Genomic DNA, 72,089 nt, shown 5'->3' with positions numbered 1-72,089 from the left:
GGATGATCTTGAATCCGAATTTTGTATTGTTTGATTTCTTGTTTACCATTTATGATTATTTCTTGAATTGTTCTCATAATCTTGTTTAAAGTTTAATATAAGAATTATTTGTTGTAATGTTGTTTGAATTGATTTTAAGTTCAATATGATTGAATTTAGAAATCTTCATACTTTGTTTGTTGTTGTTGTTGAATCCGAAAATAGGATTGTTTGTTGCTAAAATATTGTTCAATCAAATTTTAGTTGTTCTTTGTTGTTCAATTTGTGTTCATGTGATTTGTTGTTGAAATGTTGTTAAAATCATGTTCATGTGATATTGTTGTTATGATGTTCATCCGTGTTCATATTGTTGTTAGAACATTGTTAGAAATTGATCATATTGTCTATATTTTGGTTAAGTTTGATTAATTGATGTGTTATAGCTGATGGGTAGTTTGGTAATTTGTAGTACGTTCAGGGGTAGTTTGGTAATTTCAGTAAGGTCGTGAGGGGTAGTTTAGGAATTGTACATTTTGTAATTATTTATTTGAAGCATGGGGGACAAAATAAAATGGAGTGGGTTGTGATATGGTTATTTAATATAAAGGGGGGACAAGATTTAATTTAAAGGGAGAATCTTGCATTATTTTATGTTAGGTATGGGGGACAAAATGAAATGGGGTGGTGTGATATGTTTATTTAATGTAATGGAGATGAGTGGGAAGATAATGGGTTGGGTAGAGAAAAAGTATTGATTTTAATTAATTGAAAGGTTTATGGGATGGGTTATATATGTGAAGTCTTGAAATCAAAAGAGGAGAAGAATATACACAGACAGATAATAAGAATGAGAGAGAAACGAATCTGAAAATAAGAGAAAAAAAAGGGCTGAACATTTAAGAGAGAAAATTCCGAAAAATATTTAAACTTTCAAAAAAAAAACTAAAAAAAATATTCTGCTTTCTTTCATTGTTTGAAATCAGAATTAATTGTTGTTTCATCAAAGCTTGAAGCTTTTGTTTTTGGGATTACTGCTCTACTGGTTTGCAAACTCTTTTCCTGGGTTGGTACTGTTGCTGGGTTGTTGCTGCTGTGCTATACTGTTATTACTGTTGCTGATTCTCATCTTCATTTTTTTTTGCTTCCAATATCAGGTACACAACTGAAAAGCTGGTTATTGTAATCCGAAATATGAAGCATGAATACATATGAAGAATGAAATTCTGAAGTTTTAATTTCGTTTTTCTTTGTTTCCTTTTGTTGATTATATTTAAGCTATTCCATGTATTACTAAATAATAACTGGAATAAAAAAAATAACTTAAGTTAGTCTTTAATGAATCAGTTCGGCAAAACACGTTAATTCACTAGTTATGAAGGTTTCAAGATTATCAACAGTAGGTTAATCATGAATAACTAGCCAAATTTAGCTAAGACATGAATTTAAATTAAAACTTCGTAAATTAGGCATTAAGGCATGACTTGAGTTCAATCAAGACTAGAAGAACGTTTAAGTCTAACAAACTTTCTAATAAGCTTTAGTAATTATGGTTAAATCAAGTTTCAAATGGCTGTGAATAATTAATCTCGATAATTTTTTTTTTTAACAATGCTGAGTTTTAATCTAGCTATATTTGATTCATTTGGATATTAGTTGTTGAGCTTTTATTTTATTTATAATTTCGAAATTAAGAATAAAATTCCTTTTTCATCAATATTTGTATTAATCAAGCAATTAGCATGTCATGTTTTCTTAATAATAATAATAAATAAATAAAAAACGTAATTAATTAGGATTTTCTTTATTCATTTTAGAGACTAATTTTAAATAGCAAAATGTAGTCGCTTTAAGATTTGTCCATTTAAAATAAATGAGACGTGCCTCGCTAAATAAAACACACAAATTGCGGGGGCCTCGATAAAAATTCAATTGATTACTTAAACTTCGGGATGGGCCATTTAGCAAATTTCACGGCCTTCCCCAAAGTAATAAAGCGCTAATCGCTTTAGGCGCGATATAATAATAATACATTCTTAAACACGGGTACGCATATATGCGACCCAAATCCAAATCCCAAAACATTGAATAAAAATATGTTCCGGATCGTGGATGCATTTTATGTAACGCAATCCAAAGACATATTTTTAAACGATGTTCACACTCTTTAAAATATAATAATAACAATAAAAGCGGTTAAAAGTTAAAATTGCACTATAGTTTTTTTTGAACATGTATTAAAATCAGATATTTTAGCCATTACAACAGTTGAGCGACCGTGCTAGAACCACGGAACTCGGGAATGCCTAACACCTTCTCCCGGGTTAACAGAATTCCTTATCCGGATTTCTGGTGCGCAGACTGTAATACAGAGTCATTCTTTTCCTCGATTCGGGATTAAAATTGGTGACTTGGGACACCCTAAATCTCCCAAGTGGCGACTCTGAAATAAATAAATAAATCCCGTTTCGATTGTCCTTTAATCGGAAAAAACTCCCTTGTACCCTCGCGGGGGCGGAAAAAGGAGGTGTGACAGCTCTGGCGACTCTGCTGGGGAATCGAACCCAGAATCTCTGGTTCAGGGTTCAGAATTCGAGCTTAGATAAATTGTTGTATTTAATTGTATCTGATTTTCCTACATGTTTTATGCTAAATGTGCTAAATGTTACCGCTTTTATATTATCTGAACTGTATATAAACTGTGCCGACACCCTTCTCTCTTCACCTCCGGGGATGTGCTTACTGGTTGAGACTCCCTATTCTGTTAGTGTTATACCCTGAAATAAGAAAGAGGTCGGACAAGTTACGAAGCCGGATGGCCTTTTGGTTCCCGGTAAGTTGCCCCCTCCTCGGCTTGAGTTGTCCGCTCGGGTACACAGTCTAGAACATCGACTCAAGTTTTGAACATAAAATAACATGACTTCATGCTGGATCCCTAGTAGGAACGATTATTAGCATCATGTTGTATTTGACTTAGGGGACTCAACACAGGGGTTGGGTCTGTCTAGGGCTAGCAACCTGAAATGAAAAAGACCATCTTGATGCATCCTATGTGCTACATGTTGCATTCCTTCAAGGGTAAAAGGGTCATTTTGGTGGATCAATGATAAAGCAAATAGGACCCGGTTCTGTTTTGTTACATTTTTATCTAAAAAAAACAAATTTAAAAAAAAATGAAAAATTCAAAAAAAAAATCTTTGCACTTTTTTTCATTTATGAAAAATCAAAAATAAAAAAAAGGGAAAAAGAAAATCCAAAAGATTTTACATGTTTCATCACCTTTTAAGAAAAAGCAAAAGAAAAAAAAGATATGTTTTCTCTGAATTAGTTATTTTTTTATTTCTCACCCGTATCCAATCTGGCCCGAACTACGCTGGTTTGATTCTCACCGGATGTGAGATACGTAGGCAACCCTCATCGGGTCCAACCCCCTTTTTTTGCTAAAATAGTCAAAAACCAAAAAAATAAATAAAAAACGTGTCAAAATTTTTTATTTTGTCATAAATAAGTCTAGTGGTGTCCAACCTCCCCTTTTGCTAAAAATAGCCAATAAAAAACATGTCAAATTTTAATTTTGTCATAAAGAAGTCGGGTGACGCTGTTTTATCAAGACATAGCCGAATGTTACCGAAAGGGACGCCGGAAGGCTGACTTTGCATAAACAGCCACCTTTTGGGTTATGTTTAGGATTTTTGGTCTAGTTGACCCACACAGCCTTAAAAATCTTCGTCCCCGAGGTGTTGAAGGGCCGTGTTTACAACACCTGTTTTTTATTGTAAATTTAAAAAAAAATAAAACAACAAAGAGTCAGCGGTTAGGTAAATACCATTTGAATTTTTGGTCAAAATAAAGTCGAGCCAGCTTCGGCCGCGTCTTAAAACCGTTCTTGCCGAAATAGCCTTAGAGTATCTTTCAATCGTCAAAAGGTTATTTTCGTAAAAAAACGGACAAGTTTGTAAAGTGTCAAAATAATCCTCCCTGTCCTCAAAATTCATGTGAGATTTGGAAGGGGGCACATTTGCAAAAATAGCCGTTTGGTTGCATTTGTCAAACGGGGAAAGGAAGCTGGCCTTTTTGTTTTGAGGTTATAAATCTTTTGGCTAGAATATATGGGTTGTTTGATTTTTGAGTTTGTTGGTCATCTTTCAACCTTTGAAACCCAGTTTATTTTATTATGAAAATTGATAAAAAAAAATGTGTCTCATTGTTGTTACCTTTCATTTGGTCCGAACTACGCAAGGTCTGATTCATGCGGGGTCATGATACGTAGGCAATCTCCATAAGATTCGACCACCACTGAAAAAGAAAAAAAAGGGAAGAAAGAAAAATAAAGGAAAGCGCAAGTGCATCGCATCTCTAATAGAACGGTTTAACTGCTTAGGTGCATTGCATCTCTAATATATGATTATCTGTCAAATGCCCTGACACTAACGTGATGGCTTCCCTTTGCTGTGTTCATATATAGAAAAGTGGTTGGTTGTGGTAACTCTTCCCTGCAAAGCAAATGACACAGAACCTCAGAACAGGTGGGTCGGTACTGATGACCGACAACAATTGGTCGAACAGAACAACGGGTTGGTAGAAGAAGTGAAAATGCTGAGACAACATGTGGCAGACATGTATCAGGCATGGATAACTGGGAAAGCACCACCCCCACCACCGCCAAGCTTTTCAAACTCTGGCATTACCCATCCCCCATACTCTCCATCCCAGCCCACTTATGACAGCTTTCCTAGCTACCCGAGTAGCTCCATCACTCGTCCACGCTACTCCCCTCCCCAATGCTACTTCTCTCCACGAGATTCCCAAAGACGGGCTTCACTTTCCAAATACCCAGCTCCACAGAAGGCCTATCCACCCTCACAAGCCTACCGGAAGCCCCCCGGATCAGGTTTCCGGCCCAATCAAGCATTTAGGAACGAAAGGTTGTTGAAACGAGGAAAGGCTCTCACCCCTATCGGAGTATCTTATGCAAGTCTGTTTGAAAGGCTAAAGCATGCTGGCTCGATTGAGCCACTCCCCGCATGTACTCCAAATCCACTTGCAAGGAGCTTTGATCCGGCAGCGCGATGCGCCTACCACTCCAATGTCATAGGGCACAATATTGAGAGCTGTCATAGTTGGAGAAGGAAAGTAGAGAAAATGATCCAAGAAGGGCGGGTTGTGATTAATAACAGTGACATGGTGCACTCGAGCCCCCTCGAGAACTTGCCAACGGATGTTGATGATATTGAAGCTGGTAATGGTCTTGGCAGTATCGATGTAAAGCTCAATGGCTAAGATGACAGTCTTGATAAAGTGGAAGGACGCTCTGTTCCTTGGTTAACAAGAGAGAAGCTTGTGGTGGCTTATTTTGTTGACATTTATATTGTTCGGATTATTAGGGTTATAAGTTGGATATTGTCTTGTCCAGTTTGTTTTAGGATTTTGTTCTGGATTGTTTTGTTTGTTTTGTTATTTAAACCATTTCACCGGTAGTCTAATACAAAATCCGGTCTTTCTTTATTTCCAGTCATCTCTTTGTTTGTCCTTTTATCATTTTTGTTCAGTGCCGATTCTAGTGACATGACATGCGCACATAGTTTGGGCCTAACCTTAAAAGTTAATCGTAAAACCCTGGAAAGGCGATCAGACCATTTAAAGGAAATAAGAACGGTTTGGGATTATTTGAAGCCCGAGTCATGTGGAACTGGGGAAAGTTAAACACAAAGAAAACCGTTAAAATCAAGATTCTCCAAATTGGCGTGAGGGTCATTCATGATAATGAGAGTGTCTCCCAACGATGTTTTAGAAATAACAAAGGGAAAAACAATTGTTTAACATAATTGTCAAGCCCAGCACCGTTGGAAGAGACTATAAATCTATTGTTTGTTGTGTTGTTTGCATTCGGCATGTTTTGAAGACTGGAATGACGAAGACATTTTGTTCTGCTACCTAAATACTTTATCCTTCATTACCCCTTTTGAGCCTTACTTATTTTTCTTTCATACCCCTCGTTCGGAATCAGTAAAAACGACTAGAAAACGCGAGCATGGCATGAAAACATAAAAAAAAAGAATAAAAAAGAAAGAAAAAAAAAGAAGAAAAGAAAACAACAAAACGAAAAAGAAAAGAAAAGAAAAATGATAACAAAAAAAAAACAAAAGAAAGTCAAATGAAAAAAGAGGAATTGGGAACTACGTTTGACCTGATTCCTCAAAGAGGATACGTAGGCGCTTCACGGCTCGGTCATAGGGTGCTTAATGGCCACAATGGTCATAGTGTACATGGTGTAATAAAAATAATAAAAAATAAGTAAATAATCCCCAAGCAAGAAACTGGGTCAAGGGTTGCGCTTGTTGTAAACAAATATGATTTCGAAGGTTGTAATTTTGAACCCCAAATTTGATTTATTTTTTAGCCTTTAATACCCTTTCTTTCTAGCCTGTCCAAAAACCCACATTACGGTCCAAAGAAAGACCTTCTGACCAGTCTGCAAAAGATGCCAAGTCAGACAAATGAGAGTCTTACCGGCGAACATAACATTCTGTTCCACAGCAGAAAGGACTCTAATCTCCAGCAGAGAGAGTCATACCGGCAACACTCCAAATCCCCAGCTGGAAAGTGACACAAATGAGAGAGTCTTATCGGTGAAAATCTTCACGGACACCATAAGGCGATGAAAGCTGAGAGAAAAACCAAAATGAGAGAGACTTGATAGTGAAAACCCTTCGGGCACTACAAGTCGAATAAGATTGAGAATCAGATGGGGAATTTCCAATTGAAGGTCTTGAAAGACGATTGACGACGGAAGATAGGCCACAAATGCATGCCATGACCATTAGAGTCGGTGTCTGCGTTTGATAGGTTTTTATTTATAGTTTCTTTTGTTACAGAGTCATCTTTTTCATTTGTCTTTTATTCTGTTCCCTTTTTATCTTTTTCCTTTCATAGAAAAACTCCCCAATAGAGTCTGTCTGGTCAAAACAAGTGTGAATTGACTTCAAAATATGCCATCAACTTTCCAATTATGCAAGATAAGATCTGACTAGTACATCCAAGTGGTATAGTCAGCGAGGAACAAACGCGAGGCCAGTGTCAAAAAAGATATCCCCAGCAAAAGGGAATTGACAAAAGGATTGACAAGTGTCAAAATCAAAGGTTATAAACCTCAAGGCCAAGGCCCGTTGAACAAAGCAAGGAGAGCAGTGAGCATGATTTGGAGAAATTCATACTAGACTAAAAGGTCGGGGAAATGCCAGCTTCCGAGCTATGCCACAAAAGAAGAGGGATATCCCCAGCAAAAAGGGATTATCCCCAGCAAATAATATCATCCCCAACAAGTTGTGGAGCGCAGAGCAAGGAAGGAGAAAAGGAAAAGCCATCCCAGTAGGAGTATCACAACCAACCACCACGTTTTAAACTAAAAAATTTTGTTTAATTTGAAACAGGTAAAGGAAATGGCATTGATGACAGAAATGCATGTCATAAGGGAGACTGTCAAACTGGGGCAGAAAATTTTCCTTTCATTTGGAAAATTTTCTGGAAGTCAGGTACCCATTCGAGGAAGAATAAAGATAGCACCAGTCTCAAGGGAAGTGGTGTTTGAACCAGTGTTGCCCCAACATAATAAGTTTAAATGGAGGAAGTATTCCCCAGCAGACAGAATAAAGGGATGACACTTGTGCTCAGAAAAGCAAAAAGCCATTATCATCCCGAGCAGCTTCCAGAAGAATGAATCATCGACTTGAAGGGATAAAATTCCCCAGCAGCGTTATCCTCAACAACGTTATCCCGAGAAGATAACACTTTTATCCCAGCAGAAATAAAAAAAAACGAAAAAAAAGAAAAAGGGGGAAGTAGTTTGCAGAGGAATGAAACATCATACTCAAAAGGAAGTAATTTTGGAAGGAGTAAGATAACATATTTACTCAGCAGAGTTATCCACAGCAGTGTTATCCCTAGTGGATCATCGAGATGTAGAAGCATCCTCGACCAAGTTTCAAGAGGGTTGGACAACCCAGAGTGGGTAAGGAAGAAAAGGAAAAGTCATCCCCAGCAAAATAATCCCCAGCAATTTCGAGGGAAGACAACACAGGTAAGTAAATAATTCAGAAAGAAGGAAATGGTTCACGCATAGGAGACACACTTCCTAAGTGAAGATTTCATTAATAGGAGACGCATTTCCTCTTAAGTTTAGTTTTACCCATAGGAGAGGCATTTCCTCCTAAGTTTAGTTTCACCCATAGGAGAGACATTTCCTCCTAAGTTTAGTTTCACCCATAGGAGAGGCATTTCCTCCTAAGTTTAGTTTTTACCCATGGAAGAGGCATTTCCTCCTAAGTATAGTTTCACCCATAGGAGATACATTTCCTCCTACGTTTACTTTTACCCATAGGAGACGCATTTCCTCCTTAGTTTAGTTTCACCCATAGGAGAGGCATTTCCTCCTAAGTTTAGTTTCACCCATAGGAGAGGCATTTCCTCCTAAGTTTAGTTTTACCCATAGGAGACGCATTTCCTCCTAAGTTTACTTTGACTCATAGGAGAGGCATTTCCTCCTAAGTTTAGTTTTACCCATAGGAGACGCATTTCCTCCTAAGTTTACTTTGACGCCTGAAGAGAGGAATGACGATTATTTTCAAAGTTGTTGTTGAAGTCAGGAGCCCGCCTGAAGAGAGGAAAGGCGTTTTAAAAAGTTGTTGAAATCTTGCCAACCTAAAGAAAGGAATGGCGATGTATGGTTTGAAGTCAAGAGCCCGCCTGAAGAGAGGAATGGCGATTATTTTCTAAGTTGTTGTTGAAATCAGGAGTCCGCCTGGAGAACAGAGACATACTTTTCAAGTTTGACGTCAGGAGCTCGCCTGAAGAGAGGAAAGGCAGTTTATTTTCAAAGTTGTTGTTGAAGTCAGGAGTCCGCCTAGAGAATAGCGACATTCAATTTTAAATTTAGCAATCAGGAGTCCGCCTGGAGAATAGAGACATTCAATTTTAAATTTAGCAATCAGGAGTCCGCCTGGAGAACAGAGACATACTTTTCAATTTTGACGTCAGGAGCCCGTTTAAAAGTTGTGTATTTGAAGTCAGGAGCCCGCCTGAAGAGAGGAAAGACAGTTTATTTTCAAAGTTGTTGTTGAAGTCAGGAGTCCGCCTGGAGAATAGAGACATTCAATTTTAAATTTAGCAATCAGGAGTCCGCCTGGAGAATAGAGACATTCAATTTTAAATTTAGCAATCAGGAGTCCGCCTGGAGAACAGAGACATACTTTTCAAGTTTGACGTCAGGAGCCCGCCCATATAGTTTAAATTTCAAAAATCAGGAGTCCGCCTGGAGAATAGAGACATTCAATTTTAAATTTAGCAATCAGGAGTCCGCCTGGAGAACAGAGACATACTTTTCAAGTTTGACGTCAGGAGCCCGCCCATACAGTTTAAATTTCAAAAGTCAGGAGTCCGCCTGGAGAATAGAGACATTCAATTTTAAATTTAGCAATCAGGAGTCCGCCTGGAGAACAGAGACATACTTTTCAAGTCTGATGTCAGGAGTCCGCCTGAAGAACGGAGACACACAGTTCAAGTATTGGTTGAAGTCAGGAGCCCCCTGAATAACAGAATGGTGATTTATTGGTTGAAGTCAGGAGCCCGCCTGAAGAGAGGAAAGGCATTTTTAAGAGTTGTTGAAATCTTTCCAACCTAAAGAAAGGAATGACGATGTATTGGTTGAAGTTAGGAGCCCGCCTGAAGAGAATGGCGATTATTTTTAAAGTTGTTGTTGAAGTTAGGAGCCCGCCTGAAGAGAGGAAAGGCATTTTAAAAAGTTGTTGAAATCTTGCCAACCTAAAGAAAGGAATGGCGATGTATGGTTTGAAGTCAGGAGTCCGCCTGGAGAATAGAGACATTCAATTTTAAATTTAGCAATCAGGAGTCCGCCTGGAGAACAGAGACATACTTTTCAAGTCTGATGTCAGGAGTCCGCCTGAAGAACGGAGATACACAGTTCAAGTATTGGTTGAAGTCAGGAGCCCCCTGAATAACAGAATGGTGATTTATTGGTTGAAGTCAGGAGCCCGCCTGAAGAGAGGAAAGGCGTTTTTAAAAGTTGTTGAAATCTTGCCAACCTAAAGAAAGGAATGGCGATGTATTGGTTGAAGTCAGGAGCCCGCCTGAAGAGAGGAATGTCGATTTATTTTCAAAGTTGTTGTTGAAGTCAGGAGCCCGCCTGAAGAGAGGAAAGGCGTTTATTTTAAAAGTTGTGTATTTGAAGTCAGGAGCCCGCCTGAAGAGAGGAATGGCGCTTATTTTTAAAAGTTGTTGTTGATGTGGGGAGCCCGCCCAGATAACAGAGGCATACATTTCAGTCTTTACTTTTCAGTTGTTGAAGTTGGGAGCCCGCCCATAGAACAGAGGCATACATTCAGTCTTTACATTTCAAGCATTGAAGTTGGGAGCCCGCCCAGATAACAGAGGCATACATTTCAGTCTTTATATTTCAAGCGTCGAAGTTGGGAGCCCGCCCAGACAACAGAGGCATACATTGCAGTCTTTACATTTCAAGCATTGAGCTTGGGAGCCCGCCCAAATAACAGAGGCATACATTTCAAGTCTTTAATTTTCAAGTATTGAAGTTGGGAGCCTGCCCAGATAACAGAGGCATACATTTCAAGATCAAGTCAGAGGACAATAAAACAGAGGGTTACAATAGGAATCCCCAGCAGGAAACAATAAAATTCCCCGGCACCGGGAAACAGAAGGTTGCAACAAGAGGTCACAGTACAAACTCAAGTACATGTGTCAAAAGAAGAAAAGCACCGGAAGAAATGCAAGCAGACAAGGAAGCAAGGAAACAAAAAACAAATTGTACTCTAGCCTAGCTTCTTGTTTTCTTTTAAGAACGGTGTAACAAGGATATCGGTAAGCAGTAGTAATAGCATGCAACAACAGTGACAATGTAGTCCCACGGTAGTCCCAGCTACCAAAATTTCCTGAACTACATTGACTTGATTCCTATTTAGCCCAGGATATGTAGGAAACCTTTGAAGTAAAGGTTCGGTCAAATCTTTTTCAAAAAATGCTTCAACGGAGTACTCGGATGGGCAAAAATCGCTCCCTTTATCTTTGCACGAAAACCCTTCGTGTCTCCGGGCAAAGAGGGGCAGCTGTAAGCACGTGATTTTTGCCCAATATGAGAATTACTCCCAAAAAATCCAAAAATAAAATGATTTTTCTTTGGTGTGTAATTTTGTGATATTTTGTGATATTTTGAATGATTATTTGCATTTGTCTGTGCATGTTTATTTGCTAAATTAATAAAAAATACAAAAATATGTCGCATTTTGCATGTAGGATTTAATTCTACAATTGTTAGTAATTGAATTTGTTTTACAAAAATAAAAATTACAAAAATAGGCATCGTTTGCATTTTTAGCATTTAATGTCCAAATATACAATTTTATGCTTAATTAATACTTAATTGTGTGTTAATTGTTATTGGGAGTTAATTTGCGCTTTTATAACTTAATTTAGTTCTTAATAATAGTTTAAGCATTTTTATAATTTAGTTTTAGAAAAGTAAAAGAAGAAAAGAGAGCAAAAATATAAAGAAAGTCGGAATTGGGCCTCTTCTTCAATTTCAAGCCACAGGCCCAAAAAATGGCTCAATCTTCCCTACGACCCAGTCCATTTCGAACTGGGTCGACCCAGTCCATAACCCAAAAGACCCAAACCCCTTTGTCTTACATTTTACAAAACAAAACAAAACGAAAACCCTAAAAGAGACCAAAACTCATCCGCCCCCCCCTCTCCTATCTTCTTCTTCTTCCTCAAGCTCACCTCCCTCCCAACCATGGCTGCCCGGCAACCATCCTCCAAATGATCAGTCCAAGCGCCGGAAAACCAGACCCCTCCACCGTCCGCCATTGACGAGCAACGTTGTTGCTGCGTTTTGCTCGTCGACCAGCTCAAACCTTACGTCCAAACACCCCTCGACGGACAGCTGCTTCATCGTCAACCTCCCCATCGCTGTTCTGCCGATGTTGCTTCTTCTCCCCGTCGTCCCCGTCGTCGGACAGCTGCTGCCATGGTCGCCGCTGTTGCTGCCGCGATGTTGATGCTGCCGCGACGCTGCTTCTTCCCCTCCATCTTCACGTCGAGCTGCTCGTCACCGCTGCTCACGTTTCTGCCATGGACGAGCAAGCTTGATGCTGCCATGGCCAGCTGCGGGCTGCTGCTCCTTTCCCTCCGTCTTCTTCGTTTGGTCGAGGGTTTTTCGTCGAGTCAAGATCCTGTACGTCGTGAGTTCATCGTCAAGTTCGTTGTTTGTTTGGTCGTTATTCGTCGTTTCAATCCGGATAGTAGTTTTTTGAATTTTACTTTGTCCTTATTTTGTTTTGATATTTTTTCGAATCTAAAATCGGCGAATGTTTGTTTTGTTCATGTCTATGGTTAGATATTTGATTTTTGGTTTTGTTCATGTTCATGTTGTTTGTTAAATTAATTTTTAGATTTCAAAATAGAAGTTTAATTAGTTGTTTTCATATTCATTTCATGTTTGTATTATTGTTTAAGTGAATATTTGTTAGTTTGATGTTTGTTAGATTCAAATTGAAATTTAATTAACTATTTCTTCAATTTGTTTCATGAGTTTATGTATTGTTAGAAATTGTTAATATTGTTAAGTTCAAGCTTAAGTTCATAATTGTTTATTCGTCGATCTTGTTATTTGTCTAAAAAGAATTTTGTTGTGTTAAAGGAATATATTGATTTAATCGTTTAATCCGTCATGTTTGTTGTGTTAAAATAGATTCATTCATGTTCATACTTTGTTTGGATGATCTTGAATCCGAATTTTGTATTGTTTGATTTCTTGTTTACCATTTATGATTATTTCTTGAATTGTTCTCATAATCTTGTTTAAAGTTTAATATAAGAATTGTTTGTTGTAATGTTGTTTGAATTGATTTTAAGTTCAATATGATTGAATTTAGAAATCTTCATACTTTGTTTGTTGTTGTTGTTGAATCCGAAAATAGGATTGTTTGTTGCTAAAATATTGTTCAATCAAATTTTAGTTGTTCTTTGTTGTTCAATTTGTGTTCATGTGATTTGTTGTTGAAATGTTGTTAAAATCATGTTCATGTGATATTGTTGTTATGATGTTCATCCGTGTTCATATTGTTGTTAGAACATTGTTAGAAATTGATCATATTGTCTATATTTTGGTTAAGTTTGATTAATTGATGTGTTATAGCTGATGGCTAGTTTGGTAATTTGTAGTACGTTCAGGGGTAGTTTGGTAATTTTAGTAAGGTCGTGAGGGGTAGTTTAGGAATTGTACATTTTGTAATTATTTATTTGAAGCATGGGGGACAAAATAAAATGGGGTGGGTTGTGATATGGTTATTTAATATAAAGGGGGGACAAGATTTAATTTAAAGGGGGAATCTTGCATTATTTTATGTTAGGCATGGGGGACAAAATGAAATGGGGTGGTGTGATATGTTTATTTAATGTAATGGGGATGAGTGGGAAGATAATGGGTTGGGTAGAGAAAAAGTATTGATTTTAATTAATTGAAAGGTTTATGGGATGAGTTATATATGTGAAGTCTTGAAATCAAAAGAGGAGAAGAATATACACAGACAGATAATAAGAACGAGAGAGAAACGAATCTGAAAATAAGAGAGAAAAAAAGGGCTGAACATTTAAGAGAGAAAATTCCGAAAAATATTTAAACTTTCAAAAAAAAAAACTAAAAAAATATTCTGCTTTCTTTCATTGTTTGAAATCAGAATTAATTGTTGTTTCATCAAAACTTGAAGCTTTTGTTTTTGGGATTACTGCTCTACTGGTTTGCAAACTCTTTTCCTGGGTTGGTACTGTTGCTGGGTTGTTGCTACTGTGCTATACTGTTATTGCTGTTGCTGATTCTCATCTTCATTTTTTTTTGCTTCCAATATCAGGTACACAACTGAAAAGCTGGTTATTGTAATCCGAAATATGAAGCATGAATACATATGAAGAATGAAATTCTGAAGTTTTAATTTCGTTTTTCTTTGTTTCCTTTTGTTGATTATATTTAAGTTATTCCATGTATTACTAAATAATAACTGGAATAAAAAAAAATAACTTAAGTTAGTCTTTAATGAATCAGTTCGACAAAACAGGTTAATTCACTAGTTATGAAGGTTTCAAGATTATCAACAGTAGGTTAATCATGAATAACTAGCCAAATTTAGCTAAGACATGAATTTAAATTAAAACTTCGTAAATTAGGCATTAAGGCATGACTTGAGTTCAAGCAAGACTAGAAGAACGTTTAAGTCTAACAAACTTTCTAATAAGCTTTAGTAATTATGGTTAAATCAAGTTTCAAATGGTTGTGAATAATTAATCTCGATAATTTTTTTTTTTAACAATGCTGAGTTTTAATCTAGCTATATTTGATTCTTTTGGATATTAGTTGTTGAGCTTTTATTTTATTTATAATTTCGAAATTAAGAATAAAATTCCTTTTTCATCAATATTTGTATTAATCAAGCAATTAGCATGTCATGTTTTCTTAATAATAATAATAAATAAATAAAAAACGTAATTAATTAGGATTTTCTTTATTCATTTTAGAGACTAATTTTAAATAGCAAAATGTAGTCGCTTTAAGATTTGTCCATTTAAAATAAATGAGACGAGCCTCGCTAAATAAAACACACAAATTGCGGGGGCCTCGATAAAAATTCAATTGATTACTTAAACTTCGGGATGGGCCATTTAGAAAATTTCACGGCCTTCCCCAAAGTAATAAAGCGCTAATCGCTTTAGGCGCAATATAATAATAATACATTCTTAAACACGGGTACACATTTATGCGACCCAAATCCAAATCCCAAAACATTGAATAAAAATATGTTCCGGATCGTGGATGCATTTTATGTAACACAATCCAAAGACATATTTTTAAACGATGTTCACACTCTTTAAAATATAATAATAACAATAAAAGCGGTTAAAAGTTAAAATTACACTATAGTTTTTTTGAACATGTATTAAAATCAGATATTTTAGCCATTACAACAGTTGAGCGACCGTGCTAGAACCACGGAACTCGGGAATGCCTAACACCTTCTCCCAGGTTAACAGAATTCCTTATCCGGATTTCTGTGCGCAGACTGTAATACAGAGTCATTCTTTTCCTCGATTCTGGATTAAAATTGGTGACTTGGGACACCCTAAATCTCCCAAGTGGCGACTCTGAAATAAATAAATAAATTCCGTTTCGATTGTCCTTTAATCGGAAAAAACTCCCTTGTACCCTCGCGGGATATGTAAAAAGGAGGTGTGACACTATCAAGGGCAGGTGAGCTTGGGAGAGTGATAAGTCCATCACACGCTGAAGGGATAGGTCAAAAAATTGAAAAATATCGAGAACCAGGTGCGCGGCCGCGCTCAGACCGCACTCAGACAGTGTAGAACGCCAAGCATTCTGCCTCATGTTTTCTCCAAGGAGCGCGGCCGCGCTCAGACCATCCTCCGGTCGCGCATATCACCAAGTGTTCTTCCTCGCAAGCGCATCCGCGATCGGACCGCGTTGGGACCGCTCTGCTTGCACTTTACTAAATTTTTTATTTTATTTTATTTTATTTTGTTCTTTAATTTTAATTTCCTAACTCTTATTACCTCCCCCAACCTGATACCCCCACCTCTCTCTCTCTCTTCACTCTTAACCACGCCTAACACCATAAACTCTCCTTCACAAATCAAAACACACAACTCCTCTCTTTCTCCCAAAGAACCCCAACCCTCATACTCCCAAATTAATGATGAAAACTCACCCACTCCACCCTATTCTCTCTTCTAACAGTCCCCTCACATACCCTAACTGCAACTCCACCAGGTAAGGTCACTTGTTTCAATTATTGTTGGGATATTTGAGTTCTTGGTTATGTAATAGTTTTCTTTTTTTTCTTTAGTAGATTTATTTTGTATTGTGCTCTTGTATGATAGTGGGCTTGTTGAGGTTGTTGTAGATATGTCTCTTGATGTGTGTGGTTGACATTGGGGCAATTGTAGGTGGGCTTGGCTTATAACTTTGTTAATTGGGGACTCCGGTGAGTGGTGCATATAAACTGTTTATTAAAATGCCTTAGTGAGTTGTTAATGCTAAATGTTACCAATTGTACGGATGAAGTCTGAGTAACCGCCTTTGGTTCACATCTTTTTTGTTTGACTAATGATGTTATTTATTTAAGGTAGTATGGCGCCTTCTAAGAAAACCGCCAGACCATTGGTGCTTCATCCAGTGGCCAAGCTAGATCCTCCAGGGCACGCGCTTCAACTCCTTCTCGTCCTTATGATAGTTACAAGTTCGTCTCCGCCACAGCTCAGGACCATTTTGGTGATAAGGCATCCAAGAAACTCATACCGGAGAGGGGTATGGATATAAGGTCTCTCCAATATGGCTATCCTAACTTGTATAGTGAGTTGGTCTAGTGTGGGCTTGAGATTTTCTTTGAAGAATCGGATGACGCAAATTTGATGGTTGTGCGTGAATTTTATGCCAACATTAAAGAATATGTTAATGGTGTGTGCACAGTGCACAAGAAGGATGTGGACGCCTCTGTTGAGGCCATTCGGAGAGCATACCGGCTACCCGCACCTCTGGTGGAGGCAGAGGACTACTATGAAGCCTATGGCAGACGATACACCCAATGGGATATATTCTTTGAAATAATATAAGTGCATGGCAAGGAAATTGTGTGAATGAAACATGGGCGTAAGTTCCATCCGGTGGCACTAACCTTTGAAGGGAAGTGTTGGCAATATATCATCAATAACCGTTTGCTCCCGTCCTCCAACACCACTGAAGTGAATGCTCCTCGAGCTGCATTGATTTGGATGGAAAAGTGCAGAAAGAGGCAAAGTTTCGAGCGGATAAGGTGACTATTGGGAAGTACCTTGTGGCACCTGGAGGTGATAATAGTGATGACTCGGATGCACCTAAGGAGGGAGAGGATGAGCAGGAGGAAGTGGGAGCTGAGTCGCCTACCCATGAGCATGTTGCGGAAGCCGCAGGACTATCTGGGGTCGGTCGGGTTACTCGGTTAGCACCCTTAGAGCAGGAGATAGCAGGGATGCGTACCACTGTCACAGACTAGGGGATAGAGTTGATGCTTTGGCCGCCCAAAATGCTAAATCAAAGAAGAAAATCGTGGGATGGCTGCATGCGTTGGGGAGGGCGTGTCACCTTGACCCTAGCACTGTCTCCGATCAGGACTGATCTGCCAGGGAAGTTCCTTTACCTCGCATTTCTTTATTTTGTATGACATTGGGACATACCATCTTTTTAAGTGTGGGGTGGGGGATACTTCGTTTGCATGTTGTATATATGTAGAAACATAGCTTGATTTTGGTCTTTAATTAGTTGTCTAAATTTGTGATTCGACTTGTCTCGACGATGGATATCATGCAACGGGTTTCTTGAGGGTCTAAGTCGAGATATATAAAAAAACAAGAAAAAGAGAAGAAAAGATTTTTTTTTGTAGGTAGTGTATCAATTCCTCCTTGGTTTTTCTTTGGACCGCGGTTCTTTTCCAAGGGTTTTATTTGAACCGGGTGTAGTTAGTATTTTTTTAGGTACTTATGGGCTATGAGCTGAGATGGAAAGAGGATATCTTAACATTGTTACGCCTTGAATACAGTAGACACTTTAGTGTGACGCTTAGTCTTAGTTGTTGATTCTTGTTAGAGTGTCTTAAATTGTATGTTCTTAACTTGACTTAAATACTCAGACGAGAGTGTTTTGATAAGCCAATCTGGAGTGAGTCATGTGCCATGTGTGTGTGAGATTTATTGTATTTTGTGCACTGCATTTGATACCTATAACTTGCCCTGTGTGTTTGTAAAGCGAAATAGTAGTTTTATTCAGTCTTGGAAGTAATATAGGCATTTCTTTGTTGAACCAGATATGTATATTTTACCCGCTTAATTGTTATGGACCGTAGTTAATCCCTTTGAGCCTGTAATCCTGTTTCCTTTGCAACCACATTACAAGCATTACCCAATTGTCTGAATGAACCATCTGTTTGAACCTTTTCACCTCCCATAAGCACTTAAATTGTGATGAACTGGTAAAAGTTAAAGTGTGGGTTGGTGGGTTTGGCTTTTGAGTGGAACTAATGAAATTAGGAGAAATGTGCACAATTTTGAATAAGTAAGAGCCACTTGAATGAAAAAAATAAAATAAAATAGTTATAATGTTGTGGGAAAACAATATAGTCTTTGACAAGTAGTGTCTCTTGATTAAGTGTGCCTAAAAAAGCAGGGAGTTAATATATATTGATGTAACGGCGGAGTCATGGCTCGACATAAATGTGTGGTTCTGAATGTTAAAGTATATGTATTAAAGCGCTTAGGGAGGTGTAGTCATTCTTGTATCCAAATGTATTCTACCCGTCCCTTAGCATACATTACAACCAAATAAAGTCCTACTTGATCCTAGACTAAATGAGCTCGATTAGTAGAGTAGTATACTACGGGCAAGACTATGGTACATCTTTTGTGGCATGTGAATGTTCTTTCTGAGAGTGAATGAATTTTATCTATTTGAGTTCCTGATTGTTCTGAATGTTTATTGCTTGTGGGACTACTCCCGTTTGCGATGTGAGGGCACTTTATTCATGAAGGAAAGATACATCTTGACCTCTATATAGAGTAATTGAGTAAGTTAGGAATATTGCGCGGCATGTGAGAGTCAACTCTTGAGGCAAAGATGTTACACTACTGGACACAATCCTTGTGATATGTTCTTGGTGTGATGAGTTAGAGAACTTGCTTAACAAAGGGACCTCTGCAGAGTATGGTTGATTGCTCGAGGACGAGCAATTGTTTAAGTGTGGGGTTTTGATAATAAAGGTTAAATGATATACTTTATTGCTATATAAAGGTTAAATGATAACAAATGGCTCTAATTATGACTGTTGTGCTTTACAGGAGCAAGTCTTGATTATGAGGACAGTGAACAGTGTTTGGAGCTAATTTGTAGCAAGGAAGGCTAATTGGAGGTGAATGCGTGTGAAAGAAGAAAAAAAAAAAGGGAACACAGCTGAACTTCAGGAGCGCGAGCCAAGCGCGACCGCGCTTGTCAGACAGAAAAGAATACAATATGCGCGGCCCAAGCACGACTGCGCTTATCACTTCGAGGAATGTTATTTTCAAAGGTAAATTCTTATGTTCTTGGGCAATTTTCCTTAACCTATAAGAAGCCCAGCTCGCCCAAAAAGAAGGTATCATGGTTTTTGAAGTATTAGTGAAGGGAAGAAGAGGCAAGAGGCAAGGCGAAAGATTCAGCATAGAGTTTTACCTTTCTTCCTCTTGTTTTGATTATTAATGATGAATTCTACTGTTATGATTGTGAAAATGATTATACGTAGCTAAACCCTTAATCTAGGGTTTTGATGGAACCTCTTGGAAGATGAATTTCTGATATGTTAATGTAGATTTGCCTTAATAATTTCTCTGTTTGTCCAACTATATTGTGATTGTTGTTGATTGAAGGGCCCTCAATCGGTTGTGCCTATTTAATATGCATTACTCGGGAGAGAGAGAGTATATATTTAGGTAGTTGTTGAACAACACCACTCCTAACGTATATGAGGGATCAATACGACGGGTTTAGCGGTGGGATTAGGGATAACAAAACCTTGAGTGCGATCTAAGTGAGCTGTAACTAAGCCCAACTTTGGTAATTCGGGAGAATATGTCTAGTATATTGTTGTAATTACTCGGGAGAGATTTACGACAATCAGAGTTCTCATGATCGATAGAGAAGACTTAGGCAAATTTATAGCAAACATAGCGGAAAGGATTCCAACAAGAGGGGAAATCAGAACTTTAGACCTTTCTCATTCTTGCTTACAATCAGTTTATAGGTAGTTCTTAATTACTACATTTTTATTACATAATATTTAGTTGATAAACACCCAATTTGTTACTCAAATATCTTTGAAGATTGAATACGTGAATTTCTGTGAGTCCAATAGCTATGATTAATAAGTTAATTCCCTGTGGGATTCGACTCCGAACTTGTTAACCGAAATATATTTGTAGCGACCGCTTTGTTCTTTTTATAAAGCATAATTGGGTGTGATTAGTACCACTATAGCACATAATGCATAGTATGATAATATAATAATATCTCCTTGTTCAAACCCAAAAAAAAAAAATACCCAAAGTCGAAGACACGAATGCGTCACTCATACTGAGGTCGGTTGAAAAATAATGATTCAATTGAGATTTCCCACAAAGCAAGGATGTCAGCATTAATTATCTGTATTCGTAACTCACGAAAGAATATGTTCATCAATAATTATATGTATTATGGCTGACTATAACTAAAACGAAAGCAAATACAAAACATCAATAATTATATGTATTAGGTCATTGAATATCGAACACAGAATTGTTATATAAAAAAGTTTCTTTATCTGCCTAACCAACCCGCCAATCAAATGAATGTTCGGGTCCTTTTGTGAAGGACAAGTCACCTGAAAGAAAAAGAAAAAAAAAGACAAGTATTATCTTGCAATAAGTTAAGATACACTAATAATGTAAAGATTTTCTATAATAATAAGTTCTTTGCAGTGATAGAAGTAGGAGTGGTCACATGGAAAAAAAGGGTAGTATTATCTTTCAACAAGTTAAAATACACTAATTGCATATAATTCTTTACGGGAAAAATTTTAAAATTATTTATGCAATCGAGGTATAGAAGTTAATTTTTGTTACATATGCAGTTCAACTTCTTGTTGTCAAACAAATGAAGGCTAAAATTCTGATCCTTTCACTTTAGTTTAGCTAATTAGCATTTTACGTTGTTGGGTCCAAACGCATACGCGAGTATACACAGTTGATAAGTAATAAAGTGATAAGAAAGTATTGTTCCCGCAAGGATTTATGATCAACTATTGTCTAACCCAAGCTATTTATATATTTAATGCTCAAGTGAGTGTGAAGAAGATGATTGTAATTTTTGTAACTAAATTACAACAAACTAATAGGCAAACAAGAAAATAAGCTCGCAAGTAGAGCAAACAAACACTTAAAAAGAATTCAATGAGATGGGGATATTCAAGGGTTATGGGATTCCGTCTCTCCTATTGCGTTTTTTCCGATTGATATAATCACTTGACTTATCTAATTTGTTCATTAGAAGGGTTTATTATGTTCGCGAAGTTCTTTCGACACTTTGCTCTCCTATTGTCACGCCCCAGACTTTGGGGAGCACGACCAATGCTCAACCGAGTGAACCCGATCAAGCGAGCCTGTTGAATATTTTCTCCCCAAAGTCACTCATGATTTAAAGAGAATACATAACTTTATTAATTTACCCATAAGGAGATTATATAGATAATACCAATTCATTATCATAAATTACTTCATTTAATAAGTCTTGAAATACACGCATTTTCATGATTTGAAGTGGAACAAGTGGTCAAAATACAATATAACTTGTTTGACATTCACAGCACCCATATACAACTCACACTGCATTTACGGAGCCTCTAAAAGATACAAAAGAGTGTTATGATAGTGCCGACAACATGACTCTGGCTATACCTCAAAACGTGATAATATAATGAACAAGAGATATATGATCCCGGGATGAAGTGGGAACCACCAAGTGTGCTGGGAAGAGGGTGTACGACTATCGATCAACACCGCCTGCTATGGAACTACCTGCAAACATTTAAAGATGCAGTGCCTCCGGCAAAAGGGACGTTAGTACCGTCGAGTAGTACTAGTATATATGACTAAACACCCTCTCAAAAGAACGAATATTAATGCAAGTAACGATAATCATAATATCAGTTAAAGCCTTAAGCAATTACCAAATATCAAATTAGGGATAAGATAAGTTTTCAATTAAATTTTTATATTTTAAGTTGGGAAATCTTTAGGACTGATATACCACTGTTCACCATTTCGATTACAGTTCCCAATACAATCACCATCATGTGTGCGGCATGGCGTCTGATCACGACCCAATTCGGCTAGGCCGTCTTATTTGAAGACATCAACCACAAACACAATTTCAATTACAATTTCCATCACAATCACCACCATGTGTGCGACATGGCGTCCGATCACGACCCGATCAGCTAGGCCGTCTCATGTGAGACATCATCCTTTTCTATCATCAATCTCATCACAAATAAGGGGAATAACTTTGTTACATCAATCTCATCCCAAATAAGGGAAAAACTATTTTTTGATTTGCATAAAAAGGAAACATAATACTTCTTGCAGATCTCTTTATTTTATTAGTACTAGTGGTCACAATTATATTATTTTATTTGGCACATTGGCCGTGTTTCATATTTCAAATTTCATATTTTTCATTTCGCATTTCATGATTCGTATTTCATGTTTTGTATTTCATGCATGCCCTTTTCACTTTCAACAATCAACATGGATTTCCAACAATAAGGCATTTCTACTCAAGATATTTAAGCACATATATGAGCAAATAAGAGTCTTAGGCATATTGAGATCTCTTACACAATTGTCATTAGCTTTTATTTGAAATACAACTTCAAGTCAAGGCATTTAGACATGCAACCCATACATTGAACACATTCTCAACTAGTAGTAAAACATAACAAGAGTATTGGAATTACATATTGATCATGGATGTCTGTTGACACAAGCTTATCCGGGACAATCAATTCACAATGAGCAACTCGGGGCTTACATGTATAATGTGGGGTTCAATTCTTAGAGAAGAGTTTAGCCCACATACCTTAATTGAGCTTCCCTTAACTCTAAAATGTTTGGAAATCTTAGCAACACCAATCTATTTTAGAAATATAACAAATTGAACCAAAATCAGGAAGATGATCATGGGGCCGCAGAAATGTCTTTTTGTGCCAAGCATTTTCCTTCTACTCCCCAAGAAGATAATTGCGATTTTTGTAACTAAATTACTACGAACTAATAGGCAAGCAATAAAATAAGATCGCAAGTAGAGCAAACAAATACTTAGAAAGAATTCAATGAGATGGGGATATTCCAGGGTTTTGGGATTCACGTCTCTCCTATTGCGTTTTTCCGGTTGATGTAATCACTTGACTTATCTAATCTGTTGATTAGCATGGTTTATTATGCTCGCGAAGTTCTTTTGACGCTTTGCACTCCTCTTCAAGACAACCTAGGACTATGTGTCTATAGAATCAAACTTGATAAGAATGCAGGTGTATTTTCCTGCAACATTAACCAAGTAACGCAACTAGAATATGTCTATCCTAATCGCGAATCTATTCTCAGATGCCTGGATTTAAGAACTTACTCTATCCAATCTTATATGCAATCTATAGTTCACACTTTCGAGTTCAACCATAAATTCATAGATAGTACTCTATTGTTAGCTACGCAATAGAATAATTAAGTGCAATATTGAATAAACAAATTAATATGATAAAATCAAGCAAAAAAATCAACCGTCAAATTACAATAGTCAAGAACGACCCATAACTCTAGAATAATTAGGTTATTAGCCACTCATGTTTATAAAAATAATTAAAATATCATTTTAAATATAAAAGCTATGAATATTAGGTGAAGGATGGAAGAAGGGATTAATTCCGTGCTCCCTAGTGTTCTGTACTTGTGTTTTTCTCTTAAAGTGAAGTCTCCCCCTCCAAAATAGGTTTAGAATTGCTTTTATACGAGTTGAGTACGTCTTGGATTGAAATAGCCATGTTCCGGACAAAATAGGACAAGGTCCTGACACCAGCACCCACGGTAGCGTGGGGCGCTAGCCCTTGCACGGGAAAATTTTATGGACTGATTTCTGCGCCATAGATAGCACCCCACACTAGCCTGCATGCTACGTTGTGGCATTTTTTCTATATCATCCCCTTTTTGCTTCAAATCACGTACCTTCGTCCCATATTGCTTTCAGATGATTCCTACACATAAAATACCACGAATTAGAATAAATTATTACCTTACACATCCGAAATCTAGGAAACATGAGTAAAATGCGAGGCAATATGGACATAAATATACATAGTTTAAGCCGAATATCAACACCCCACACTTAGATTTGTGCTCACCCTCAAGCAACGGAACTATAAACTGTACCCCAAGATCGTACATCTCAACTAGGGAGGAGCAGTTCAATTTTTCAATCATACACTCTACCTTTGACTATAATCGATACCGACAATCAAGCATGGACATATGAATTTCACATTCTTCCCGTTTTATGCATGCCCAAGTATACACAATGCAATTCAAACAATTTAAACAACCTATCCACAACCACTCTAACTCAAGAGCCGACTTGTTACCACCAAGCACCCTCAACTCGCGCACTCACCCAACATGAGAAGTTTACAACATTACCAATTCGCCATGAGATCATGTGCCCTCACCAACAAATAAGAGAGTGAATATAGAGATAGTCCGCGCATTCAAATATGACTTTGAATATAAATTAAGGACATCATACAATTGAACAATAAGTCGCTCACTCTCACAAAGTAATTTATGTGCATGCTATGGTCGAACCATAAGCTTGCCCATACTGTACATCTCTGCTAATCTAAGCTAGCCAAATCTAGGATCAATTAGAACTTTATGGGTTGTAATTTAGGCTAAGGGATGGGTAGGGTACATTTAGGAATAGTGACTAACTCTCCTAAGCACTTTAATATACTACACTCAAGAATTGAGCATGTTTTCTTCTCAACTAATTCACTCACCGCAAACTATACAAAACATAGCCCTTTCTTCAATTAAGCACTTATATACCCCCACTAGCACGAATTAGTAAGATTAAGAGGTGTGTTGTTTTTCCTTCCTTTTGACTATCAACATTTTTTTTTCGCAATTTCCTTTTCTCTCTTTTTTTCTATACACACTCCATACATTAAGGTTCATCGGCTAGTGGTATTTTTCACTACTTTAGTGCACCTTATGGGCCCTTCCATAGTTCTACTCGAAAGCTACTTCCCAAATCTCTGACCTTACTTCTTTTAGCGCCTAAGTACCTTCGGAGGTAAAGGTTCAATAAGCTGAAATTAAGAACAAAATAGGGATACGACTTGTAGTGTGGGTGCCAAATAAAAGGTCTATAGGCTCAAAGGGGCTAGCAATGAGAAAATTTTATTTGTAAGTGACAAGCACATCTATGATCAAGTAAGATATACCTACATTATCTACTAGACTAGTACACTTAATAATTTTGCTTCGATTAACACACGCGGCAAGTTATAGACTATATAGAATAGCATAGAATAACACAAATCTTCACACACACATTGCACATGACTCAATCAAGACGGTTTTGTTCAACTGTCAAGTCAAGCAAGCACATATAGTTGAGAGATTTTAAGCAATAATACACTAGGCGATATACAAGTCAAACAACTGAGAACAGACGTCACAAATTAGGCTATTTATAGTACTTAGGCATCACAATTCAAATCAAATATAACAGAAAGACAGAGCGCATGCCAAATCCTAATGTACCAGAACCAAACATGTCAATAGGTATCTCAGAGCAATTCAGTATTCTTCCTATCTTACTCCTAAAAAATAAAAATAAAATACCAGGTTCAAGCTACACTTGGGAAAAGAGCCGGCATCTAAAGAAAAACCAAGGGATACTACCTAACTATTTTAAAAAACAAAAGAAATTTTTTTGGTATTTTTAATCGGACTTTAATCCCTCAAAAAAACTATCCAAGAGATCCATCATCCAGAAAACTCCAAGCTTTTCCTGACTTCTTTTCTTAATTTTTTTTATATTTTTTTTCCGAAGAAACTAGACTATGTCTACTATGAGTTCTAAAAGAAAAACTAATAAAAAATAGTTTTATACAATTACAATTCAGAAAGTAGTTCCCCCACCCCACACTTATATTATGCATAGTCCCCGATGCATATAAAAAATCAAAACAACGTAAGGTGGTAAGAAGAACTCCCTGCTAGTCGGACCCATGGGGGTAATACTTGGATCCTTCATCCTTAAAGCGCCCACCAGCCGAAGCTCCGGGCTCATCATTATCCGCTCTTAGTGGCACCAAAGTCATTGGCCCCATACACCGATATCATCCTTATTATTTGAGCCCTTGTGGTTGTTCTCATCCTCCGATAGGTTAATAGGACTTGCAGGCGCAATCCCCAACATTTCCTTTAAAGAACTGGATAGATCATTACATAGATGCATACGCTCCTCATCTGTCACACCTAGCTCACTCATTATCAAATTCAAGGAGCCATATAGATATTTATTGAAGTTTTCATCTTGCTCATTTAGTGCAACCTGGCTAAGATTTGACATAGACTGCAACAGATTAAGAAGTAATATCCATGAATCCCTTTGGTGCATTCACCACCTCATCATAACTAGGATACTCAAGCACCTCACAATAAATCATGTATTGCATCAACAGGTTATCAAAGAAGAGCCTTTTTATTTTTCGCCCAAACCATGTGCGGTCCATCTCTCCTAACATTATCTCACCTACATTGATGAGTCACCCAGTCATAAGAAAGAAATCAAACACACCCGGGCTCGAGTGCACTTACTTTTGTGCTCCACAGTCATGAATCTGGCATGCACAAAGTTCTGCCACACCTTGGCACTTTTGTTCAAGTTAAAGTGAATCATCTCAAGATGTGCATCACCCTTAGTCCTTGTTCATTTTGCATTAGAATCGGCGCCACATAGAGTGTGACGAATAGCCTTGTAGCTTGGGTACTTGACAAACTTTTGCAGTCTCTTCGGGTTACGGTAATCAACTCCTAACAATTTGCGTAAGGACGCCTTATCCAATGGCACTTCCTTTTTTTTAACCCACGACGCGAACTGATGATCATTCCAATTTGCATATAGCTCCCTTACCAAGGCTTAAATATTCATGTCCCGGGGACTCGAAGAACTTGTCCATCTTCATATCTCTTAACCGGGCTAGTACATCAGGGAAATTCTTCTCCAAGATGGTCACATTAATCCCCATTTCAAAGACATACTGCCCATATGGCTCAAATTTATGATACCACTAGATGGCATCTTCCTGAACCAAATCCAATTAGCCACGTGGTCCAGATGGTGACCTGCTTGACCCGTCGGCAAAATGCTTCCTTTTGGCTTGCCGAGATGCCCCTTCACCTTACTTGTGCTTTTCAGGAGGGAGAGCAGTAGTAGAGAACTTCCCTACTCATTTTACCTTTGTTAGCACCGTCACAAGCTATTGCAACCTACAACATAATAAACATGAATGCGAGAATAAATCAAGAAATCCGCCTAAGGTCATCGTGAGAGTCAAAGATGACCCGACACTTAAAAACGAAGGTTCTATGTAATATATTCATAATGATGGTTCAAAAATGCACAAATGCTGCACCACAAGGCGATGGGTACTCAAGACTTTCGCATGCCACACAATTATAATTCACTTACTATTCCATACAAATCAAATAGTCGATCATGGCAAAGTGACTTAGCCTTAGTGCAAGCAAGCAACACATGGTCCTCAATCTCTACAACTAATACACTACACTAGCTAATTCTAACAAAGTGATACAACATACTTAATACATGATATATGGTAAGGATAGAGCGGTTATGGCATGTGAACATTAAAGACAAGCTTCGGGTTATATAAAGCCACCTCCAAATACCCCACACTAAGCCTAACATCACATACAAATACACTCGGCTTTTCAGACTTCACCGGTGCTCAATTTACTTTTTCAAGCATTTTATCACGCACATGGCGGGCATCAAGTGTGTGTAACTCAATCTAACAATGGTGGAACATAGTGGCCCTCCCAAATTTCAGACGAAGTAGAGGAAATTGTAGTTTACTACACCATAGCACAAATTCACAACCAATTTCACAACATAACTTCTTTGCACATAAAGGCCACCCACCATAGAAATATAGGTTCTAAAGAACAAATATGCAGGAATTGAGGTTGGAGTCATTTGGGATGGGGGATGGGGATTACAACCTTAAAAAACGGAAAAAGGGTGAACATAGTCGGACGATTGGAGATGAATGCAAGAGGGAAGACTAGAAAATTTAGAGAGAGACAGAGAGAGACAGAGAGTAGCAGGGAGAGAGAGTAATGGGGAGAGATAAGGCAGTGAAAGACGCAAGGATAGAAAGTGGGGGAAATTGGGAGTTAGGTTTATTTTAATTAGAGTGGGAATGGGTATGAGTAATGGGTATGAGTATGGGTTAGAAGGTGATTGCCAATGGGTGTACGAGTCGAGTTAATAGGTCAATAATTTAACTAAAAGGTTAAACAAAATAAAAAAAAAATTACTTACCTGTGACCCCCCCCCCCAGCCCAGCGCGTTGCGCTAGGCCTGGCACTAAGGGACTTAAGCCTATTTTGTGTGCCCCAGGTAGTGCTGGGTGCTACTTTTGCGAATTTATGTTTTTAATAAAATATCCAATCCCCCGAGTTCTTAGTACATCCATTATTCACATCCCACACCATTCCTACCTATGATTTATACGACTACAAAGAAAACAAAAACTCTAATGTACTCTAACTAAGAAAAAAATAAAAAGCTAAGCCACGAAAGCACTAAATATCGGGTTTCCTCCCAACAAGCACCTAATTTAATGTCGCAACATGATGCAACACATTCCTCACGCATCCACCAACTCTATCGAAGTTTTTTGACGACGAACACCACCACCCTAATTGTGTTTCACTATCTAGCCATTGACTAAAAACGTTCCATTGCTTTCAGGATCCTTTAGCTCAATAGCTCCGTGCTTCATAACCCGCACTACTTCAAATGGACTCGATCATCTAGACTTGAGCTTCCCATGAAAGAGCTTCAACCTTGAATTGAATAATAGAATGGCTTGACCGAGTTCGAAGACACGATGCAAAATGTGTTTGTAATGCCATCTCTTTGTTTTCTCTTTATTCATATTCACATTCTCATATGCGTGCAGTCGTGTCGCGACCCAAATCCCGGCCGTGATGGCGCCCAGTACACTACTAGGCAAGCCCGACCATTATTCAACACTTAACCTAATTTATCAAAAATAGCGGAAAGAAATATCAATTAAGCAAGATTAAAGTACTGAAGATTTTAACAAAATACACAATATAATCTCACTAGGACCCGGTGTCACGAATCTGAGCCTCTAGAATACAGAATATCATCCTAATAAACGATATATCCAAAGTCCAATAATGCGAAATAAAGAGATAGGATAGGAGGGATAAGATCAATGGCTGCGAACGCCGTGCAACTACCTCGATACTCCTAGAGGCTGGATCTGCTGATCAACTGGATCTACTGAGCCTGAGACTGCCCTGGATCTGCACACAAGGTGTAGGGAGTAAAGTGAGTACTCCGACCCAGTGAGTAATAAAAGTAACTACAGTCCGAAGATAAGAAAATCCAGTAAATACACAAAGTAAGCTACAATCCGAATATACAACAACATATGGAACTGAGCAGCTAAACACTAGTATAAATACAAATACATGAATGCAATGCAACGCATATGATGGTACATTCCAGTACACACTGCGGAGTGCATCCCAAGCCATCCATATTTATTTATTGTCGACGGCGCTCACTGGGGGTGTGTACAGACTCCGGAGGGGCTCCTACAGCCCAAGCGCAATATCTTGGTCAGTCATTGTTACCTGACCAGTCAGCCATTGTTACCTGACCAATTTATATCATACAGTGCCATTGTTACCACTGTTCAAGTATATCATCCAATGTCATTGTTACCACTATTTCAAGTATATCACACAGTGTCATTGTTACCACTGTTTCAAGTATATCACACAGTGTCATTGTTACCACTGTTTCAAATATATCACACAGTGTCATTGTTACCACTGTTTCAAGTCACTTTATAATCAGTCCAGAAAATAATATAATAAGCCCCTTGGACATTTACAAAACAGAAGTTCCCAGCCTGGAATACATTTAAAAATATCATTTAAGTTTTCAACACTTAGAATTATGGCTGAGTTTGCAAAACAACATTTAAAACCTTGGACTGAAATTAAATGATATGCAAATCATGCTAAGCAGTAATATCAATCCTCGAAGGATTTTACAAATCGGCACAAGGCCCCAAACATGGCATCAAGCCCAGTAATATCAATGAAGTATGTGTATCAATCACCAGTATAGTATAAACATCACACGGGATGGACCAAGTCACAATCCCCAATAGTATCCGACCCCGCACTCGCCATGGAGTGCGTGTCACGCCTCAATATAGTATTACGATGTGAAAGTCCGGGATTTCAAACCCTCAGAACAGCATTTACATCTATTACTCACCTCAAGATGGCTAAAAGTCTACTCCGCGATGCCCTTTCCTTTCGAATCGACCTCCTCGCGCGTCGAATCTTGCCAAAACCACAAGGAATATATTACAACAGGCTAAGGGAATATAACCCAATCGAAAAGACTCGAAAAATATCGAAAATCACGAAATTTGCAAAATCCGTACATATAAAATTTACCAAAATCGGAGTTTATTTGACCCCTCAAATCACCAAATCTTATTTTCAAATCCCTAGGCCTAAATCCTCAATTTTTCTATAATTTTCATGCTCAAATCCATACATAATTGATGTACTTAACTCAAAATAGGTGGGGATAACTTACCTTCACATTGATGATGAAAATCCTCTCTTGAAGCTCCCCAAAAATCGTCCATACTTTGAAGAAATGAAGAAAAGTGAGCTAAATCCGGGTATAAAAGAATCTGCCTGTGCTTCGTCGAGTTGTACCTTGCACTTGTGCTATACAAGTTGTACATCCTATTAAAATTGTTCCTTGTCGGACACCTTCTGTTTAAACACCCATAACGTCTTGTATAAATATCCAAATGACAAACAGTTTAAAGATTTAGAAACTAGACTCAAAGATCTTTAATTTGATAGGTTGTACACCATATAACGCTTTATATATCCCGAGATATGAGCTTCTAAAATGCATCGTAAATTCTGCCGAAATCTCTCCAGCAGCCCTTTTCGATCCATCGTAACTTTCTGAGATGATATCAAAATCGTAAATGGTTTAACTTTCCGAAAACTAGAATGTATGGACTACAACTTTCGTGTTTTGCACTTTTTATGACTTCTTATAGATTACAAGATATGAGCTTCCAAACTGGACTACTCGCACCTAAAATTTTCTGGGCACACCAGAATTTTCTGCAATTTTCTGTAATTTTTCCTAAGTCCGAAATCACTCCGAGACACCTCCGAAACACTCCCGAGCCCTCGGGGCTCCAAACCAAATATGAACACTGACTCTAAAACATCACACGAACTTGCTCGAGCGATCAAATCGCCAAAATAACATCAAAATCAATGACTTGAGCCTTAAATCCAAGAATTCTTTCAAATTTCATAAACTTTCAAATTTTCCAATTTAAGGCCGAAACCCGTCAAACAACGTCCGTTTGTAACCAAACTTTATAGGAGCCGCTTAACCAACATATATGACCTTTACCGGTCGTCGTAACCAAAATACGAGCCCGATACCATTACTTTCTGATCAAATTTCATTTTCATTTTCCTTAAACATTTTCAGAAAACAATTTCACGAAAAAATTCATTTCTCGGACCTGGGACCTCGGAATTCGATTCCGGAAACACGTTCAACTCCCATATTTTCTATGGACCTTTTGAGACTGATAAATCAGGGGTGTGGATCCGTTTACCAAAAATGTTGACCAAAGTCAACTTTAACAATATTAAATATCAAAATTTTTCAAATTTTTCCCATAATTCATATATTTCAACACAAAGATATTCCGGACACACTCCTAAGTCCCAAATAACCTAACGAAGCTATCCAAACCATAAAATTCGCATTTCGAATCCGATATCAAAATTTTCACTTCCGGCCAAATTTTCTCAAAAATCTTCAATTTTCCATCTTTAGCCGAACGGCTCCAAAATGACCTACGGACCTCCGAATTCACTTCCGATCGCGCTCCCAAATCCAGAATCACCATACGGAGCTACTCACAGTCTTAGAATCCCAAACGGACATCAATAACACTGAAATGCATTTTAAACCAAACTGATGCAATTTCTTCTAAAATGCTATCTTCCACAATAGGCGCCAAAACACTCCCGGGTTATCCAAAACCAGATCCGGGCATACGCCCATACTGAAATCATCATACGAACCTGCTGGAATCTTCAGATCCCAATTCCGAGGTCGTTTACTCAAAATTCCAATCCTAGTTCATTTCTTCAATTTTAAGCTTTCAAAATGAGAATTTCCATTTAGATTTGACTCCAAACTTCCTGAATTTTAATTCTGACCATACACACAAGTCAATATACCTGAGATAAAGCCGCTTATGGACTCAAACTGCTGAATGACATGCCGGAGCTCAAAACGACCGGTCGGGTCGTTACAAGTCGAAACTCTTTGAGCTCATTTAGTTGCAACATTCATTTTCCCCAGCTAGATCCATATCAAAGTTGAGTTTCTTGATTTCCCAATGTGCTTTGTACTCAAGCTCAACAGACAAGTGACAAGCTTTTTCAAAAATCAACCTGTACCAATTGGAGTTTTGTATGCCGTGCAATATGCACATAGAACGTCATCTAGCTTGCTAGCCTATTTCTTCTTACTTGCTCTCACTGTCTTCTCCAAAATTTGCTTCACCTCCTTATTTGAGACCTTAACTTGACCACTGGTTTGTGGATGATAAGCAGTTGCGACCTTATGTCTCACCCCATGCTTAGCTAAGAGGTTTCACGGACTTCCAAATATTGTGAAATTATTTTTCTTCACAAAGCTCACCACCATCATTTGTAGACAAAACCACAACCTCAACCCACTTTGACACGTAGTCAACTACAACCAAGATGTACCCATGACCATTTGATGCTGGAAATGGCCCCATGAATTCTATTCACAAAAATTCGAAGATTTCAACCTCAAGTATGCCCTTCAATGGCGTCTCATGCCTTCTCAAAATTGTACCCTTCCATTGGCACCTATCACATTTTTTACAAAAGCATGTGCATCCTTGAATAGCTTAGGCCAATAGAGTCTCGTTTGCAACACCTTTGTAACCATTTAGTCTCCACCATGGTGTCCCCCATACGGTGATGCATGACAATCATGTAAAATTGCTTCCATCTCCTCCTTAGGAACACATCAGCGCACCAACTGATCTGCATATTAATTATACAAAAATGGTTGATCCCATAGATAAAGTCTAACATCATGCATGAATATTTTCTTACCATCTGGAGATAACTCTAATGGAATCATTGCACTTACAAAGAAGTTCACATAGTTAGCATACCATGGGGCTGTGCCAGCTGTGATGGCTAGCAATTGCTCATCAGGAAATCTTTCTTGAATTTTGCCCCTTCCTCAACATGTGTGCGAGTTTCCAAGCGCGACAAATGATCTGCTACCTGATTATTTGCCCTTTTTCGATCTTTGATTTCCACATCAAATTTCTGCAAAAGAAGAATCCAACAAATTAGTCTAGGCTTAGCATCCCTTTTCTTAAACAAATACCTGATGACTGCATGGTATGTGTAGACGATGACTTTAGTTCTCACCAAGTAGGCCCCAAATTTGTCAAACGCCCAAATTACCGCAAGCAGATCTTTTTCTATGATTGTGTAATTTATCTGAGTTGGGTTTAAAGTTTTGCTAGTGTAGTAAATTGAGTGGAATATTTTATTTATCCTCTGTCCCAATACGGCCCCAACTGATGTGTCACTGGCATCGCACGTCAACTCAAAAATCTTTCTCTAGTCTAGGGCGGTGATAATTAGTGTAGTCACACAATCTTTGTTACAGCTCCTCGTACACCTTCAAGCAATATTTATCAAACTTGAAAGGCGTATCCTTCTCAAGCAACCTGCACAAGGGAGCAGAAATCTTAGAGAAATCTTTAATGAATTTACGATAGAAACCTGCATATCTCAAAAAGCTTCTGACTCCTTTGACAGATATTGGAGGAGGTAGTTTTTCAATTGCATCCACTTTTGCCTTATCCACCTCCAACCCATCTTTGGACACCTTGTACCCGAGTATAATTTCTTCTCGTATCATAAAATGGTACTCCTCCCAGTTCAGTACTAAGTTCATTTTTTTACACCTAGTAAGCACTTTACTCAAGTTCGTTAAGCATTCATCAAAAGATGGTCCGAAGACCAAAAAATATCTATAAATACTTCAATAAAAGTTTCTACCATATCAGTGAAGATTCCCATCGTGCACCTTTGAAAAGTCGCAGGTGCATTGTAAAACCCAAATTTGATTCGCTTAAAAGCATATGCGCCATAAGGACAAGTGAAGGTGGTCTTCTCTTGGTCCTCTGATGCAATTGATATCTGGTTATATCTGAAATATCCATCAAGAAAACAATAATAGTCTTGTCTGACCAACCTATCTAACATCTGATCAATAAAGGGAAGTGGGAAGTGATCCTTTCTAGTAGAATTATTTAGTTTTTGGTAGTCAATGCAAATTCTCTATCATGACCAAACCCGATGGGTCGCGACGGGTGCCTGAGTCCTACCTGTCAAACACCCCTAAGCAAGCATCTAAGATATGAACCTCAATAACATCTGCTACATTACGAAAATAACATACGTGAAAAAAACCTGTCATCAAGGCATATGTACATATACATACAGAATACGGTGGGCGAGCTGGCAAGGCTGTTATAAATAACTATACATCCAAAACTGCAAGCTGGCAAGGCCACATACAACCCAACTAGACATACTGTCCACAGACCTCTAACAGAAACATAACTGTACAAAGACGGGACTGAGCCACATCATACCCATATATATATATACACACACACACAAACGTATCATACTAAAATCAAAGCAGCTCCAGATCAAATGGAGCACGCCAACTCTTGGTGATCAAGGATCCTAAGAAGGAGCACCATTAGCTTGCCTACCTGTACCTGCAGGCATGAAATGCAGGCCCCGTGAAATGAGGCGTCAGTACGAAAAATGTACTGAGTATGTAAGGCATTAAAATTAGTACGTAAGAGACATAGATGAAACATGGAATAAGGAAACACATCTTTAAATCTAAATAATTTTGTAAATTCTGAAACGTTTATAATGTCATGCACTTGCGTATAAATGTCATGTCATGCATAGGTATGGGAATACATAATATCATCAAGCCACTGAGTTCATCCCATCATATCGTCTCGGCCACTGCGGGCAACATTATCAACATATACCAGCTGATCAGGTGGTGGTGCGTATATAACTCCGTAACCTTTTCCCATATCCCATATACTTATATTTACATTTATACACATATATAATGCCATCTGGTTATGGGTCAATGCACATGAGTGAAATGCATGAAAAATACATAATAATCTCAATATTCCTTCCGGATAAACTTTTCCAACTGAGTATTATTCTGAGACCCATGAACATAAAATAATAATAATTTTCATGGGGAATCAAGAATATAGACACCCCTAATAATTCTATGAATAGAGTAATTTATGGAAACTGTGTGTTTACTCGTTTATTCAGTATAGTTTGGATCATGCCAAAAGAAATAAGGGAGGGCCTTACTATACCTGTTCCTGGAATTATTTAAACGAATCTGCTTCTGCGAAATACACACTTGGATTCCTTTAAATCTTGGATGAATTTGTTTTGCTTCTAATGTTTTTGTGTACTGGATTTAATCTTAATTGTTGAACTTTGAAAGTTTGCTTCTGCCCAACGTTTCTTTTTGCTTGATCAGAGACAAAATTCTATTTATAAAGAACTTTTAAAGTTTGCTCGTTTTTGTGTACTAAAGACAAAAGCTTATACCGATGTCTTTCGTGTAAGACTTGTAACCAAGTCTTGTTTGATAAGACTTAATGGAATCCTTATAAGTAGCCACATGGCTTGAATGACTAAGATTCATTCTTAGCCATTGTGGCTTTGTGACACGTGACTTTGGGATTACTTAATTAAGTTTTGTCCGCTTATAAGTTAACTGGGTAACGTCCTGTTACCCAGTAATTAATCAATTACCCACATAATTTAAAAATTATCACAAATTACCTAAAATTCTATTTATTTTTAAAGTACTTCATATATACTTTATATATTATACTATCGTGGTCATATGATACCTTGCATGGTACTAGTTTATAATTATCGGGTATTATCACTCGACCCGTATTTTATTCCAAATTGGCCACTTTCAACGAAACTCGTTTTCTTTAATCTGTGTACCCATTTATCCTTCATAACACTTATTTATCGCTTGTTATAAATAGCGTAAGTACGTTAACATCAAGATGATATCATCCTCAAGTTTACGTTAATTAACTAAAGACAAAACTTTTAACGTAGGAAAACGCGAGATGTAACATCCTTCCCCCTTAGAAACCTTCATCCTCAAATGTTCAACTCCCCGTGATCCATATAACTTTGGTAGGGTCACCTTTGTAACAACACTAATACCAACTCTCCCTGTAGAAGTTTAATAATCCAATGCCATACCGTACCACAATTATCAATAACGACAGTGGCCTCACATGACCAACGACAATAACCAACACTAGAATTTATACACGTACCTTATGATTATGACGTCTCAGTCGGACCTTTCTCTGGAGGAGGAAATAGCTAGGGATATCTAGACTTCATATTTTCCTCGGCCTCCCAAGTCATTTCTTCCACATTGTTGTTCCTCCAAAGTACTTTTATGGAGGCTACCTCCTTATTCCGCAGCTTCTGGGGTTGTCGGTCTAAGATGGCAATCGGAATTTCCTTGTATGACAAATCCTCTATAATCTGTACATCATCCGCGGGCATCACTCGGGTAGGATAGCCAATGTACTTCCGTAACATAGATATGTGAAAAACCGGATGGACTGACTCCAATTCTGAGGGCAAATCTAACTCATAAGTTACTCAGCCCACTCTTCGAATGATCTTATAAGGCCCAATATATCGTGGGCTAAGCTTGCCTTTCTTGCCAAACCTCATCACACCATTAGTAGGTAACACTTTTAAGAATACCCAGTCATCAACCCCGAACTCTAATTCTCGTCGTCGCACGTCAAAATATGACTTCTGTTGACTCTAAGCTGTCAATAGTCAATCCCGGATAAGCTTTACTTTTTCTAGAGCTTGTTGAACCAGGACTGGCCCATGTAATCCAGATTCTCCAACATCAAACCACCCTATTGGCGACCTACACTTCCGTCCGTAATGAGCCTCGTATGGAGCCATCTGAATACTGGAATGGTAGCTATTATTATATGCGAACTCAACAAGCAGTAGATGATCATCCCAACTACCTTTGAAGTCTATTACACAAGCTCGTAACATATCCTTCAATGTTTGAATAGTACGCCCAGCCTGTCCGTTTGTCTAGGTATGAAATATCGTACTAAGACTTACTTGAGTCCCCAATCCTTTTTGGAAGGACCTCCATAAGTTAGCTGTAAATTGAGCTCCTCTATCCGGGATAATAGTTACAGGGACACCATGTAGTCGTACTATTTCATTAATATAAAGTCTTGCATAATCCTCTGAGGAATATGTAGTTCTAACGGGCAGAAAATGGGCTGACTTTGTAAGCCTATCAACAATCACCCATATTGAATCGAACTTATGTTGGGTACAAGTTAAGCCCACGATAAAATCCATATTGATTACCTCCTATTTCCATGTCGGAATCTCCATAGCCTGCATTAGTCCACCGCGTTTTTGATGCTCAATCTTAACATGCTGACAGTTAGGACACTGGGCAACAAATTCTTCTATATCCCTTTTCATTCCGTCCCACCAATATACTTCCCTGATATCATGATACATCTTTGTTGCTCCTAGATGGGTAGAATAATGTGAATAGTGAGTTGCTGCCATAACCTGCCGACGTAGCCCTGCAACATTAGGGACATATAATCGTCTTTGATATCTGAGGACCCTATCTTATGTAATTCCAAATGGTGCCTTCTCCTTCTGAAGGGTGGTATCCTTATAATGAACTAATATAGGATCCTCATACTGGCGTTCCTTTACTTTAGTTACTAATGAGGATGTTGTCGTATCTTGTAGAGTAATTCCAATGTCACCTGACTCAAGTAACCGAACTCCAAGACTAGATAGCTGATGAACCTCATGGGCTATTCCCCTCTTTTCTGGCTGTAAATACGATAGGCTACCCATGGATATACGACTGAGGGTGTAGGCTACTACGTTCGCCTTCCCCGGATGATATAAAATATCAACGTCATAGTTTTTAAGTAGCTCCAACCATCTTTTTTGACGTAGATTCAATAATTTTTGCTTGAAGATGTACTGGAGGCTCTTATGATCCGTATAGATATCAACATGAATTCCATACAAGTAGTGCCTCCACATCTTTAGTGCATGAATCACCGCAGCTAACTCTAAATCGTGGGTCTGGTAGATTCTTCTCGTGCTTTCTTAGTTGTCTAGAAGCATAAGCCCTAACCTTACCACGCTGGATTAGCACACAACCCAACCCAATGCCTGAAGTGTTACAATAGATAACTTAACCATCAGTCCCTTCTGGGAGCGGTAGAACTAGTGCTGAAGTTAATTTGTCCTTCAATGCCCGGAAACTCTATTCGCAATGATTGGTCCATTGAAACTTAGTTCCATTATGAGTTAACTTACATGGGTATTTGATCGAGGCCAACCCTGCACTACTATTGAGTAGCAAGAGAGGGTCGAAGTAGCTTTTACTCGATTATGGTCGGGATCGATTTCCACAGGGAGCTAGAAGTTGGAGTCGGGTGTCTATCTAATCGAGAGTTGTGTATGTAAGCACGTTATTTTTGCCCAATATGAGAATTACTCCCAAAAAATCCAAAAATAAAATGATTTTTCTTTGGTGTGCAATTTAGTGATATTTAGTGATATTTTGAATAATTATTTGTATTTGTCTGTGTGTGTTTATTTGCTAAATTAATAAAAAATACAAAAATATGTCGCATTTGGCATGTAGGATTTAATTCTACAATTGTTAGTAATTAAATTTGTTTTACAAAAATTAAAAATTACAAAAATAGGCATCGTTTGCATTTTTAGCATTTAATATCTAAATATACAATTTTATGCTTAATTATTACTTAATTGTGCGTTAATTGTTATTGGGAGTTAATTTGCGCTTTTATAACTTAATTTAGTTATTAATAATAAGTTAAGTATTTTTATAATTTAGTTTTAGAGAAATAAAAGAAGAAAAGAGAGCAAAAATATAAGGAAAGTCGGAATTGGGCCTCTTCTTCGATTTCAAGCCACAGGCCCAAAAAATGGCCCAATCTTCCCTACGACCCAGTCCATTTCAAACTGGGTCGACCCAGTCCATAACCCAAAAGACCCAAAACCCCTTTGTCTTTCATTTTTTACAAAACAAAAACAAAACAAAAAAAAATAAAAGAAGAAAACCCTAGACTAAGTCATCCGCCCCCACCCCTCCTATCTTCTTCTTCTTCCTCTCTTTCTCCTCCTACCCTAAGCTCCTCCCATGGCAGCCCTTCCCCCTCACACCCCTGCCCCCCTCACATCAACACACACACAACACAACCACTCTCACCCCCACGACATCCCCTCGCGGCCATGGCTGCGTTTTTTAAGTTCGTCGAGCAACTTCTACGCCACCATTGTTGCCCGTAGTTGCTTCTCCTCCTGGTGTTGCATTTTCTTCTTCTCCAACACTGCTGCTGCTGCGTTTTTCATCCTTCATGTTGCTGCTGCGTCGTCCAAACAAACCACCACAACTGCCCGCCGCATCCAGCCATGGACGAGCTTCATCGAGCTCGAACTCGAGCTCCCATGGCTGTCATTGCATCTTCTCCGACACTGCTGCTGCTACTGTTCCGTGTTGTTGCTCCAGCAGTGTTGCTGCTGCTGCCTTCTGCTTGTGGCGGACTGCCATTGTTCGTTTTTAAACGATGCCAAACGACCACCTTCTTTGGTCGTCCGTTCGTAGTCGTCTTCGGCGTCAAGTTATCTTGGTGCGAGATTCGTTTCCGGACAGATTGTTTCCATCCAAGTTCATCGTCATTCGTTCGATGCTTTGGTCGTCAAAACAGTCCGTACGTATGTCGTTCGATCCGGTTAGTAGATTTTGAGTTTTATGTTTGTCCGTATTTCGTTTTGATATTTCTCGAATCTAAAATCGTTAGATATTTGATTTTTTGTGTTGTTTGTTCATGTGAATTAATTTTCAGATTTCAAATGAAAAGTTAATTAGTGGTTCTTCATGTTTATATCATGTTTGTTTTATTGTTTAAGTAAGAATTTGTTAGTTTGATGTTTGTTAGATTCAAATTGAAATTTAATTAATTGTTTCTTCAATTTGTTTCATGTGTTTATGTATTGTTAGAAATCGTTAATATTGTTAAGTTCAAGTTTAAGTTCATAATTGTTTCTTCGTCGATCTTGTTATTTGTCTAAAAGAATTTAGTTGTGTTAGGGAAATATGTTGGTTTAATCGTTTAAATCCATCATGATTGTTGTTTAAAATAGATTTAATTCATGTTCATACTTTGTTTGGATGATCTTGAATCCGAATTTTGTATAGTTTGATTTCTTGTTTATCATTTATGATTATTTCTTGAATTTTTCTCATAATCTTGTTTAAGTTTAATATAGGAATTGTTGGTTGTAATGTTGTTAGAGTTGATTTTAAGTTCAATATTATTGAATTTAGAAATCTAAATATACTTGTTTGTTGTTGTTGTTGAATCCGAAAATAGGATTGTTTGTTGCTAAAATATTGTTCAATCAAATTTTAGTTGTTCTTTGTTGTTCAATTTGTGTTCATTTGATTTGTTGTTGAAATGTTGAAGAAATCATGTTCATGTGATTTGTCGTTGAAATGTTGAAGAAATCATGTTCATGAAATTTGTTGTTTGAACATTGTTAGAAATTAATCATATTGTCTATATTTTGGTTAAGATTGATTAATTGATGTGTTATAGCTGATGGGTAGTTTGTTAATTTATAGTACTTTCGGGGGTAAAATAGTAATTTGCAATAGGGTCGGAGGGGTAGTTTAGGAATTGTACATTTTGTAATTGTTTATTTGAAGCATGGGGGACAAAATGAAATGGGGTGGGTTGTGATATGGTTATTTAATATAAAGGGGGGACAAGACAAAATTTAGTGGGGGAATCTTGTATTATTTTATGTTAGGCATGGGGGACAAAATATAATGGGGTGGTGTGATATGTTTATTTAATGTAATGGGGATGAGTGGGAAGATAATGGGTTGGGTAGAGAAAAAGTATTGATTTTAATTAATTGAAAGATTTATGGGATGAGTTATAAGAAGTCTTGAAATCAGAATAGAAAGGAACAGATAGAGAACACACAGAGCGAGATACGAGACAAGAAAAAATACACATACAGATAGAAAGAAAAATAAGAGAGAGAAAAAAAAGGGTTGAACATTTAAGAGAAAGAAAAATTCCGAAAAATATTTAAGCTTTCAAAATAAAAATAAAAACTAAAAAAAAATCTTCTGCTTTCTTTCTTTGTTTGAAATCAGTATTAATTGTTGTTGTTTCATTCAAAGCTTAAAGCTTTTGTTTTTGGGATTACTACTCCACCGGTCTGTTACTGGGTTGTTACTGTTGCTGGGCAGTTGTTGCTGTATTGTTATTACTGTCGCTGATTCTCATCATCATTTTCTTTTGCTTCCAATATCAGGTTCATATCTGTAAATTCATGTCTTGAAAAGCTTCAACATGGCAAGTAAATGAAGTTTGGAATTATAAGGATGTCTTCTACTCATTTAAATTTTATTAGTTTAAGTTTCAGTTTTGTTTTAGTTGGTTAATATAGTATTATACTTGACATGATAAACTGTTAACTAATTAACCTTCTGGAGTAGTAAATTCCACGATAATCTTATATGTTTTGAGGACTAGTGATGACATTTACTGTTTGAATTGATAGGGAACATTGCAGAAAATTGGCCATTAATTAAATCTTGTGATATTGTTAGCTAAGTAAAGAATAGTACAGAAATACCCAGAAATTACATTACTAGCTTATTTTGTCAAATATCCAATTTTGTTTAAGGCTAGATGATGTCGTCTTATTAAATCAATTGGTAGATTAATTCTCTTTCTTAATAACAAATGGCATAATTATTTTAGGAACGCGATCAACTCATTTCTTTTAATGTATGAAATAATGTCGATGATTTTTTTACAAAATATAGAGTTAGTGTTTGCAAATATTCGCATAGGCAGAGAATAAGAATTGGTTTATTTATCTCAAACTCAATCTTCGTAATAAAAAATTAACTAAATAATTATAACTTTGGACTAAAAACAAGTATATGAGAAGGATATGAGATTTATAAGCACGAATTGCAACATTTTATGTCAAGGATATGTAGAAATAGAGTTTGCATTAAATATAACAATGAAAATTCTTCAGAAACTATTAATTTGTTTGTCAAATTAATTCTTTTTCCAGTTTTATATGCGATTCAATTTTTGGATATATTAATGTTGTATCCACGATAAAAATGGTAGTATTTTTAGTTACATGTTGTTTGTTTCTTTTTCATATCATTAATTCTTTATAATTTGAATAGTTTTGAGGTATATAATTCATACGCGTAAAATAAGACTTGCGGTCAACACATAATAACTTTTGAATGCTTTTCAAGAAAATACAGAGACGTCTAAATCAATGTTTCTCTATGGCTTTCATATAAAAATAAGTGGATGCAATAAACAATTTGTAGAGAATTTTATCAAGAATATTTTGTGAAATTAGGGATACGTTCGCGTGGCCTAAATTACATTTTTAAAGGCAGTTCGGATTATGAGTTCGCGCAACTTTGAGCCAAAATTTTAATTCGTCGGGGGATATTAAATTAATTTTATAAAACCCGAGATGTGCGGTTCACTATTTAAGAAAGGCGAATGTTCTTAATTTTATTTTTAAACACAATTTCGAAAAAATAATTATTTTTATAATAAATATATTATCAATATCATTGTGTACACGTACGCGTGATACGATTTTTCACGTTAAAAAATATATAATATATAAAACGGATACACGTATGCGTGATTCGATTCGAAGAAGGGTCTTTAATTATAAACAATCTAAACAGAAGCGGTAACAAAATCATGCAATAAAAATATAAAATCGAGATAATTAAGCCAAGAATAAAAACAGTTAAGCGACGTGCTAGAACCACGGAATTCGGAAATGCCTAACACCTTCTTCCGGATTAACAGAATTCCTTACTCAGGATTTCTGGTTCGCAGAATAATAAACAGAGTCATATTCTCCTCGATTCAGGGATTAAAATTGGTGACTTGGGACGCCTTAAAATTCCCAAGTGGCGACTCTGAAACAAACAAACAAATCCCGTTTCGACTGTCCTTTAATTGGAGAAAACCCCTACGCCCCTCGCGGGGGCGGAAAAAGGAGGTGCGACAGCTCTGGCGACTCTGCTGGGGAACAAACCCAGAACCACTGGTTCAGGGTTCAAGAATTCGAGCTTAAAATAACTGTTATAGTTGGCTTTATTTATTATCTGATTTTTACATGATATATGCTTAATGTGCTAAATGATGCTTTTACCGCTTTAATATTATCTGAATTGTGTATATAAAACTGCTACGAAACCCTTCTTCTTTCTGAGTCTTCTAAATTTATGGTGTACACGTGCGCGTGGCCCACCTTTTTGTTAGAAGTCATACCAAATAAGACGAAATTGGGACAAGTAACTAGGTCGGGCAGACTTTCGTGCTCCCGGTACGTTGCCCCCATTTCGGCTCAAGCTGTCCACTTGGGTAAGCCAGGGCTAGAACAATATGCCTCAAGATTTTTCACTTAGAATAACTCAGCTACATACCGGATCCCTAGTAGGAACGTTTGTTTGCATCACGTGCATTTGACTTTGGAGGCTCAACACAGGGGTTGGGTCTGTCTAGGACAGGTGTACCAAAAAATGAAAATGACCATCCTGATGCATCTTACTTGCTACTATTTGCGCATTTATTTGATTCGCACTTGTGTGTTGACTGACTTTTGAATATCAGGAATAAAATTTTGAAATTGAAAAAAAAGAAAAAGAAATAGCGGTTAGGGAATTGACTGTTTATTTTTTAAAAAAACCAATGCCTAAATATTGTCAAAACTCTGCCGAAATTTCGAGAAAATGAAAAAAAATATATATATTTTATTAGTTTGTTTTACTAAAAAGAAAAGGAAAAATAGAAAAAAAAGAGTCGTTGTTCTGTCTTATTTTTTTTTAAAAAAATATAAAAAGGAAAATAGTTTGTTTTCCCTGAAAATGACAATGAAAAAGAGTCTTACTTTTAAAATAGTTTTCTTATTTGTTTCTGAAAATACCAAAATGAAAATGAAAAGAGTCGTGCTTTGAAAGTGGTTTTGTTATTTGTTGCTGAAAAAGAAAAAAAATTGTTTTAAAATAGTTCGGTTATTTTGCCCGAACTACGCGGGTTTGATTCTCACCGGATGTGAGATACGTAGGCAACCCTCATCGGGTCCAACCCCCTTTTTGCTAAAAAAGCCAAAAACGAATAAATAATAAAAAAACATGTTATAAATAAATCGGGTGATGTCCAACCCACCTTTTGCTAAAAAGCCAAAACAAACAAATGAGAAAAAAAAACATGTCAAATTTTAATTTTGTCATTAAGAAGTCAGGTGACGCTGTTTTATCAAGACATAGCCGAATGTTCCCAAAAGGGACGCCGAAAGGCTGACTTTGCATAAACAGTCACTTTTGGGTAATATTTAAGATTTGGTCCAGTTGACCCACACAGCCTTAAAAATCTTCGTCACCGAGATGTTGAAAGGCCGTGTTTGCAATATTGAGTTTTCTATTTTTGAAAAATGATAAAAAGAGCCATAAATAAATCAGGTGATGCTGTTTGTCATAAATAGCCGAATGTTCCCGAAAAGGACGCCGGAAGGCTGACTTTGCATAAACAGCCACATTTTGGGTCATGTTTAGGATTTTGGTCCAGTTGACCCACACAGCCTTAAAAATCTTCATCCCCGAGGCGCTGAAGGGCCGTGTTTGCAACACCACGTTTTCATTGTAATTTGAAAAAAAAAACAAAGAGTCAGCGGTCAGGTGAATACCATTTGAAATTTTTTTAGTCAAAAATAAGTCGAGCCAGCTTCGGCCGCGTCTTAAACCGTTCTTGCCGAAATAGCCTTAGAATATCTTGTTATCAAAAGGCTATTTTCGTAAAAGAACGAACAAGTGTGTAAAGTGTCATAAAATAATCCTCTCCGGCCTGAAAATTTGGAAGGGGCCACGTTTGCAAAAATAACCGTTCGGTTGCATTTGTCAAACGGAGAAAGGAAGCTGGCCGTTTGTTTTGGAGCTTGTAAAACTTTTGATTATAATATGTGGGTTGTTTGATTTTCGAGTTCGTAGGTCATCTTCAAACCTTTGAAACCCAGTTTATTTTAAAAATTGAAAAAAAATGATTAGTATTGTTTATCTTTTATTGGTCCGAACTACGCAAGGTTTGATTCATGCGGGGTCAAGATACGTAGGCAATCTCCATAAGATTCGACCACCACTGGAAAAAAAATGGAAGAAAGAAAAATAAAGGAAAGTTCAAGTGCATCGCATCTCTGATAGAACGGTTTAACTGCTTAGGTGCATTGCATCTCTAATATATGATTATCTGTCAAATGCCCTGACACTAACGTGATGGCTTCTCTTTGCTGTGTTCATATATAGAAAAGTGGTTGGTTGTGGTAACTCCTCCCTCCAAAGCAAATGACACAGAACCTCAGAACAGGGTGGGTCGTTACTGATGACCGACAACAATTGGTTGAACAAAACAACGGGTTGGTAGAAGAAGTGAAAATGCTGAGACAACATGTGGCAGACATGTATCAGGCATGGATAACTGGGAAAGCACCACCCCCACCACCGCCAAGCTTTTCAAACTCTGGCATTACCCATCCCCCATACTCTCCATCCCAACCCACTTATGACAGCTTTCCTAGCTACCCGAGTAGCTCCATCACTCGTCCATGCTACTCCCCTCCCCAATGCTACTTCTCTCCACGAGATTCCCAAAGACGGGCTTCACTTTCCAAATACCTAGCTCCACAGAAGGCCTATCCACCCTCAAAAGCCTACCAGAAGCCCCCTGGATCAGGTTTCCGGCCCAATCAAGCATTTAGGAACGAAAGGTTGCTGAAACGAGGAAAGGCTCTCACCCCTATCGGAGTATCTTATGCAAGTCTGTTTGAAAGGCTAAAGCATGCTGGCTTGATTGAGCCGCTCCCCGCGTATACTCCAGATCCACATGCAAGAAACTTTGATCCGGCAGCGCGATGCGCGTACCACTCCAATGTCATAGGGCACTACATTGAGAGTTGTCGTAATTTGAAAAAGGAAGTAGAGAAAATGATCCAAGAAGGGCGGATTGTGATCGATAACAGTGACATGGAGCACTCGAACCCTTTCGAGAACTTGTTGACGGAGGTTGATGACGTGGAAGCTGATAATGCTCTTAGCAATACTAATGCAAAGCTTAGTGGCTAAGATGCCAATTTTGATAAAATGGGAGGATGCTCCGTTCCTTGGTTAGCAAGAGAGAAGCTGGTGGTGTCTTATTTTGTTGTCATTTCTGTTGTCCGGATTATTCTTAGGGTTGTAATCCGAATATTGTCTTGTGTCAAACCTTCTTATCTTTCCAGTTTGTCATATCAATTTGTTTAAGTTTTGTCAAGGCTGTGTTAGGATTTTATTCTGGTTGTTTTGTTTGTTTTATTATTCAAACCATTTCGCCGGTAGTCTAATACAAAAGTCGGTCTTTTGTTGTTTCCAGTCATCTTTTGTTTAGTCCTTTTATCATTTTTTGTTCAGCGCCGATTCTCGTGACATGACATGCGCACATATTGGGCCTAATCTTAAAAGTTAATCATAAAACCCTCGGAAGGTGAATTAAGCATTTAAAGGAAATAAGAACGGTTTGAGATCATTTGAAGCCCGAGTCATGTGGAACTGGGGCAAGTTAAACATAAAGAAAACTGTTAAATGCAGGGTTCGCCAAATTGGCATGAGGGTCGTTCATGAGAATGAGAGTGAGAGTGTCGCCCAGCAGTGCTTTAGAAATGACAAATGAAAAAGCAAGTGTTTAACATAATTGTCAAGTCCAGCACCATCGGAAGAGACTATAAATCTATGTTCAATTGTGTTGTTTGCACTTGGCATGTTTTAAAGACTGGAATGACGAAGGCATTTTGTTCTGCTACCTAAACACTTTATCCTTCGTTACCCCTTTTGAGCCTTATTTATTTTCTTTCATACCCCTCGTTCGGAATCAATAGCAACGACTAGGAAATACGAGCCTGGAAGGTAAAGAAAAGAAAAAACGAAAAAATGAAAAGAAGAGAAAAATGATAAAAAAAAACAAAAGAAAGTCAAATGAAAAAAAAGGAATTGGGAACTACGTTTGACCTGATTCCTCAAAGAGGATACGTAGGCGCCTCACGGCTCGGTCATAGGGTGCATAGTGTGCATAGTGTGCATGGTGTGCATAGTGTAACAAAAAATTTAAAAAATATATATAATAATAAATAATCCCCAAGCAAGAAACTGGGGCAAAGGTTGCGCTTGTTGTAAACAAAAATTGGTTCCGAATGTTGTAATTTTTAACCCCAAATTTATTTTGTTTTTGAGCCTTTAATACCCTTTCTTTCTAAGCCTATCCAAAAAACCCACATTACGGTCCAAAGAAAGACCTTCTGACCAGTCTTCAAAAGATGCCAAGTCAGACAAATGAGAGTCTTACCGGCGAACATAACATTCTGTTACACAGCAGAAAGGACTCTAATCTCCAGCAGAGAAAGTCATACCGGCAACACTCCAAATCCCCAGCTGGAAAGTGATACAAATGAGAGAGTCTTATCGGTGAAAACCTTCACAGGCACCATAAGGCGATGAAAGCTGAGAGAAAAACCAAAATGAGAGAGGCTTGATAGTGAAAACCCTTCGGGCACTACAAGTCGAATAAGATTGGGAATCAGATGGGGGATAGTCAAGGGAAGACCTCGAAAGACGATTGATGACGAAGGATAGGCCACATATGCATGTCATGACCATTAGAGTCGGTGTCTGCGTTTGATAGGTTTTTATTTATAGTTTCTTTTAAAGAGTCATCTTTTTCCGTTGTCTTTTATTCTGTTTCCTTTTATCTTTTACTTTCATAGAAATTTCCCCAGTAGAGTCTGTTTGGTCAGAACCAGTGGGAAATGACTTCAAAATAGGCCATCAGCTTTCCAAGATAAGATCTAACTAGTACATACAAATGGTATAGTCAGCAAGGAACAAGCGCGAGGCCAGTGTCAAGAAAGATATCTCCAGCAAAAGGAGATTGACAAAAGGATCAACCAGTGTCAAGAGGGATATCCTTGCCAAAATCAAAGGTTATTAAAACCTCAAGGCCAAGGCCCGTGGACAAACAAGGAGAGCAATAAGCATGATTTGGGAAATTCATGTGAGACTAAAAGGTCGGGAAAATACAAGTTTCCGAGCCATGCCACGAAAGAAGAGGGATATCCTCAGCAGAAAAGGATTATCCCCAGCAAATAAAATCATCCCCAACAAGTTTTGGAACGCAGAGCAGGGAAGGAGAAAGGGAAAAGCCATCCCAGTAGGCGTATCACAACCAACCACCGCATTTCAAACTAACAAATTTTGTTTGATTTGAAACAGGTAAAATAAATGGCATTTATAACGGAAATGCATGCCACAAGAAAGATTGTCAAACTGGGGCAGAAAATTTTCTTTTCAGTTAGAAAATTTTCCGGAAATCAGGTACCCATTTGGGGAAGAATAAAGATAGCACCAAGGAAGTGGTCTTTGAACCAGGGTTGCCCCAACATAATAAGTTTCCAATGAAGGAAGTTGATCCCCAGCAGACAGAACAAAGGGATGACACTTGTGCTCAGAAAAACAAAAGCCATTATCATCCCCAGCAGCTTCCAGAAGAATGAAGCATCGATTTGAAGGGATAAAATTCCCCAGCAGCGTTATCCTCAACAACGTTATCCCAAGAAGATAACACTTTTATCCCCAGCAGTGTTGAGAGAAAATAAATTCTGGAAAAAAACAAATTGAATTTGAAGGAGGGGAAGAAAGGAGACTCCCACAGTGGTATTATCCCCAGCAAGCAAGAACAAAGTAGAGCGAAGGAAGGAGAAAAGAAAAGAAGAAATTACGAAGGTAAGTTTCTCAAATCATTGATCTTTACATTTTCCTCTTAGGATAAAAAGTCCTAATCTGATGAACTTCCCTCCCGATACAATCTTGGTCAGATGAAATTTTTCTCCCAAGATAAGATATCAAATCTTAGTCCGATGAATTTTCTACTAAGATAGAAATCTTGGTCTGATGAAATTTTTCTCCCAAGATAATATAATAAAATCTTAGTCGGATGAATCTTTCTCCTAAGATCACAACAAAATGGACCTAGTCTGACGATTTATCTCCTAGAGTCAAAATCTTGGTCTGATGAAATTTTTCTCCCAAGATAATATAATAAAATCTTAGTCGGATGAATCTTTCTCCTAAGATCACAACAAAATGGACCTAGTCTGACGATTTATCTCCTAGAGTCAAAATCTTGGTCTGATGAAATTTTTCTCCCAAGATAATATAATAAAATCTTAGTCGGATGAATCTTTCTCCTAAGATCACAACAAAATGGACCTAGTCTGACGATTTATCTCCTAGAGTCAAAATCTTGGTCTGATGAAATTTTTCTCCCAAGATAATATAATAAAATCTTAGTCCGATGAATCTTTCTCCTAAGATCACAACAAAATGGACCTAGTCTGACGATTTATCTCCTAGAGTCAAAATCTTGGTCTGATGAAATTTTTCTCCCAAGATAATATAATAAAATCTTAGTCCGATGAATGTTTCTCCTAAGATCACAACAAAATGGACCTAGTCTGACGATTTATCTCCTAGAGTCAAAATCTTGGTATGATGAAATTTTTCTCCCAAGATAATATAATAAAATCTTAGTCGGATGAATCTTCTCCTAGGATCAAAATCTAGTCTGATGAATTTTCTCCTAGGATAATTTGAAAAAAAAAGAAAAAGTTTGAATTTGAAAAAAAAAAATTTGCCAACCTAAAGAATAGAATGGCGATTTATTGGTTGAAATCAGGAGCCCCCCTGAAGAATAGAATGGCGATGTATTGGTTGAAGTCAGGAGCCCCCCTGAAGAATAGAATGTCGATTTATCGGTTGAAGTCAGGAGCCCGCCTGAAGAGAGGAAAGGCATTTTTAAAAGTTGATGAAATTTTCCCAACCTAAAGAAAGGAATGGCGATGTATTGGTTGAAGTCAGGAGCCCGCCTGAAGAGAGGAATGACGATTACTTTCAAAGTTGTTGTTGAAGTCAGGAGCCCGCCTGAAGAGAGGAAAGGCGTTTTTAAAAGTTGTTGAAATCTTGCCAACCTAAAGAAAGGAATGGCGATGTATTGGTTGAAGTCAGGATCCCGCCTGAAGAGAGGAATGACGATTATTTTCAAAGTTGTTGTTGAATGTCAGGAGCCCTCCTGAAGAGAGGAAAGGCGTTTTAAAAAGTTGTTGAAATCTTGCCAACCTAAAGAAAGGAATGGCGATGTATGGTTTGAAGTCAGGAGCCCGCCTGAAGAGAGGAATGGCGATTATTTTCAAAGTTGTTGTTGAAGTCAGGAGCCCGCCTGAAGAGAGGAAAGGCGTTTTTAAAAGTTGTTGAAATCTTGCCAACCTAAAGAAAGGAATGGCGATGTATTGGTTGAAGTCAGGAGCCCGCCTGAAGAGAGGAATGGCGATTATTTTCAAAGTTGTTGTTGAAGTCAGGAGCCCGCCTGAAGAGAGGAAAGGCGTTTTAAAAAGTTGTTGAAATCTTGCCAACCTAAAGAAAGGAATGGCGATGTATGGTTTGAAGTCAGGAGCCCGCCTGAAGAGAGGAATGGCGATTATTTTCAAAGTTGTTGTTGAAGTCAGGAGCCCGCCTGAAGAGAGGAAAGGCGTTTTTAAAAGTTGTTGAAATCTTGCCAACCTAAAGAAAGGAATGGCGATGTATTGGTTGAAGTCAGGAGCCCGCCTGAAGAGAGGAATGGCGATTTATTTTCAAAGTTGTTGTTGAAGTCAGGAGCCCGCCTGAAGAGAGGAAAGGCGTTTATTTTAAAAGTTGTGTATTTGAAGTCAGGAGCCCGCCTGAAGAGAGGAATGACGCTTATTTTTAAAAGTTGTTGTTGATGTTGGGAGCCCGCCCAGATAACAGAGGCATACATTTCAGTCTTTAAATTTCAGTTGTTGAAGTTGGGAGCCCGCCCAGATAATAGAGGCATACATTTCAGTCTTTACATTTCAAGCATTGAAGTTGGGAGCCCGCCCAGATAACAGAGGCATACATTTCAAGTCTTTAATTTTCAAGTATTGAAGTTGGGAGCCCGCCCAGATAACAGAGGCATACATTTCAAGATCAAGTCAGAGGACAATAAAACAGAGGGTTACAATAGGAATCCCCAGCAGGAAACAATAAAATTCCCCGGCACCGGGAAACAGAAGGTTGCAACAAGAGGTCACAGTACAAACTCAAGTACATGTGTCAAAAGAAGAAAAGCACCGGAAGAAATGCAAGCAGACAAGGAAGCAAGGCAACAAAAACAAATTGTACTCTAGCCTAGTTTCTTGTTTTCTTTTAAGCATGGTGTAACAAGGAGATCGGTAAGCAGTGGTAATAGCATGCAACAACAGTAACAATGCAGTCCCACGGTAGTCCCAGCTACCAAAATTTCCCGAACTACATTGACCTGATTCCTGTTTAGCCCAGGATATGTAGGAAACCTTTGAAGCAAAGGTTCGGTTAAATCTTTTTCAAAAAATGCTTCACACGGAGTACTCGGATGGGCAAAAATCGCTCGCTTTATCTTTGCACGAAAACCCTTCGTGTCTTCGGGCAAAGAGGGGCAGCTGTAAGCACGTGATTTTTGCCCAATATGAGAATTACTCCCAAAAAATCCAAAAATAAAATGATTTTTCTTTGGTGTGCAATTTAGTGATATTTAGTGATATTTTGAATAATTATTTGTATTTGTCTGTGCGTGTTTATTTGCTAAATTAATAAAAAATACAAAAATATGTCGCATTTGACATGTAGGATTTAATTCTACAATTGTTAGTAATTAAATTTGTTTTACAAAAATTAAAAATTACAAAAATAGGCATCGTTTGCATTTTTAGCATTTAATATCCAAATATATAATTTTATGCTTAATTATTACTTAATTGTGCGTTAATTATTATTGGGAGTTAATTTGCGCTTTTATAACTTAATTTAGTTCTTAATAATAAGTTAAGTATTTTTATAATTTAGTTTTAGAGAAATAAAAGAAGAAAAGAGAGCAAAAATATAAAGAAAGTCGGAATTGGGCCTCTTCTTCGATTTCAAGCCACAGGCCCAAAAAATGGCCCAATCTTCCCTACGACCCAGTCCATTTAGAACTGGGTCGACCCAGTCCATAACCCAAAAGACCCAAACCCCCTTTGTCTTTCATTTTTTACAAAACAAAAACAAAACAAAAAAAAAATAAAAGAAGAAAACCCTAGACTAAGTCATCCGCCCCCACCCCTCCTATCTTCTTCTTCTTCCTCTCTTTCTCCTCCTACCCTAAGCTCCTCCCATGGCAGCCCTTCCCCCTCACACCCCTGCCCCCCTCACATCAACACACACACAACACAACCACTCTCACCCCCACGACATCCCCTCGCGGCCATGGCTGCGTTTTTTAAGTTCGTCGAGCAACTTCTACGCCACCATTGTTGCCCGTAGTTGCTTCTCCTCCTGCTGTTGCGTTTTCTTCTTCTCCAACACTGCTGCTGCTGCGTTTTTCATCCTTCATGTTGCTGCTGCATCGTCCAAACAAACCACCACAATTGCCCGCCGCGTCCAGCCATGGACGAGCTTCATCGAGCTCGAACTCGAGCTCCCATGGCTGTCATTGCATCTTCTCCGACACTGCTGCTGCTACTGTTCCGTGTTGTTGCTCCAGCAGTGTTGCTGCTACTGCCTTCTGCTTGTGGCGGGCTGCCATTGTTCGTTTTTAAACGATGCCAAACGACCACCTTCTTTGGTCGTCCGTTCGTAGTCGTCTTCGGCGTCAAGTTATCTTGGTGCGAGATTCGTTTCCGGACAGATTGTTTCCATCCAAGTTCATCGTCATTCGTTCGATGCTTTGGTCGTCAAAACAGTCCGTACGTATGTCGTTCGATCCGGTTAGTAGATTTTGAGTTTTATGTTTGTCCGTATTTCGTTTTGATATTTCTCGAATCTAAAATCGTTAGATATTTGATTTTTTGTGTTGTTTGTTCATGTGAATTAATTTTCAGATTTCAAATGAAAAGTTAATTAGTGGTTCTTCATGTTTATTTCATGTTTGTTTTATTGTTTAAGTAAGAATTTGTTAGTTTGATGTTTGTTAGATTCAAATTGAAATTTAATTAATTGTTTCTTCAATTTGTTTCATGTGTTTATGTATTGTTAGAAATCGTTAATATTGTTAAGTTCAAGTTTAAGTTCATAATTGTTTCTTCGTCGATCTTGTTATTTGTCTAAAAGAATTTAGTTGTGTTAGGGAAATATGTTGGTTTAATCGTTTAAATCCATCATGATTGTTGTTTAAAATAGATTTAATTCATGTTCATACTTTGTTTGGATGATCTTGAATCCGAATTTTGTATAGTTTGATTTCTTGTTTATCATTTATGATTATTTCTTGAATTTTTCTCATAATCTTGTTTAAGTTTAATATAGGAATTGTTGGTTGTAATGTTGTTAGAGTTGATTTTAAGTTCAATATTATTGAATTTAGAAATCTAAATATACTTGTTTGTTGTTGTTGTTGAATCCGAAAATAGGATTGTTTGTTGCTAAAATATTGTTCAATCAAATTTTAGTTGTTCTTTGTTGTTCAATTTGTGTTCATTTGATTTGTTGTTGAAATGTTGAAGAAATCATGTTCATGTGATTTGTCGTTGAAATGTTGAAGAAATCATGTTCATGAAATTTGTTGTTTGAACATTGTTAGAAATTAATCATATTGTCTATATTTTGGTTAAGATTGATTAATTGATGTGTTATAGCTGATGGGTAGTTTGTTAATTTATAGTACTTTCGGGGGTAAAATAGTAATTTGCAATAGGGTCGGAGGGGTAGTTTAGGAATTGTACATTTTGTAATTGTTTATTTGAAGCATGGGGGACAAAATGAAATGGGGTGGGTTGTGATATGGTTATTTAATATAAAGGGGGGACAAGACAAAATTTAGTGGGGGAATCTTGTATTATTTTATGTTAGGCATGGGGGACAAAATATAATGGGGTGGTGTGATATGTTTATTTAATGTAATGGGGATGAGTGGGAAGATAATGGGTTGGGTAGAGAAAAAGTATTGATTTTAATTAATTGAAAGATTTATGGGATGAGTTATAAGAAGTCTTGAAATCAGAATAGAAAGGAACAGATAGAGAACACACAGAGCGAGATACAAGACAAGAAAAAATACACATACAGATAGAAAGAAAAATAAGAGAGAGAAAAAAAAGGGCTGAACATTTAAGAGAAAGAAAAATTCCGAAAAATATTTAAGCTTTCAAAATAAAAATAAAAACTAAAAAAAAATCTTCTGCTTTCTTTCTTTGTTTGAAATCAGTATTAATTGTTGTTGTTTCATTCAAAGCTTAAAGCTTTTGTTTTTGGGATTACTACTCCACCGGTCTGTTACTGGGTTGTTACTATTGCTGGGCAGTTGTTGCTGTATTGTTATTACTGTCGCTGATTCTCATCATCATTTTCTTTTGCTTCCAATATCAGGTACATATCTGTAAATTCATGTCATGAAAAGCTTCAACATGGCAAGTAAATGAAGTTTGGAATTATAAGGATGTCTTCTACTCATTTAAATTTTATTAGTTTAAGTTTCAGTTTTGTTTTAGTTGGTTAATATAGTATTATACTTGACATGATAAACTGTTAACTAATTAACCTTCTGGAGTAGTAAATTCCACGATAATCTTATATGTTTTGAGGACTAGTGATGACATTTACTGTTTGAATTGATAGGGAACATTGCAGAAAATTGGCCATTAATTAAATCTTGTGATATTGTTAGCTAAGTAAAGAATAGTACAGAAATACCCAGAAATTACATTACTAGCTTATTTTGTCAAATATCCAATTTTGTTTAAGGCTAGATGATGTCGTCTTATTAAATCAATTGGTAGATTAATTCTCTTTCTTAATAACAAATGGCATAATTATTTTAGGAACGCGATCAACTCATTTCTTTTAATGTATGAAATAGTGTCGATGATTTTTTTACAAAATATAGAGTTAGTGTTTGCAAATATTCGCATAGGCAGAGAATAAGAATTGGTTTATTTATCTCAAACTCAATCTTCGTAATAAAAAATTAACTAAATAATTATAACTTTGGACTAAAAACAAGTATATGAGAAGGATATGGGATTTATAAGCACGAATTGCAACATTTTATGTCAAGGATATGTAGAAATAGAGTTTGCATTAAATATAACAATGAAAATTCTTCAGAAACTATTAATTTGTTTGTCAAATTAATTCTTTTTCCAGTTTTATATGCGATTTGATTTTTGGATATATTAATGTTGTATCCACGATAAAAATGGTAGTATTTTTAGTTACATGTTGTTTGTTTCTTTTTCATATCATTAATTCTTTAAAATTTGAATAGTTTTGAGGTATATAATTCATACGCGTAAAATAAGACTTGCGGTCAACACATAATAACTTTTGAATGCTTTTCAAGAAAATATAGAGACGTCTAAATCAATGTTTCTCTATGGCTTTCATATAAAAATAAGTGGATGCAATAAACAATTTGTACAGAATTTTATCAAGAATATTTTGTGAAATTAGGGATACGTTCGAGTGGCCTAAATTACATTTTTAAAGGCAGTTCGGATTATGCGTTCGCGCAACTTTGAGCCAAAATTTTAATTCGTCGGGGGATATTAAATTAATTTTATAAAACCCGAGATGTGCGGTTCACTATTTAAGAAAGGCGAATGTTCTTAATTTTATTTTTAAACACAATTTCGAAAAAATAATTATTTTTATAATAAATATATTATCAATATCATTGTGTACACGTACGCGTGATACGATTTTTCACGTTAAAAAATATATAATATATAAAACGGATACACGTATGCGTGATTCGATTCGAAGAAGGGTCTTTAATTATAAACAATCTAAACAGAAGCGGTAACAAAATCATGCAATAAAAATATAAAATCGAGATAATTAAGCCAAGAATAAAAACAGTTAAGCGACGTGCTAGAACCACGGAATTCGGAAATGCCTAACACCTTCTTCCGGATTAACAGAATTCCTTACTCAGGATTTCTGGTTCGCAGAATAATAAACAGAGTCATATTCTCCTCGATTCAGGGATTAAAATTGGTGACTTGGGACGCCTTAAAATTCCCAAGTGGCGACTCTGAAACAAACAAACAAATCCCGTTTCGACTGTCCTTTAATTGGAGAAAACCCCTACGCCCCTCGCGGGGGCGGAAAAAGGAGGTGCGACAGTGTATATGTTTCAAATTGCACTTCTAAACATTTTTGGGTTTTGATTTACTTCTAATTATATAAACTACAATGCGCAATTAAACTAGAATAAGCTAGGAGTAAACTATTGCGAGTTGTTCAAATGGTTAAAAGGCACTAGGGTAGTGACTTTCGCCTAGGTGGTCAATTGACGGATACTTGAGTCTAAGTCATGATTGACATATTTGGGGAGTATGATATAACTGTTACACAATTTTACCCACTCTACACCTCTCATTAGTTCGAGTGATTTTACCCGAATTGGCTTTCTCAAGACCAATTGGGTGTGCAAATTCGCACAAGCAATCAAGGTTCAAGTCGGGTATTACTATCTCTAGGTTTAACCCTTTAATTGGGGTTATCAATCTCTTGAGTATGCCCCAATTCCTTGTTGGACCAATTTTAGAGACTTAGGCTCTCTTTCTCAAGAACAGCCATAGTCAATTAAACACAAATTAGTGTTTCCAACCACCAATTCAGCAATTAAACATGAAATTGGCCCAAATATCAAACACTCATGGTCAATCTAGCCCTAAAACACAAGACCCATCAATTACCCATGCTAGGGATGAGCCACAACCCTAGCTTATGGGTTTAGCTACTCATAATTGAAGAAAAAAACAAAGAAATAGATGAAGAAAAACTTATATTAATTAATTGTTAAGATAAACTAGAAGATTCAATGTTGAAATGAAGCTAAAATTGCTCAAAATAGCTAAAACTATCGAAGTCACAAGCGCAACTCAGTACAAAATCTATCTGATGACCTAAAAATGGGAAAAGACGCTATTTATACTAAGCTAAAAAATCTGGACAAAAATACCCCTGCGGGGCTAGTGCGGACCACAAAAAATCACGTGTGGCCGCACTAGGGCTCTAAACTTGAAAATCTAACTCTCTGAACTCGGGTAATGCGGACCACACAGAATCGAGTGCAACTACGGTGGCTTCTAGTGCGGTCCGCATGAAATGGAGCGCGGACCGCATTAGCTTTAATCTCCAAACTGGCACTTCTCTGATCCTTGGTTCTGCGGACCGCACTAAATCGAGTGCGGCCGCAGTGAATCCAATGCGGACCGCATTAAATCTTATGCGGCCACATTGCCTGTTGGCCTGGAAATCAACCTCTCTGAACCTCATTTGTGAGGACCGCACAGAATGGTGTGTGGCCGCATTTGGCCAGTTTTGTCTGAGCTTTGTCTTGCCTTGGTACTTGTGCAAGTTTCACTCCTTTTTGAGCTGATCTTTGACATCTTGTCACTTTGTTGATCAAACCTGCAATCAAGTATAACTTGTGAACCTTTAGGGACTATTTTGTACAAATTTCTAATCAAAACATAAGTAAGAAGGAGTATAAAATGTATCAAAATCCTTAGTTATCAACTCCCCCAAACTTAAGCTTTTGCTTGTCCTCAAGCAAACAAAAATAAGACCCACCCCTTAAGGGAAAATCCAAGAAAATTCTGTTGTCCTAAAGTGGCCTCATCTAGCATCAATTGGGACTAACAATTGCTCTCAATTCAACTGAATCATTAACAAAATTTACCCTTTTAAACACCACGGATTAAGTGCGACACAAGAGCATCAAGAGTTGACTCAATACATCAAAGAACTCTTTCTATTACTTTAGTTAGCGTGGAACCCAAACTCACACGTCCTCTGCTCTTCCTAAGCAAGCCTCACCTTTAGAATAGTAGCACTCATTATGAGGTTAATGGAAAATCACTCATCTCTCTCAAGGAAAAGTCACAAGTCTGGCTTTAAGTACCATATGCTAGCCCCTTATGTGAGTCACCACTAATGTAAGTTTCATTCAACTCAAGATCATATAGGGCTTTTGTGGAGAGATAGTGAAGGCTTTTTGGTTTAGGGTAGGTAATGTTTGGTCTAAGTAGGTTCCATCTTCCCTTAAGCACTTCTTTTGTTTCATTTTGGCTCAAATTCATTTGACTTTTTTTGTCTTTTCACTTCTTTCTAAGGAGTTAGAGAGACACACTGTCACTCTTTCTTATGCATTTCAAATCTTTTCTCCTTTCTCAACTTTCCACACCTTTCATTCTTTGCTTTTATTGAATCCCTTTTTATTCAATTCTACTTTGAGCATTCTTTTTGTCTTTTTGCTTTTCTTTCTTTTTCATTGCCTTTCCTTTTTCTTCATTTTGTACCTTTTTACCACTTTGTTGCCATCCTCGTCTCTCCCCCCCCAAACTTATACTTTTGTCATGTGCTAATGGAAAGATACGGTGCCAAGAGAGGGTATCTTTTAGAACGGGTAAAGCCTTGTATCATTGTTCTTTGAAGGAACAAGGTCTAAGGCTCAAAAGGGTTGACTAGGGATATTATCATTGGTAGGTTATGGAAGTGTTCAAGCTATCATTTGGACCAAGGAGAACCTATAATCATGTCTCAAATCAAAATTCACTTAGGATTTCACCTCAACAAACATTTAGGGCAAGTTCTAGACCAATGGCTCGGGACTTGGACTTGCAATACGATTTCTGACCACACAAGCTACGGGATCACTAAAGACATAAATTCGGGGCCCCACAATGATATTAGATAAGATTTGAGCACACAATGGTCCCGAAAACCCACTTGATGATTATCGGTCAATACATGAGTCTCAAGGTCACGACTTTCATCATCCTAAACACAATAATTGTTTTTTGACCATGAGATCAAAGGCAAATGTGCTAGGCCCAAGTGAAATTGTGCTTGAGGCACCCTTAACCACTAACTACTAAAAACAAAAAGAAGTACGGACTCAAACCCTTAAGAAGGTTTTCATGCCATCCATCATTAGGAAGAGCCACCCAGTTCATACAAACTCCACCTTTGAAAAGAACCGCGGCATTAAGAAAACCAAAAGCTTACTGCAAATGTTCAAAACAAGAAGCTACGGACACAAATAAGGAGCTTACGGAAAGGAAAAATATGGAAAGTAAAATGAATATTTACTAGAGGGGATTTAATCGAATATACAATAGATGAGATAAATATGTACAATGTAACATAACTTTATATACAGACCTAAAGTAAAATAAAAGTACGAGAAATGTAACGAAATGTTAAAATTATATACAAACCAAAGATGAAAAATAAAGAAAGCATAAAAACTGTCAAATATATACAATAATCCAAATCCATAAAAGTAGGGCCTACTCCCTCAAATGAAAGCTGGTGTTGTCTCCAATGCCAACTAAACTAAAAAAGCACCAAAAAGAAAAGGGGAAAAGGATATAGAGACTCCCTATGGACCGTCTGTCTGCATGGGCACCTGAGTGGTCCCTGGGTCCTCAATATGCTTGGGAACCTCATACTGGTTCCCTATGGCCTGCTGCTCTACTGCTGGGACCTGGGCCTGGACTTGGACAGGCTCCTGAGGTGCATCCTATGGCTGACTGCAGGAGGTCTCTGGTGGGTCTGCCAACTGGATGACTGCATCGTCTGCTCGGGGAATGATCCTCTTCCTCTTGGGAAGCCTCTGGGACTGCTCAGTCAGAGGATGAGCTGCTGGTACCGTGTCATATAGCAATAAGTCTAAAGGCAGATGATCTGCCTTCATCCTGTCAACCTCAGCCCTCAACTCCTTTAAAGACTCCTTGGAAGCCCGCGTCTCCCTCAACTTCTTGTGCTCCTTAGAAAGCTCCTTGAGAGCCTTGCTGTGTGAATCAACAACATCCGTGAGCACTTTCTGGGTATCAAGGGTTTTCTTCTGGTTGGCCAGAATCTCCTTGAGGGCATCCTCGATAGACTGCGAGACCTGCGGAGGCGAAAGTGTTGACTGAGCTTCCACTATAGTAGTAAGGATAGATAACTTGGATGTAGCTGTCTGCATCGAGTTGTTGATGCTGAGAAGAGCCTGGCTTAGTCGGTGTGTAGTCACTGGGTAGGCTCAGGAAGAGGGTATCTCGGGATCTACTGAAGTGGATGTACCAGGAGGAATGTCTGCGGAGGTGAAAGTAGGCTAAGTAGGAGCCATTACTACAACTGGCTCTTCAGACTGGCCAGTTGGAGCAGTAGTTGTTCCCTTGAAGTTCTTGCTCTTTGGGTTGTCATCACCCTGCATACTGTACCATGAAACGGAGCCTTTGCTTTCACTTTCATATCAAACGGCCACTTTTCAACTTTGAGGTCCCTGAAGTACATGGTTAAGAAGTTGGGGAAGGGTAGTTTCTATCACCCTCACTGACTACCTGCATAATTACCTGAGACATTACCTTTTCGACATTAATCGGGTACCCCGCCATGATCGATGCCACCAAAACTGCCCGATGAAGAGGGAGGAAGTTGTCATGAGTGGTGGGGTCTAATCTGCTGCACACAAATATTTCCCACCCCTTGGCTTCAAAATTCAGACTTCTTCTTAAAATTTTCACTCTCGCATTTAGCCAATCGGGGATGGTACCTGCGATTGCCAGATACTGTGTCAACCAGGGACGGACCTCCTCGCCCAATTCCATATTTGCCATATACAGTGCCTCATCCTCCTCATCAAATCCGAGGTAATCATTTATTGTTTTCCCGTCAAAAAACACCTTCAAATTTTGCACCTTGGTCACTTTTGTACCCTTTTTGATGTAGGCAACATTGGTATAGAATTCCATGACCAGGTGCTCGTTTGCATCCTCACCGTTGTTTAAGAAATACTCTCAGCCCACTCTCTCTCTAAACTGCCTTCTCACATTGGGGTTGTGAGGTAATAAGTCTCTATCAACAAAGCTCCTCCCCAAGATCAACTTCCTCACCGGCCACCATTCCCTAAATTTGTGATAAGCTACCTCGCCCGCAAACCGGTCTTGCCACACCTCCGGGTTTCTAGTTCGTTCTACCCTGCCCACCTAGGGCTCAACCCCTTCTCCTACTACCTCTTCTTCTCCTACTGCACCCCCGGATAATGAAGTTGTGGGAGAGGTAGAGTATTCATTCCCACTGCCTTCAGCTGAGCCCTTAGATGACCCAGAAGATACATTTACTGACGCTTGGGCAGCGGGGGAAGGTGGAGGAATGTCTCTTAGCCTGTTCCTCTCTGGCTAGTAAAGGATGTATGCTGGCACAGAGTTTGAAGATATCTCTCGGGAGGGCTCGTACTTACTCCCAGACATGTCAATGGCCCTATCAGCAGCTTTTATCATCTTCCTTATATTTTTAATATTTTGTCGGGCTTGAGGAGTCAATCTTTTATTTTCTGTTTCCCTCCCCGAGAGGATTCACCTCGACCGGCTTGTTTAGAACCCTTTCCTCTTAGTTTTACCATTGTCTGCAAACAACATCCATTACCCTTGTTAGTATCAGTAGAAGTAATTAAGATCAGAGTTGTAGAAAAGAAAAGGTTGCAGACAGCTGCTGATACTACACAGTGCGGACCGCACAAAATGTAGTGCGGTAGCATAGAGGCTAATGTTCGGACCGCACAAAATGGCAATGCAGTCCATACGGAGGTGTGGTTCAGACTACCCACTCTCTGTATCCAGGCAATGCGGACCACACAAAATGTAGTGCGGCTGCATAGGGACTAATGCGGACCGCACAAAATATAGTGCGGCTGCAGTCCCCAAAGATCAGATTACAGACACTCATCAATGCGGTCCGCACAAAATGCCATTGCGGACCGCACTAAGGTACCGCGGATCGCATAGAATTGACCGCAGTCCACACTGAGTGCACAGAAGCAACACTAACTTAGGGTTCAATGTATTTTAATTTTAAGTCCAATTTTACACCTAAGAAAGGTTCCGATGTGTTTGCCAAGTGTTTCTAACTACCTAATTCTACTTTAATCAAGAAATTAACTAACCTAATTTTACCAAGTCAAAAGAAGTACGGGAAGAACAGAAGGAAAGCAAGAAAAACAAAAATTAAGTGAAATTAACAAAATTAAACAATTAAAAAGAAGTTAATTTTACCAGATATGAGATGAACTGAAAGTAAACGAGTCCAAGCAGTTAATTATGCGCAAAAGGAAAGATGAATAGTGCTTCTAATGAGTTCTGAGAGCAAAGGGTTGAAAAGTGTAAAGTGAGGACCTCAGGCCCTATTTATATAAAAAGGACCTAGGGCCCATCTTACCAACCCAATACAGACCGGACAAAATGGACTGCAGTCTGCACCACACAGCATTCCCACTGCGGTCCACACAAAATGTCGTGCGGCCGCAGTGGTCCACCGCGGATCGCACAAAATGTAATGCGGCCGTGGTGGCAAACTTCAGAGAGCTGAACTTTTCGTCTTTCATCAGTGCGGTCCGCACTAAATGTAGTGCTTCCGTACTGAAAACTTCAGAGACCTAAACACTTTTTCCACTATGTCCTGCACTGCATCAACACAATCCTGTAGCATCTCACAACCAGTTAGTCCAAAAATAAATCCTATACTACAATGAAAATCAAATAAAAACAAGAAGAAAAACACATGGGTTGCCTCCCAAGAAGCGCCTGATTTAACGTTGCGGCACGATGCAGGTTACCATCACATCATTTGAGATGAAGAAGTGCTACCACGTGGCTGTCATCAATTTTTTCCAAGTAGTGCTTGACCCTATGCCCATTCACTCTGAAAACTTCCCCATTTTTGTTCTTTAAATCAAGTGCACAAAAAGGGGTCACACACACCATTTCAAAAGGTCCACTCCATTTTGACTTAAGCTTTCCCGGAAACAGACATAACCGAGAGTTGAACAAGAGAACCAAATCACCCACTTTGAACTCCTTGCTACGAGCATATTTATCATGAAGGTACTTCAGCTTGTCCTTGTACAAGGAAGAAATGTAGTAGGCATGGAATCAGAATTCATCAAGTTTATTAAGCTGCTCCACATGAAGATTGGCTACAACATCCCATTAAAGATTTAGCTTCCTCAAAGCCCACATGGCCTTGTTCTCTATATCGACCGGTAGATGGCAAGCTTTACCAAACACCGACCGATATGGAGACATACCAATCAGAGTCTTATAAGCAGTCCTATAAGCCCATAGAGCATCATCCAACTTCTTTGACCAATCGGTCCTATTTGCATTGACCGTCTTTGACAATATGCTTTTGATTTCTCTGTTGGAGACTTCAACTTGACCACTTGCTTGAGGATGATAGGGAGTAGAAACTTTGTGATTGACACCATACTTTGAAAGCAAAGTGTCAAAAGCTCTATTGCAAAAATGAGACCCCCATCACTTATGATTGCACGAGGAGTACCAAACCTTGCAAAAATTCTCTTCTTGAGAAATGCAACAACACTCCGGGCCTCATTGTTGGGCAAAGCCACGGCTTCAACCCACTTTGAAACATAGTCCACTTCCACAAGAATGTATGTGTTCCCACACAAGCTAACAAACGGGGCCATAAAATCAATGCCCCATACATCAAAAATATCAACCTCAAGGATGGTATTGAGAGGCATCTCATCTTTCTTCGAAATTCCACCCACTCTTTGGTATTCATCACATCTCTTCACAAAATCACCCGCATCTTTGAACAAAGTTGGCCAATAAAATCCACAAATAAGAACTTTGGAAGCCGTCCTCGCCCCACCATGATGGCCACCATAGTGAGACGAATGACGAGCCTCTAAGATACTCAATTGCTCTTCCTCCGGGACACACCTTCTGATCACACCATCCGTGCAAATCTTAAACAAGTATGGCTCATCCCAATAGAAATCCACACTATCCCGCTTGAGTTTCTTCCTTTAATTAGAAGAGAGATCACATGGGATTATACCAGTCACAAGGAAATTAGCAACATCAGCAAACCATGGCATATCATTCATCGACACTGAAAGGAGTTGTTCGTCCAGAAATGAATCATTGATCTCTAGGCCGTCACGAGGCCTCCCCTCCTCCTCCAAGCGGGACAAGTGGTCCGCCACATGGTTCTCACTACCCTTCCGGTCCATAATCTCCAAATCAAACTCTTGAAGTAACAAGACCCATCGCATCAGTCTAGCATTGGAATCCTTCTTCATCATCAAGTACCGGAGTGCGGCATGGTCGGTATGAATAATAACCTTAGCACCCATAAGATATGGCTGGAATTTTTCCATTGTGTACACAATAGCCAAAAGTTCTTTTTCGGTCACTGTGTAGTTCACTTGAGCATCATTAATTGTCTTGCTCGCATAGTACATCAGATGAAATATTTTTTTCACTCTTTGACCCAAAACCGCCCTAACCACAACATCGCTCGCATCACACATGATCTCAAAGGGTAAGCTCCAATTAGGTGCAGTAATGATAGCAGTGGTGGTCAACTTATACTTGAGAAGTTCAAAAGCTTGCATACATTTTTCATCAAACACAAACTTGGCATCTTTTTCCAACAACTTGCACAAGGGATTCACCACCTTCGAAAAATCTTTGATAAATCTCCGGTAAAACCTCGCATGCCCAAGAAAACTTCGAACTCCCTTGACAGATGTAGGGGGAGGGAGCCTTGAAATCACATCAATTTTTGCTTTGTCTACCTCAATACGATGCTTTGAAATTTTATGCCCAAGAACTATCCCCTCTTCCACCATAAAGTGGCATTTCTCCCAATTGAGAACAAGATTAATTTCTTTACAACAGGTCAAGACCCTATCAAGATTTTTCAAACACTCATCAAATGAATCCCCCACAATACTAAAGTCGTCCATGAATACCTCCAAAATGTCTTCCACCATATCGGTGAAAATGGCCATCATCCACCGTTGAAATGTAGCTGGTGCATTACACAACCCAAAATGCATCCTAGAAAAGGCAAAGGTGCCATATGGACAAGTGAATGTGGTCTTCTCCTCATCTTCCGAAGCAATTAAGATCTGGTTGTACCTAGAATACCCATCCAAGAAACAGTAGAAGGCACGCCCAGTAAGTCGATCTAACATCTGATCAAGAAAAGGCAAAGGAAAGTGATCTTTTCGGGTCACTTTATTCAACGTGAGGTAGTCCATGCATACCCTCCAACCGGTGACGTTTGCTGTAGGAATCAACTCATTTTGAGAAATTGTAACCACGACCATGCCACCCTTTTTCGGTACACATTGCACCGGTGACGTCCAAGAGCTATCGGAGATGGGGTACACAACCCCGGCATCCAACCACTTGATCACCTCCTTTTTCACCACTTCTTGCATTGCCTCATTCAACCTCCATTGATGCTCCAAGGAGGGCTTTGAATCATCTTCCAGAATAATCTTGTGCATACATAATGCGGGGCTTATCCCCCGAATATCAGCTAAAGTCCATCCAATTGCCTTTTTCCACTTTTGATGTACCACCAATATGGCATCAACCTGCGTGTTAGTAAGACAAGAAGAAAGAATAACTGGCAAAGTAGAATTTGAGCCTAATAACTCATACCTGAGGTGTGGAGGCAGTGGTTTCAACTCCAACACTGGAGGCTCCTCAAATGAAGATTTTGTTGGTGGAGTCTTTCTATTCACGAGGTCCAAAGATAATTTCCTAGGCTCATAAGAGTAAAAGCTCATTCCATATAAAGCATTCACGCACTACACTCGGCTTGCATCCTCATTGACATCAAGATTCAATAATACGACCTCCAATGGGTCCTCCACATTGATCATTGCACTGGTGTCATCACTTCTGCTTCTAACGTTTTTGTGTACTGGATTTAATCTTAATTATTGAACTTTGAAAGTTTGCTTCTGCCCAACATTTTTTTTGCTTGATCGGAGACAAAATTCTATTTATCAAGAAATTTGAAAGTTTGCTCGCTATTGTGTACTAAAAACAGAAGCTTATACCCATGTCTTTCATGTAAGACTTGTAACCAAGTCTTGTTTGATAAGACTTAATGGAATCCTTATAAGTAGCCACATGGCTTGAATGACTAAGAGTCATTCTTAGCCATTGTGGCTTTGTGCCACGTGGATTTGGGGTTACTTAATCAACTTTTGTCTGTTTATTAGTTAACAGGGTGATGTTCTTTTTCCTGGTAATTAATTAATTACCTGCAAATTTAAAAATTATTACAAATTACTTAAAATTCTATTTATTTTTAAAATACTTCATATATACTTTATATATTATACTATCGTGGTCATATGATACCTTGCATGGCACTAGTCGTAATTATCGGTTATTATCGCTCGACCCGTATTTTATTCCAAATTGGCCACTTTCAACGAAACTCGTTTTCTTTAATTGGTATACCCCTTTATCGTTCATAACGCTTATTTATTGCTTTTTATAAATAGAGTAAGTATGTTAACGTCAAGATGATCTCATCCCCTAGTCTACGTTAATTAACTGAAGACAAAAAATTTAGCGTACGAAAATACGAGATGTAACATTCTCGAATCGGTGACAGTCCTAGTTGGAATTAGTTCATTATTGTAATTATTTATGACGACCATCATTCCACCTTTTTTAGGCACACATTGTACTGAACTTACCCACTTGCTATCAGAGATGGGAAAGATAATACCTGCATCGAGCCACTTTATGACTTCCTTTCTTGCCACGCCCTTCATGACTAGATTCAAGCAGTGTTGGTGTTCTACACTCGATCTTTGCCCATCCTCCATGCTAATTTTATGCATACAAAATGCTGGGCTATTACCACAAATGTCAGCCATGGTCTATCTAATCACCCGCTTGTGCTCTCTAAGCACAATAAGTAGCTTTTTTTAACTGCAAAATAGATAAATCAGAAGATACAACAACAGGTAAAGTTTCATCAACACCTAGATAAGCATAATGAAGATTGTTGATACCCAATTTTTTCCTATGTATTTTATACTCAAAATACTTTCAAAATAGCATATGTATGCATATACAAGCATCCCCAAAGGCTTTGGTATTTTTCCCAAATTTTTAAAGATTTTTAAAACCAATTTATGACCTATTTTGCACTATAAAATCCATTAATTATTCCCAAAACATGCCATTTTGGTGAAAAATTTATTTTACTCTCACATTTACATCACAATACAATTTACATGATTTTTGCATAATTTTACAAGTCCATTTTGTATTTTTAAAACTAAAATTTTTAAAAATTTTACTAGATTTAATAGCAATTTTTATTACACAATACAAAACTTGCCTACTTCTAGATTTAATAGCCATTTTTATTACAAAATCAATCCTAATATTTTTCAGTTAATACCTACATATTGTTTATCAACCCAGTATTTTTAATTTGATTTTTAACATCTTTTACTATTTTTTTATAAATTCAAAAGGGAAAAATGGCTATTTCAATTTTAGCCTCTTTTTGATTTCAATTACAGCCCAATTCTGACTCCAATTAACCCAATTGAACGACCCAATTACCCGACCCATTTCCAAACCCACCCGACCATTGTTTTAATCCAGGTCGTTGATCATTTTGATCAACGGCCACGGTTTCCCCATTCCTTTTTAATTTCCCAACTACCCCTAACCCTAATTCATTTTTTCACAAACAGCCGCCCCTGAAACCCTTTCGTTCCCAAATGCTCTCAACCACCTCCGAAACCCTAGCTTTCTCCCACCGGCTTCCGCCATGTTTCATTAGAACCCATGGCATCCTCAAGCCTTGGGTGTCCTGTACTCACCTCCATGTGCTCTTGTACACCTGCTACTGGAAGATTCAAGGTTTGACCTTGAAGATTTTCGCTCAGATCATCGCCGATTCAAGTTTCACGTCCATCTCCGGCATGTCCTGGTCCTATGAGCCTATCTCTGGCTGACTTGGCTCAGAGCAGACCCTTTTCCAGGCCTTTCTCACTTCTAGGGTTCTTCTGAAACCCTAGCCCTTCGAGGTTTTCCTATATTTCTCTAGATCCGCTCTAGATCCATGCTTGTTTTGTGTTTTTCAAAATGATTTCTTAAATCTCTTTCAAAAGTCTGGTTTCAAAGCTATTCATCTTCTCCGATTTAGGGTTTGTTTGATTTTACTCGTTCTACTGTGATTTTATGTGGTTTCTTACTGTATTCGTCTTACTGTGACTCTTGTTTGTTTCTACTTTGACTCCTATGTGTTTTCTTCTAATGTTTCCTTCTATTTTCTTTTACTGTGTTTTCCCTCAGCATGTTTTCACGGAACAATTAAGTTCCTTTGGGTTTTCTATGTTTGCGCTTGCTTGATCTGATCATTTTCGTCCCTACACTAGACTAATGACGAAAACCCTAGAATTTGGGGGTTTTTAGACCACGTGTATGTGACTTGCATGTTCTCACCTCTGAACTAGTTTGATTTCAATTTCTGAAAGTCATTTCTGTTTTCATATGGTTCTGACTTTTTTGCCAAAAGCTAGATTTTCCTTCTTTCATGTTTGAAGTGTTCGTATGTTCCTTATATACTATGATGTTCCCCCTAAAATGGTATTTCAAATTTGCAATTAGTCCAATATTTCTTCTGAATACAGCTTGATTGATTTCTTTCCATTTTTGCCCGTGACTCGACCTAAGTAAAACCCTTCTTTCTTTTCAGACTGGATTCATTCATATAAAAATCTCAGACCTTTGATTTACTATTTGTTAATTGGTCTTCTTACCTTATTTTCACAAACCGTGTATTTCAAAAAAAAAACTTTTCCTTAAATAACCTTTATGTATTCACCCTTATTTGTATACTATGCACATGTTGTTTATTTGATCCCCTTTCCTTAAATATTTTTCGTCCTTTACTGATCAAATTGGGATTCCTTAATTAAAGGAACTTCCGTTAATTGATTGATCTTAATTGATACTCGACTAATTTTCTTTCCTTGCTTGCATGACTGATTGCAACTATAAATACATGCTCTTCTTTTCACTTCATCATCGAATTCTGACTGAAAATCAAAATCAGAATTCATCTCTCTGTCTTCTTTACTACTACTGTTACTACTCTCTATTTCTCTACACTACTACTGAGCATTCTATATCTGTACCTCCTGCTGTCTGAACTTCTAAGAAATTGGGGAGTTTTTTTGAGTCTGTTCCTGTTGTTCCTGGCTGTCTGTTTGTTGTTACTATCCTGCTATTCTAGAATTTTTAACTGGTATGTTCTTCTATGTTAAATAGCATCCATGTTCAACTTCTCTGCTTCTACCCCTTTCTTTATGTGTTTATTTATGCTTTCCTGCACTATTTAATTACCTTCAAGCATGTTGTGTCTCTTATGTTATGTTAATCCCTTTCCCTCTACTCCCTTTATATGTGAGTATTGTCCTGGGTCATAGAAGCACTATGAATTGTTGTCAGTGATCCAGAACTAGACTCTTCTGAGTCTTTACTCGATTGTTTTCCCATTCCCTTTCCCCTCAATGTGCTGAGCTCTAATTTGGGTTTGGTGGTGTCCTAATCACCCTTCAGACCTAAGTTTGACTCTCTAAGAGTCTGCTCTTATTTGTTTGAATCTAAGCAAGGGGTTAGGGGTGTGCCAGTCTATGCCATGGCTGGGTATGACCACCTCCTGCTAAGGTTCCTCCCTCACTTCACACTTACTCCTAGCTCTTAAGTCCTACCCCCCTATGGTAAGACATGCTTTGGGACCCTAGAGTTCCCTCTGAACTTGGATGCCTAAGGGCTGGTAATTCCACACATTGCACTACTCTGTTACCACATTCACTCTTTAGGGTGTAAGCAATGCCTGGGCTCTTGAAGCTCCTTGGAACTTTGAAACACTCTAAGACTTCGCCTTGGAATCTGGAACCCGGATTTGGTAAAACACATGAATTGGATATCAAGATTGCATTAAGCAGTTTGGATATAGCTGTGGGCTATAATGTATTTTATTTTTACTTTTGGCTCTGTAATAATAACTTTGTAATAAAACTTGGGGAATATAGTAGCAAAGGGTATGGGAGGGGGTTTTTAGTTGTTTGCATGTTAAAGGGTAGAAATCATGCCTATAGAATTTAATACTTTAAATCACCTAGAAATCATGCCTATAGGATTTAATACTTTGAATCGCCTAGATCCCATGCCTATAGGACTTTTACTACTTTGAATCGCTAGATATCATGTCTATAGACTTTTAACGTTTGAATCACCTAGAGATCATGTCCATAGACTTGCATTTTTCTTCATTCAAGCATATATAGAAGTCATGCCTATAGAATCACAATAATAATAGGCAAACAATAGGGCAACACAGCTATCGCCTGCCTGAAACGTTTAAAATAGTATAAAAAAATTGGAATAGATATCCAGCCCATAGGATCTCAGAACTCGCTTAAGTCGTATAATCAGTAACCTGGAAATTATCCCAATGTTTTCAACATAATTCGTCCAAACCTGTCTGCAAAGAACTTGTATTTCTGTCGCTAAAATTGTTTTCCAACTCTCCGTCTAAACTTTTATCCATGAGGATACTTTCAAACAACTTTCAAACTCGCGCCCTTTTTTATGATCACTTTACTTCTGAAACTCTGCTGCACATTTCTTTAAAATAGTCTCAGCGATTTTCCAAAACCTTTTCAAACTTCTGCAACTTCTGCTTCTTTCAAAACTTGTGTATGTTAGTCTTTAATTAACAATTTGGTAAAATACTCCAGATCCTAACAATTGGATCCAAGTTGCCTAACGTAGACCTTTTATCTAGTTCTATGTGTTAAACTGATCCGCCCACTTCTTAAGTTTTAATTTTAAGACCAAACTAGTATGTGTAAGGCATGCTAAACTAAGTGCTATCTGATTTACGGGGTTTTATGTGAGCCTTGCATGTTTGTTTGTCAATCCCTTTACTTGTTATTTGTTTTGACTGACGCCTAGTATTTTATCCTTTTAAACTCCATATATGCCTCCATCCCCTTCTTCCCTTTAGGATTAGAAGTCCAAATACCCCGGTACTGGTAGGTTGGGACGGGTACTAGCATGCAATAAGTAAACGTGACCAATCCACGCGTTTAAATAACCTTTACAGGGCGGGAAGGGTAGAATATAGAGATGATGACGGTGCGCTAATATCTCACGCGAGAATGATTGCTGGGTATTGCACCAAACTGATTCATATTATATTTAAACCTAGGACCCTTTTTCTCCTTCTTTAGTTATTGATGTTTTCTTAAATCAATGTTTTCTTCAACTAAGCTTTATCTTTTCAAAACCACTTGTGTCTTTCTTCTTTCAAATTTTTTTAACTTGATTATACTTCCTATGTGCAAGCTTTGATTGTTTATTCCTACTCTTCTTAAAGTCATAACTATGCATGGCCGGGAACCACACTAGTGGATTTTGAGGGGTGCCTAACACCTTCCCCTCGAGATTATCTCAAGCCCTTACCCGAACTCTAGTTTATCTTTCAAAAATCTTCTTTTCTTAAAAAGTGTCCTAATGCACTATAATCATTAGGTGGCGACTCTTCGAATTCCATAACCCGATTCCTCGAAAGGGGAATAAGAGTTGTTTTGTCCATAATGTCGTAAACCCGATTTCACCTTCTTTTAGGAGGGAAAAAGGGGGGGCGTCGATAGCATGGCGACTCCGCTGGGGACATACTTTAAGGATTTTACCAT

Source organism: Nicotiana tabacum, chromosome 10 (assembly GCF_000715075.1).
Source record: "Nicotiana tabacum cultivar K326 chromosome 10, ASM71507v2, whole genome shotgun sequence".
In the NCBI taxonomy this organism is placed as follows: Eukaryota; Viridiplantae; Streptophyta; class Magnoliopsida; order Solanales; family Solanaceae; genus Nicotiana; species Nicotiana tabacum.
Note: the sequence above shows the minus strand (reverse complement) of the source record.